Source organism: Peromyscus leucopus, chromosome 8b (genome assembly GCF_004664715.2).
Source record: "Peromyscus leucopus breed LL Stock chromosome 8b, UCI_PerLeu_2.1, whole genome shotgun sequence".
In the NCBI taxonomy this organism is placed as follows: domain Eukaryota; kingdom Metazoa; phylum Chordata; class Mammalia; order Rodentia; family Cricetidae; genus Peromyscus; species Peromyscus leucopus.
Genome location: NC_051086.1, coordinates 92450921 through 92516668, shown reverse-complemented (window position 1 = coordinate 92516668; position 65748 = coordinate 92450921). Strand labels below are relative to the sequence as shown.

Here is a 65748-nt window from a genome sequence, read left to right as displayed (position 1 = left end):
GGCTGCTCAAATCCATTTGTTAACTCCAGTCCTGAGAATCCACCACCACCCTCTGCTGACCTCCAAGGGCACTGCACACATCTGGTACACTTGCATACACACAGGCAAAAACACTCATAAAATAAAAATACGTATTTTTTAAATAATATTGAGAACTTCCCTGACTTTTACACAGTTTTGTTCCAATCTCCTCTTCTCAGAGACATGATAGATAGATGATAGATAGATAGATAGATAGATAGATAGATAGATAGATAGATAGATAGATGATAGATAGATAGATAGATAGATGATATAGAGAAATAGATAAATACATACTTACATATATATACATATGCATTGTAGTTTTACAGTTTTAAAAGTGAATATACAAACCCAAGGTGTTTTTTTACATCTAGGTTGATCCAATCTATTTGTTTAATTGGATGTTCAATTAATGTAAGATTGGTTATTATCAGTTAATTTAGCCTAAAGCTCACTAGAGGAAAAAGAGGACATTGCTTTGGTCACACTCTAGTTCTCTCTGTTAGAACCTAAACTTTTCTTCAATGTACACCTTTGCTGTTGCATCCAGTTAAGTTGAGCCTTGTGTCTAACCAGAGAAGCCCTGTCCTCTAGAGAGAGGGTCAGTAAGGACAAGCATGAAGCTAGGTCGGGGGGGGGGGGCACCCTATGCCACACAACGTCCTGCCTCTTCCCTTAAGCATTTGATGAACTAGAAGAAAACATAAAGAGTTTGGCACAAATCCAGTCGTTCTGTGGCCACATCACTTAAGTTCTTAATTTCATTGACGGTGAACTTCACTCAAAAGATCTCTGCAGCCCTGTTCTCATCACCGAAGTTTTCAAAATCGAGTCCGTGCCTAATCCTGTCAGTGTCATGGCTGTTAACATGGAGAAGCCATTCCACCTTCAAAGAACACAGTGCCAAGGTGACGAGGAGGAGGGCTTGTCCCTTCCTCATCAGAAAATAGATGCCCATGGGCTGTGGGTACAGCACAGTGTGGGACTGGAAAGGGAAGGTGGGGATGGCAATGGTGGACAGGACTGCAAACATCCATAAAGTAAAATGATAACTTACAAATTGTCCAAGACGAAAGACTACTTTTTCTTTCTTTCTTTTCATTGTCCTTCCTGCTTCTCCACTTCCTGCCTCCTCCTCCTCCTCTTCCTCCTTGTCCTCAGCCTCTTCCTCCTCCTCACTCTGTTTTTATCTTTTCTTTTTTTCTTTCTTCCAGCACCAACCTCAGAGCAGAACTGAACTGATTTGAGCACACAGGAACCAAACAGATAGGAACTTTCCTTCCTTTGTGGTTTCATTTCTGATTGCTTGTTTGTTTGTTTTAGCTTTTATTTTGTTTCATTCTTTGAAACCGGGTCTCAAGTTGCCCAGGCTGGCCTCAAACTCCACAGCCAAAAAGGACATGGAACTTCTGATCCTCCTGCCTCCACTTTTCTGAGTGCCGGGGTTACAGTGTACACCACCAAGCCTACCATTTGCAGTGCTTGGATTGAACCTCGGGCTGCATGCATGTTAAACAAACATTCTATACTCTGAACTACATTCCCGCCCCATTCACTTTTCTAAAATCCTTTCCTTTGGGTCCAAATGTGGAATGACTCACCACATCTTTTTGCCAGGATTCTGAAGATGTCCTCAACCCACCTAGAAACCAAGGATTCTCCCTCCCACGAGTCCACCATCTGTGTCACTGCATTTCAACTCAAGATATGCTGGCTTGGGGTTAGGGCTGATTGGACATGGACTGTGTCCAAGAATAGTCTTGATCGTTATCAACTCCCTCGCCTCCACAGCATGCCTTTCTCGGAAATATTTCACTCTGGGTAGGGATGGTCTACTGCTTGTCACACAACCTTTGGGAGACACTCTCAATGTGACCTCTGGCCTCCTCTCCAACTGGCCTTTTAGCCACGTGACACACACATCTCTTCTTCCCTGTCCCCATTACTCATTTATCACACTCTTTCCTTTTTCCTTTTTTCATGTGTTTGTGCATGCATGTGTGTATGTATCTTCATATGTGGGCACATGGGAGGTACACATGCATATGTGTCAAATGCATGCATGTGAAGGCCCAAGGTTGATGTCTCTGGAATCTTCTGTGATCAATTTTCCATTTTATTCTTTCAAGGTAGGGCTTCTTTTCTTTTTCCCACCTATTTATTTTACATCCCAGCTGCAGCCTCACCCTTCATCCTCCCCTTCTAGTCCCTCTCCCACTTTTTCCCATTCCCCCCCCACACACACACAGTTCCTCCTCTTCTGTCTCCATCCAGGAAAGGGCAGGTCTCCCATGGATATCAACACAGCATGGCATATCAAGTTGTAGTAAGACTAAGCACCTCCCCTTATATTAATGGCTGGGCAAGGAGACCCAGCCTGAGGAATAGGGTCCCAAAAGCCAGTAAAAGAGTCAGACAGCCCCTTTCCTGCTGTTAGGAGTCCCATAAGAGGACCAAGGTACACAACTGTAACATATGCAGAGGCTCGGTCAGTTCCATGCAGGCTGCCTGGTTGTCGGTTCAGTCTCTGCGAGCCCCCATGAACCCAGGTTAGCTGATTATGTGAGCCTTCCCGTGGTGTCCTTGACCCCTCTGGCTCCTGAGGTAAGGCTTCTTAATCAAACCCAGAGCTCACCAACATACAGTTCATCACACTGGCCAGCTTGCTCTGTGGGTCCTGTCCCTATCTTCCTACTACCAGAATCACATGTGCACAGCCATGCACCTGTGATTTATGGGGTTCTAGAGATCCAAACTCCTGCCCTATTGCCCTTCAGGCAAGTATTTTAACCTCTGAGCCACTTCTCAGACCCTGACCCACCTCCCAGCCCCCTGACCTACCTCCCCAGCCCCTGACCCACCTCCCAGACCACTGACCCACCTCCCCAGCCCAATGACCCACCTCCCCGGCCCACTGACCCACCTCCCAGACCACTGACCACCTCCCCAGCCCCCTGACCCACCTCCCCAGACCACTGACCCACCTCCCCAGACACTGACCCACCTCCCCAGACCACTGACCCACCTCCCCAGACCCCTGACCCACCTCCCCAGACCACTGACCCACCTCCAGACCACTGACCCACCTTCCCAGCCCCTGACCCACCTCCCCAGACCCTGACCACCTCCCCAGACCCCTGATCCACCTCCCAGACCCCTGACCCACCTCCCCAGACCCTGACCCACCTCCCAGACCCTGACCCACCCCCAGACCCTGACCCACCTCCCCGGCCCCCTGACCCACCTCCCAGACCCTGACCCACCTCCCCAGCCCCCTGACCACCTCCCTGGACCACTGACCCACCTCCCCAGCCCCTTTACATTTTCCTCTGCCATTAGCAGGCAGCCATGCTCTACAACCAACCAACCATGAAGGCAGTATGGGAAGATAGGAAAGTTAGATACAAATATGTTACACTTTTACCGAGTCTTCAGTGATAAACTCAACTGTTACATTCTGGAGTGGAAAACCGGCATAAGGGGAACACAGCTCCCGTGAGCAGAAACACCTTGATGTTGAGGTTGACAGACCCAGGCTTTGCTTCTGTCCTCCCCTGGGAAAATTCTGATCACTGTCACTGGATAAAATACCACATGCACTGATCACAGAAAAAAGTCTTCCCAACACAACATCATACACACACACACACACACACACACACACACACACAAACACACACATGTACATACACACACACACACACACACACACACACACACACACACACGTACATACACGTTCATTTATATTTGAAAGCATGTACCTGAATTCATTTCTCTTAGATTCTTAACGCTGGATCTCAGATTCTTCATCCCTAGTGGGACCTTGAAATTTTTCTACAACCATCGACCAAGGGGAAATTGAGAACCAGGTTCCCACCTAGCTACCAAAGGGTAGGAGCCAGCAAATCTTTGAATCTCAAGACTCTAGATTTCCTGTCCTGAGCAGTGGGAAAAGGAATCAAAACATCAAAACAAGAAGTACAGTTTCCCCAGAGTCCTCAGGGAAGTAATTGTGAATTTTATTTATATGGTAACTTCTGTGCATCAGACATCGGGTTCACCAGCAATATATATATATATAAATTTCACCGTGTGGAATAAAGAGAAAGCCACCCTGGTAAAGTGCTTGCTGAGTAAGCATGAGAACATGAGTTTGAGTCCCCAGAACTCATGTAAAAATCTGGGTGTATACCCATGATCCAAGCACTAGGAAGTTAGGGATACAAGGACTACTGGAATTCCCTGGCCATCCATCCTAGCATAATCAGTGAATCTCAGGTTCATTGAGAGACTCTGCCTCAAAATGCAAGGTAGAAAATGATTGAGGAAGAAACCTGACATCAACTTGCCTCTTCACATGCACATGTACACGTGAATACACACACAGAGAGAGAGGGAGAACACATGCTTATGGGGTGGTGGGGAGGGGGATAGAGGAGAAAAATTAAACAGTAAGGTGATTATTATCCCTTCCTTTTGCATCCTAAAGAATTGAGGCTCAGAAAGGCCACATTACATACTAGGAACAGAGATATTAAGCCTGAGATACAATTAAAGACTAAAACTTGTTGCAGGATATTTGATTGCCCTGTGAAACTCGAGACTGTGTTAATAAAATTAACTTTGGGGCAGGGGGCAGAGCCAGCAACTAGTTGACAAGAAGTAACCATAGAGAGTACAGAGAAATAGGGGAGATGGGTAGAGAGACTCACAGGAAGGAGTAGGGAGGAACTTAGAGACTCAGGCCTTTTTGGTTTGGAATGTAAAGAGAGACACTCTTTTGCTGGGTTTCCAGACCCAAAAAAAAAAAAAAAAAAGAGGTCAGCTGGTTGCTTATCAGCTCCTCTGATCTAGCAGGTTTTTGCCCTAATATCTGACTCCTGAGTCTTTATTGATAAATAGAACAACTTAGATTAAAAACAACAAAAACTAAAACATCATTTTCAAACCCAAAATTTGCAAGAGTTTGACTTACGTCCTTTTCGCCTTTTAGCCACTTTTCAATTTTTAAACATTTACATTCCAATTTGTCACACCCAAACTTTTAGTAGCAGCACATGGAGGTCATCAAAAACATTACTGGGCCTTCATGTGAAAAAGCCGTTTGTGTCCATGTTGAATTCTCCAACCACTGTGAGGCACAAGATTGATTGAATTTCTTTTTCTTTCTTTCTTTTTTATTTTGTTGTTTGTTTTTTGTTTTTCAAGACTGGATTTCTGTGTGAAACAGCTCTGGCTATCCTGGAACTTGCTTCTTAGACCTCAAATTCACAGAGATCCTCCTGCCTCTGCTCCCAAGGATTAAAGGCGTGTGCCACCATCACTTGGCTATGCATATCTGTGAGGACCCTATAATAAGTCTCTTTAGTCTTTACATTTCAGATGGGTGTTTATCCCTGTATATTTTTTTTTTAAGTGAGAGAGATTGGTACCTCCGCCCATACACCTGCCATGGCCTCAGATAGGAACCAGGTGAGCCTCACCCATCTACCTGGCACATGACATTGTCAAGGTGTTAATGTGAGTTTCGTAACGACCAGGGGCATGCCGCATCATGATCCTATCTCCCTCATAGTTTGAGCAATTCATGTGATTTCTGGCACCCCTTATCTTACTTTCCTTTTACTGATGGGATGTGAGTAGTTGTTCAATAACAGTGATTCCTTTTCAAATCTTGATCTGGAGCTGTCATCGCCACCCCAAAGTTTTCGATCTGAATGCTCTGGGGACGTATTTCCCACCCAGCCACCAAAGCAATCCTTTAATGGTGATGCCAGTTAGCCCATCCTTCTAAGAATCCTGAGGCTTTTCTCTTGCTTGAAGTAAAATCAAGGGCTGAAAAAACAGCTCAGTCTGCAAAGTGCTTGCTGGGCCTGAGTTAGAGTCCCTAGCATACAAAGCCAGATGCAGTGGTGTATGCCTGTAAGCCCTGCAGTGGGGGAGGGGTGGAGACAGGAGGATCTGTGGGACTTGCTGGCCCATTAGTCTAGTCAATTGGTGAGCCCTGGGTTCAATGATGCGCACACGCGCACACACACACACACACACACACAAATGCATATGCCATACACACAATACAAAAAAAAAGATGGATAGATAGATAGACAGATAGGTAGAATCAGTTCCTCCCCGGAATCAGCCCTGCCCACCCACTAGCCACTCCCCACTCTTCCCCACTGCTGCTGATCGCTGCTGGCACACTGGCCCCCTCATGCTCCAAAGGTGCCACTTCATTCTGTCTCTTGACTTGCTGGTGCCTCTTCCTGGAATGTTCTTCCCCTCTAGATGGTTCCTTCTCTGTTTTCAGGTCTCAAGACAAATGTCATCTACTGGCAAAACCAACCTGGATCACAGCCACTAACACCACCCAGGCCTGGATCCACCTCCTGTGTCCATTCTCTTGGTGCTGATTCTGGCCAGTGGGTGGACATCTCAAAGAGGCCTTTTCCTCAAAGGAAATCACAGGCCACATATGGGGGTGAATGGACTCTTCATCTAATGGGAAAGCACTGGTTAATGTTGAATGAAACAGACAATTAGGATTTTCATGCCAGAATAAGAGTTTATTGGGAGGACAAACAAAGGATTTGTATTGCATCTACAAAGCCAAAAAGTGAGACAAAAAAGGTGAAGTCCACTCATGTTCTGTTTCACAAGCAGGTCAACCAGCTCCCCCACACTCAATGGCATTATTTCCAAATCACATTCCGATAACTTTTATTGAAGCATAACATTGGGTATGCAAACACGGCCTTGTGACGGTAGAAAGTCCTCGATCCTATTGTAGGTTCCTTAAAGACAGGCTTTGCATCACCTGTGCTCAAGGATCAAGCCAAGCAATGCACTGTGGGCTGCAGTTGACCCTGGGAACCAGTCTGTCTTTGTCGAGTGCGGTCACTTTTTGAGGTCTTGGGATGAGCTGGAGTTAAGGTGTGACTGGTGTCTTTGTCTCCCTCTGGCAGTGATATCTCTAGCGCACGAAAGTGTTGCAAGGCCCACAGCGAGATCTTGTGACACAGGGGTTAGAGACGCAGGGTCCGATGGGCTTGTCACATGCGTTAGTTGTGCACAGGGATTGCAAGGGAGCCTGGAGGCAGGAAATCATTGGAGCAAGTTAGGGCAGAGTAAGTTAAACACACAGGAAGACTCTGGAAACCGTCAGATTAGCATCCAGACGTCCCTTTGAAAGTCTCCAAGCAGAAGTTTGAAAGGGGTACATTAATGTCAACCAAGAAAACAACTCACCCCAAGGAAGAGTCATTCAGCCCATACTCACTTGCAGTCCTCGCTCTCCAGCAGGCCCCGGTACGTGTTGATCTCACACTCCAGCCGGGCCCGGATGTCCAGCAGCACCTGGTACTCCTGGTTCTGACGCTCCAGGTCAGCCCGGATCTCACCAAGCTGGGACTCCACGTTGGTGATCAGACACTGCACCTGGGACAGCTGGGAGCTGTAGCGAGCCTCGCTCTCTGTCAGTGTGTTTTCCAGAGAGTTTCTCTGTGGGGGAGAAGGCAAAGGCTGTCACAGAGCTGTCCCCTCTAAAGGCTCCTGCATGGCCTCCCAAAGGAGTCACAGGCTTCAAGAGCTAAGGAGAGGAAGTGGCCCCAAGGGCACCCCAGTGACTCTGCCTCCTGACTCCACACTGCCCAGCAGCAGGTGTGGACACTACTCACCAGGTTGTGCTGGGCCTGCAGCTCGATCTCCAGGGCGTTGACTGTGCGTCTCAGCTCGATGATCTCTGCCTGGCAGGACTGCAGCTGCTCTGAGCTGGACACCACCTGCTTGTTCAGCTCCTCGGTCTGCAGCAGACAAGGGCAGAGACAGGATCAGAGCCTGCTTAGGGTCCTGGGGGACCCAGTCCCTGGGTGACCATGAGCTCAGGTGCCCACCTGTGTGGTGAACCATTCCTCCACTTCTCTGCGGTTGGTTTCCACCAGGGCCTCGTACTGACACCTGGTCTCATTGAGCACACGGTTCAGGTCCACAGTGGGAGCGGCGTCCACCTCCACGTTGAGGCGGTCTCCAAGCTGGCAGCGCAGGGTGTTGACTTCCTGGTGGGGGAAGGAGGAAAATTCCTAATATCACAAAGGGTCTTGATGCTCTCCTTGAGAGAATGCTGTTGGACTGCTGGTGCATTTAATCATTCTACAATCTTTATTCTCTTCCTTGCCAGCATTTTTCCCTATTGCCAGTGATTGGCTGATTCTTTTTCACAAAGCACCTTCAAGTCCACAATCTCACTCTGCCTTTCACATTGCCCTTCATAACACTTATCTAGAGGGATGTGGTGGTTTGAATCAGAGCTGAGACACAGCTAACAAACATTTAAATTCTACTCCCTAAAAACCCAGTTCACAGGTCTTGCTAGTCATACCCTTTAGTTTTTAAAACTTAAGCATAGACAAAGTCTGACTACCAAGACAATAAAGAATATTTGCTTCAAAACTTGTTATCATTGGATAAAAAAGCCTTAACTAGTGATGTGGGTGGTGGTTCTATCAGTGTGGATTTTGCTGAAGGAAGTAACCATCTGTACATTCTACTACTACTGATCTCTTCATGGAGCCAACAGAACTTGGTCCTGGGCTTACCTAGCCATCCAACAGACTTAAATTGTATCTCATCTTTACCACTCCCATATAACTTCTAGAAGCTTCTAGAATAGTAGTTCTCAACCTTCTTAATGCTGTGGCCCTTTAATACAATTCCTCATGTTGTGGTAACCCCCACAACCATAAAATTACTTTTGCTGCTACTTCTTAACTAATTTTGCTACTGTTATGAATCATAATATAAATATCTGATATGCAAATGGTCTTGGGCGACCTCTGTGAAAGCATCCTTCAACCCCCAAAGAGGTCGTGACCCATAGGTTGAGAACTACTGTTCTAGAATCTTCAAACTGTTCATCTTTTTTTTTAAAGAGCTTCTTTGGAGGCTCTTAAGTTCTTAGCACAAATTTGGTGCATAATAGGCTCTTGACTGATGTTAGCTGTCTCCACATACAGGTTTCTGGGATTTATAGTTTGCACGTATCTGTTTCCTGTGTGCCAGTGAATGATGTGTACTGGGGAGCACTTTACTCCATGTTTCTTCCAAGCCACACAAATAGCAGAAAGAGTTTTGGATGAGAATGAAGAGTTGTGGTTTGAGTCCAGCTCAGCCCTCTTGTTGGGTGGCCCTAAATTACAAAACAGGGAATCTTGATGGCTTCCACATACGCTCTCATCTGGGAGTGACGGGAGCTAGAGCAGCTGCCTTGGCTCGGACCTTTCCTCAGTACTGCTGAGCTAGCCAACTTCCTTTCTTCTTGTTCCTGCCTCTAGCAGAAAATCCTAATCTCCTATCACAAATTTTTTTTTAGGTTACTCATTGTTTAAAAATCCTTTTTTGTTTGGAGAACAGCTTTCCAGGCTAATTGAGGCTCAACCCACAGCCTCTCCCGAAGCCTGTGGCAGTTTAGAAACAGGTCCTGGCTAGTCCAACCGTGTGCTTCACTTTGGGAAACTTCACCTGTTCATGGTTCTGCTTGAGACACAGCAGCTCCTCCTTCAGGGACTCCACCTGAGCCTCCAGGTCAGACTTGCACAGGGTCAGCTCGTCCAGGATCCTGCGCAGGCCATTGATGTCCGACTCCACCAGCTGCCGCAGCGACAGCTCTGTCTCATACCTGCAAACACAGGAGAATCAGGGACAGACTGGGTAGGAACACGCCTGGCCTTGACCCTGCTTTGGTTTGGTTGGTTGGATAACTAGGAATTAAGGATACTAGTTTTTACAACCATCTCCTTCCACTTAAGTTGACAAGACCCAACAGTAGCTCCTGAAGGGAAATGGACTGTAATTACTTTCACAAAGCCAATGAATCTAAAGAGATAAGAGCTTGTAAACTTCGAGGCTTCCAGGATGAATGCACTTCCCACATTCTCATAACTGAGTTTTGTGCGCAGTAGGAGACCATGTTATCCACAGATGTACAGTTGGGTGGAGTTGAGATTTTGAGATGGAAATGCCTTTCCCCAAAGGGGAAGAGAGAAAAGGAGGGAGTGAGGATCTTGGGGAAATACCTAGGGGAAATCTTGATCAATACCCGTGTGGAAAGCAGACTAAAGGGAAGGGGAGAATCAGGAGATGAAATCACAAACAACAACAGCCCACTGATCCACCCACTCACTTGGTCCTGAAGTCATCAGAAGCCAGCTTGGCATTGTCAATTTGCACTACCAGCCTGGCGTTCTCAGATTTGCCACACAAGATCTAGAAATCACAAAAACATTATATAATGAGCAGGGGCTTGGTTCTTTTCATCAACAGAAATCCTGTTAACTTGTTTATATGGAAACATCAGAATAAAAAAAATCACAGTATATCCTGTATCTATGAAAAGCTGTCCATGTACAATAGATGCTCAAAAAATTATCTGAGGGACTAAATATGAAGACAGACATGCAAATACACAAAGAGGCTTTAGCAGACAATCTTATTTCTTCTTTCTTAATAATCAATATTGAGACACTGATTTTAAAAAAACTATTCACATTTGTCTAAAACAGCTGTTATTTGGTTGACATAGCTCTAAGAGCTAAAAAAGACCCTGCCATTAAGAAACTTTGCATCAAATGAGCAAGATAAATACATAAAGCTGCAGGTGCAGGGTCTTAGGCAAAGGAGGTTGTTCCAGTCTCCTAGCCATCCTGGATGGCTTGTTACCATTTCTAACTAGTGTCCAGTCTTTTTAGCTAAACACTCTAGTTCTCCACTGGACACTGTGCACCAAGGAAACCCCAGGGGCATATATTTCAAGACAATGGGATCAGGGTGATAAGGTATCCAGAAGAGGAGGGCAACCAGAGGTCAGAGCATCCACACACCTTGTTAAGGGAGGAACAAACGGTCCTTTCTACTTCGTGGCTTCCTTCTTTGGCTCAATTCTTTCCTCTTACCTCAGTGGAATACTTTCAATGCTCAGAAACATCCAGGGGCCACTCTTTATGATAGTGGGAAGTTATCTAAACTCCTATAACTCCACCTCATCTAATTTATGCCAAGATTCAAAACTAACAGCTTCCTGTTGGAAAAATAGATGAGTCCTCGATTAAGAAACTGGAAACATGGGTACCAAAATTTTCCGCCATACCAATGTCATTTCTATGTCTCAAATATCCTCCTGATGACTTCCTACTAAGGATGCTGTGATGCCCATCCCCCTCACCTTCTGCTGCAGCTCCTCAATGGTCCTGAAGTAGGCCTGGTAGGCAGGGCACACCAGAGGGTCCTGCTGCTGGTTCCTCTCCTGGATCCGACACTCCAGCTCTGCATTCTCTCTCTCCAGCTGCCTCACCTTCTCCAGGTAGCTGGCCAGGCGGTCATTCAGGAACTGCATGGTCTCCTTCTCATTGCCATTGAAGGATCCCTCACAGAACCAATTGCAGTTGCCCACATTGGCGGGGATGTTGCAGGCCCCGGGCAGGGTGCAGCCGTGGCAGCTGTTGGGCACGCAGGGCCTGGAGGAGCAGCTGGTGCGGCAGCTCATGGTGGGCAGGCAGCAGTTGTATGGCATGGTGATAGAGGGAGTGAGGTGCCTGGCTGAAGACACAAGAGTGGATTCTCCAAGCCTCAGAGCTGTGGTTCCCCTTACACTGGTGAGCATTTATACTCACTCCAAAGAGGGTGTGGACATATAAGGCAGTCCTTTTTTTTTTTTGGCTTTGCTCATTTAGTAATGGTCAAAGGCTTCCCCATGCATTTGTTATGCTTCCTCAGAAGTCTCCCTCACCTCATAAAAGACTTTACTCGGGCTTCTCCCTCAGTCAGGACTCCTCTGCCATGCTGTGCATCATGAGGTAAGAGCTTCGTGGTATGACTTCAAAGGGCAGGACTCATGAAAGGCCCAGCCTTCATTAGGAGGGTGGGGCAGGTCAAGGGACGGTGCTGCCACTCCATGAGGGCCCTGACACTTCGGGAAGCCTCTGGCTCTGCTTGATGAAACAGAGGAGCAGAACTCTTCCTAGGTCCAATTTCCAAATGTCAGATTCACAGTTCCCCAAGAGAGGACCAGGTGCTCAGAAGCCTCGCTTCTTGTCACACTGCTTCTAGACACATCGACCAATCAATTCACAGATGGCCCTAGGATCATGGCTGGGCCTGGGCAGGGTGCTGGATGCTGAGGAGTGGAAGGTGGGCAAGTGATGCTGGCAGAGAATTCACACTGGCTGGAGGTCCACACAGTTCCCAGACAGTGCTGGCACAAGTATTGGATCTTAGCAACCTCAGCACAGGTCTTCAAGGCAAATTAAAGCATAGAAGGTAGGAGGTTACATTATGTAGCTATGAACCTAGCATCACTTTCTGTTCTTTTCATCACTTCACACTGCTGCTGTACAAAGAGCCCGCTTCCCTTTCAAACCTCTTCGGTCAGGTCTTACCTCCTCTCTGAGCTCTTCTTTTGCTTTACCTGGAAACGTGATGTTGTCCTGACCTGTGTGAGTTCTCTCTCTCTCTCTCTCTCTCTCTCTCTCTCTCTCTCTCTCTCTCTCTCCTCTCTCTGACAAAGGACAAGGTTCAATTCATCGCTGAGCCCCAGTCCTAGGGCCTTGCTACATGATGGGCATATTGAGTGAGTGGAGGTCAAATAGATGAAGACACAAATGGGAAGTAATAAACCAGGGCAGGAAGTGATAAGTAACATCTGAGAGGTTTGCATATTGGGAAGGAGCAAGCATCATCAGGACCGAGGTTCACAGACGTGGATCTGTGCTGGGGATGGAGCACAGCGTGGTGTCTAAGAAACAGAGAAAGTAAAAGCAGGATGTCCAAGTGGGATTTGGTGCATGCACAGTAACACAGCAGGGAAATCCAGCATGATGGAGGACCTTGAGCAAGTCTATGTGTCAGTGAAGGGAAACAGTAGAAAATAAAGCTGTCTAAAGAGGCAACAGTCATATGCCACCAGTCTTCTGTGAAAGAACCAAGGGGCTTGGACCATCCCGCTATCAGCTCCCATGTGGGTTTTGGAGCCTGTGGGGTGACAAAAGTTTTGAGGCACCATTTCAACAAATGTTTAACAGTTTTAGAAAAAGAAAAGACTAGAAACTGAGAGACCAGCAAGGAAGTTATTATAGCGGTCAAGGAGGTTGTTATAGCAGTCCAGGCAAGCAGCAATAAGGGGATAAAAGGAGTCAAGGTATAGAGTTGATGGTAGAGATGATAATGACAGATATGGACATGGTTGGGGGACAGGTGTGAGAGTTACAGACATGGGCAAAGGAAAAGAGTATATAGAGAGAAGAAACAGCTAAGGGACAAACCTTAGAAATCCAGAGAAATGAAGAAAGGGTGAGAGACAATGAAGGGAATGAGATTATAGTGTCACAGATGAACAGGAAGGAAAGCATATCAAAGACAAGGTCATGCAGGCTGGGGAGATAGATGTCAGTAACGTGCCCACCACACAAGCATGAAGATATGAGTTCAGATCCCCAACACCCATGTTTGAAGCCAGGCATAGAGGCACACAGCTGTAATCACACACAGGGAAGATGAACACAGATGATCTCTGAAGCGCTCTAGACAGCTAGCCTAGGAGTCAGTGAGCTCAAGGTTCAGTGAAAGAATCTGTCTCAAAAACTGAGGTGGAGGACAATTGAGGAAGATACCCAATAGCAACCTCTGGCCCATACAGAGGGAGATAGAGACAGACAGAGAAAGACACACAGAGAGAATGCATCATGTGACAACTGCCAAATACATCCACAAGATCACGCAAGCTCGATCAGGACCATGGAGAGGGTGCTGAGTGAACCAGAAAGTTGTCAGGCCCCTCCTAGAGTCTCACAGGTATGCCTACTGTGTATAACACCTGTATTCATAGAGTAACATCCACACTGAACTTCAGGAAACTGAGTTTTCAAACATACAGAGTAAAGATGTCCATTACTTAGAGAACATCCACCATATTCCATTTGCACACTTGATTATAAAGCATGTGGGCTTTGGTCTCAGGGATCAGAGTTTTATACAGTAATTGGACCCTGAAAGATAATTACACTTGAAACAGTTCAGAGATGAAGAGCTTGTTTGAACTCGATGATTCATAACAGTTTGTGATTTAGGAATAATCATCCAGGAAGCACATCAGGGTAAACTGCATGTGCATAAGACACCACTTCTACTTTGTTAAGAAGAGCATTGATACTCAGTCAAGAGGGATGCATCATCCATGCAAAGGAAGGGCCACTCACTGTCTTTCACAGCAGGTGACAAAATAGAACTCAGATATGCTCTGTGACAGATCCAAGCCATTCTGCTACAGCTGCACCTCAAAATCATCTGACTTCTTTTCTACCTCTTCATGTAGACCCCAAGTGCCAAGATGGTCCAAAGAGAGAATGGAGAGCTCAGAACAAGAGGATGCCATGGTCTTATGATCTGCTTGTCCATGCTGCCCTCATTTTGCTGGTGGGGAAACTGAGCCTCAGAATAAAGAAATGATTGTTCATGATCTAGTCATTAGAACCCTAATCCACTGATCCTCACTACATTCTTAGGCCCATCAACATGCTACAGAAGTGATTTCACAATCTGATCTGGCATTACCTGGAACCAACAATCAAATGCAGTGGGGGGACAGCAAAGGCCATGGTTTATCTGTTTTCCGTGGTTATGTTCTGTTGATGAATTAAAGATGTACATGGATGCAATGATAGAATCTAGCAATACCAGATTTCCTTGGTATCTCTTTGAGTTAAAATGTTCTAAGTTGGTAATATAATTATTATACCCAAGAAATTTAGATGCAACAATATCCTATTGGATATAGAACTCTATCTAGTTGGTTTGGGGTAACTCAGAGAGGTAATTGGTTAAGCAGTGAGGCTCTACTCCATAGCAGTAAACTTAACTCCCTCCACCAAAAAGGTACACAAAGGTAGCCATAACAAAATTCGAATGCATATCACCTTAAAAATTGCAGCTGGGGGGCCAATAAGATGGCTCAGTGGGAAAAGGCGCAGCAGCTATTTGTCAACTGTGTTTTATAAATAGAATTTTATTAAGATTTGCTCTGTAGATCTTCATAGCATTTTAGGAGTCTATACACTGAGTTATCATTTGGGTTTTCTTTTTTCACCAGATGATAAATCCACTTTTATAAAATTAAATAGATCTCTAAATAGATTTTGGGATGTATGGAGATTGATGTTCATTTTGTTGGATTTTTGGTAGAAGGCTCCATGTATCCTATTAAGTATCAAATATACATTTCCACACCACTATTTTCCTTTCCTGTTTTTATGTGTTTGGTCATTATTTTATGTATCCAAGTATTATTATCTTTAATGACTAAATATCATTTGTAATAAATCCAAATAAGGCATGGCCAGCTCTGTTAAAATTGCATTTATTGAGGCCACTGTTATGGCTCAGCAGGTAAAGGGAAAGGTTTGCTTCCAAACCTGCCCACATGGTGGAAGGAGAGAACTGACTCCTTTAAATTGTCCTCTAACTTCCACATGTGCACAATGGCCTGTGCACCCACACACATAAACAGAGAGAGAGAGAGAGAGAGAGAGAGAAGAGAGAGAAGAGAGAGAGATACAATACAAAACAATTATTAAAGCCAAATCTAATTTAAAATTAATAATATAATGTTCTTATTTTCTAAAAGGCTATCACTAATTATAAAACCCAGCTGACAGATTAAATATCAGATTAGATAAAGATGGAAAGAGAATAAATGAACTAGAAATCATAGATGAGGAAATTTTCAGCATATAGTACAGACAGGTTTTAAAAACAGAAAACATTGAAGAGGAAATGAGAGACAAGCTATGAAGATTCAAGATCTGCTTAAAGGAGTCCAGACATGATGGATGGAGAACTCAAGGATAGTTGTCCTCCTTCTGGAAGACATCTGTTAAGCCATTCAAAAATGGTAAAGAGAACCAATGTCTCTAGAGATTTTTAAAGAAGGCTCACAACAATACTGAGATGCATGGATTCATGCCATAAGAGCATCAGGAGATTCTAGTGTCTAAACAAGAGTCTGTATCCATTCTTCACAGCTCTGCTTTCCATAAGCATTATAGACCTGGCAGCTGAGCGGCAGTCCCAATCCATCTCAGCAGCCAGTATACATCAGCAATCCTCTTTTCCACAACCTTACCCTTTCTTAACCCACCACCAGTTTCCTAAACATTGGAAGGACCCAGGTGGGGGGGCAGTGAACAGCCCAGTTCCTCTTTCTCTAACACCTGAAGGTGGTGGATAAGATACTGTGGTGATATTTATAATCTAAAAAATAAACCTTGCCTGAAGATCAGAGGACAGAACCAGCCACAGAGTTAGCCTCAGAAGCTAGGCAGTGGTGGCACACACCTTTAATCCTAGCACTCAGGAGGCAGAGGCAGAGATCTATCTGGATTTCAGTGAGTTCAAGACCACACTAGGCTACATGAGATTAATCCAGTCTAAAAAGGGAACAGAGCCAGGCAGTGGTGGCTCACACCTTTAATCGCAGCAGTAGGAAGGTTGAAACAGAAAGTGATATGACTGGGCAGAGAAAAGAATATAAGGTGGTAGGAGACAGGAAGGAATTGTGTCTCTGTAAGGCTGTGGAGTTGGTGAGGTAAGAGATGGTAGCTGTGGTTTGCTCTGTTTCGCTGATCTTTCAGCTTTCACCCTGATATGTGGCTCTAGGTTTTTGTTATAAGACCATTTAGAATTTAAGCAACAAGATACCCCTGTGGATTCAACAGCTAAGATGATGTGAAGGTGAATCTTGTCATCTTGATGGGATTTAAAATCAGCACAGAAACAAATCTCTGTGCACGTCTGTGATTAAGTTCTCCAGATTAAATGTAGTGAGAAAACCTACCTTAAATGTGAGTGATGCAATTGTGTGCACAGGGGCCCAGGGCTGAATAAAAAGGAGACAGTGAGTGGAACACAACTGTGCATCACTCTCTACTTCCTCACTGGGAAAACAAGGTCACCAGCTACCTCCTGCCCCTGCCACATCCCTTTCCTTCCAGGATGAACCGTAGCCCTAGAGCTATGAGCCAAAACTACCCCTTCCTTAAATGACTTTTGTAGAGTTCTTTTGTCATAGCAAGTTATACAAGTAACAATAACGAAGACCATGTTCCTGCAACTGACTTGACGTTCTAACACAAGCTAGCCTCTTCATAGACATCAAAAAACTGACTCTAAAATTCAGGTATAATGGAGTCAAATGGCCAAAACAGTCTTTCAAAAGAAGAACAAAGTACTGGAGGAGTCACATTCCCTGACTTTAAAACTTACTACAAAGCTATGTTCAACATGGCCACCAACACAAACCAATGGAGGAAAGAACAACGTTTTGAAGAGTGATATCTAAGGAACTAGGCATCCACATGCAGAAGAATGGAGTTTGGCCTTTGTTTACACCATAAAAATAACAGAGAGCCTGACATGGCTATGCATTCCTACAATCCCTGTGCTCATGAGGTAGAAAGAAGGGGATGGTGAATTTGCATTCTGACTAGGATATACAGAAAGACCCTGTCTGGGGAGCTAATTCTAAGAACTCAAGCTAGAAAATTTGGGGGAAAGATAGGAATAAGTCTTCTAGATCTCAGGTTAAAAAATAGTTTTTTGCTGGGTGTGGTGGTGCATGCTTTTAATCCTAGCACTCAGGGGGCAGAGGCAAGGAAATCTCTATGAGTTCAAGGCCAGCCTGGTCTACAGAGTGAGTTCCAGTACAGCCAGAGCTACAAAGTGAGATTCTGTTTCAAAAATAAACAAATAAACAAACGTAACAAGCAGAAAGAAATAGTTTTTTTACATGTGACACCCAAATCAAAAGTGATAAAAGTAAAATTAGGAGGCTGAAGGGATAGCTCCATGGTTAAGGGCACTTCCTGTTCTTCCAGAGGGCCCAAGTTCAGTTCCTAATGCCTACTTTGGGAGGCTCACAACCAATTCCAGCTCTAGATGACCTGGAACTCACTTCTAGCTTCCATGAACACTGGCTTTCATGCACGTACACACACATACACACAAACACACACACACACACACACACACACACACACACACACATACAAATTTAAAATAATTCAAATTTTAAAATTAAAATTAGATTGGACTTCAAATTTTAAAATTCTTCTACAGAAAAAACATACTTTATTTTCATTCGGAAAGTGAAAAACTAACTTCTGAAGGGGAAAACAACATTTATAAATCACCTGCCAAATAGGAATCCTGTGTCCAGAACATTAAAAGCACATCTACAACTTAAAAGACAAGTGAGCCAGGCTTTAAAAGTCAGGCTGTGGATCTGAGTAAACATTTCCCCAAAGATCTATAAACAGCCTACACACACATGAAAAGAAGTACGACACCATGAGTCATCAAGGAAATGCAAATCAAAGCCCGCAATGAATACCACTTCACGTGCACTGAGATGACCTGGTTTTGCTGTTGTTTCACAGCATGGAAGAAAACAGGTGTTACTGAGAATGTGCAGATGGAGCTCTCTCGTCGTCAGTCAGTGAGAACATCAGCGAGCACAGAGATAGGTATGGCAGTTCTATAGTGATGTTGTAACCCAGCATTTCCATTCTTGTGTATCTATTCCCAAAACACAGCTATTCCATTCTTGTGTATCTATACCCAAAACACAGCAATTCCATTCTTGTGTATCTATACCCAAAACAATTGAAAATATATGCCCAAGTAAGGTGTGATGGCTCACATGTGAAGCCTTAGGACTTAGAAGTTTGAGGCAAAAGAATGGCCATGAGTTTAAGGCCAGCCTAAGCCACACAGTGAAGGCCATGCCAGCCTAGGCTGTGGAATAAGACTGTCTCGAAATAACAAAAGTGGGATAAGGAGATGATTCATAAAGTAGAGTGCTTGCTAAGTGAGAACCCATGTTCAGGTCCCCAGCACCCACATAAAACAGCTGGAAGGTGACTCATGCCTGTAATCCCAGCACTGGGAAATGTAAACAGAAGGTTCCAAAGTTCCACTGGCCAGTCTCCCCAAATCAGTGAACTCTGAGTTCAACAAGAGATCTCTTCTTAAAAAATAAAATGGGGCCGGGCGGTGGTGGCGCACGCCTTTAATCCCAGCACTTGGGAAGCAGAGGCAGCGGATCTCTGTGAGTTCGAGGCCAGCCTGAGCTACCAAGTGAGTTCCAGGAAAGGCGCAAAGCTACACAGAGAAACCCTGTCTCGAAAAACAAAAACAAAACAAAACAAAAAATAAAATGGGAAACAAAAGAGAAAAACAGCCAGCATTGGCTTCTGGGTTCCACAAGTGCCCATATGGACACGCATACCTGCACACACAAATGTGCCCCAAGTGCATGCAAAACATACATTATACACACAAAGAAGAAAAAGAGGCAGGGAAGCAGGGAGGGGAAAAAACACATGTCCACACTCAAACTTGAACATAAAGATTTAAGACAATGTTACCCTAGTAACCCAAAATTGAAAACAATCCCAAAATGCAATGTTCATAGTACATGTTATGTTTTGAAGTGGATCTAAAGACACTGGAGTATGCAAAAGAAGCCAATCACAGAACATCACATATCCCATGATTTTACTCATATTGTTACCAGACTTAGGGTCACACCTGGTGCCCCAGCAAGCCAATTTCAACCACCCATCTTCAGTAAGCCCCATTAAAACAGCCATAAAATCAGCCAAAAAACAAGAGGAGATTCATTCAATGTCACCATATTGATAAGAGAGACAGGAGATCCAGTAATGTGTCCCAAGTGCTTCTTCAGGGTTCTGAAGTCCAAGCCGAAGGAGAAGGCCAGGGCTATGCATATCTAGGCAGTCTGGGTCAAAGCAGAGTCCTGCCTATCGTTGACCCACCATTGTTTTGGCTCCACTTGCCTGCAAGGCTCTCTGACAAGTTCCAAGTCTCTTCCTGGAGATCTCCCTCGGGCTTTAGGCTCTCTCTTTTCTGGGCCTGAGATTCCCCGGGGAATTCCAGTTTCTTAGGCCATTGTGTACGAGTTCCTAATAGCTTTAGCAAGTTCAGTAGATGGAAGCTCTTGTCCTCATCTTGTAGTGAATTAGAAACGAAAATAACAAGAACTCTGAAAGTACCAGCCCACATTCACACAAAGGCCTTTTGCCCAACTGTTCTGCTCCCGTTTAATGCCAGCCTGCAGGGATGCTGGCACTCATTGTGTCTAATGAACGATAGGACAGGGTAGGGTTAAACCATGAAGTCCCTTTCTGCTTTCAAGTGACTACCTAAAAGTCACACAGAGAACAAACACTCTGAAAAGGATGGATACACACAAAACTCAGATCTGTTTGCAAGAGGAAAATTTATTAGTGTTGGGGGGACTGCAAGAAAGGATGGAAGAAGCAGACAGAACCACAAAATATCTCATGTGGCCCCTTCACAGCTCAGATCCCTCAGACCGCCAGAACACAAGCCGGTGGTCATGAAGAGGCCCCGGATGAAGATGGTCCCATGGGCCTAGACGCAGAGCCAAACCACAGAACTAGGCCTGTGCTCTCCTTCCAGACTATGATTGGTGTGGTGCTGGATGTGGGGTCAGAAAGGCTGAGCTGATCCATCGATGATCTTTCGTACAATCCTCCCGCTGGCCCTGGGGTTGTTTAGCAGCCAAAGGTATTGCAGGGTCCACACCGGGAGCGGGTGACACACGGGTTTGTGACACAAGGTCCAATGGGCTTGTCACAGGCGTTGGTGGTGGCGCAGGGGTTGCAGGGCAGCCTGGGACACAGGACGGTTAGAGTCAGCATGAGAAAGGAAATTTTCAAAAAGCAGAGATGGCTAAAAGCAAGGAGCCCCCATTCCCTGACGTCTAGAGAGCGAGCCTTGTTCAGATCACTCCTCTACAGAGTCCAGAGACAGTGGTAGAAGAGAGTATAGACACTGGAGATATATATATATATACATATTCCATATAACCCTGAGGGCTCGGGGAAGTCACTTTGACCTCTAAGCCTCTGCCTCACACCTAGAAAATGGGATTGGTAAGATCCACCTCACAGACATAAACTTTGCAAAGAACTGTGCAAATCACCTGCCTGAGCTGCCACCTGGCCTGCTCTATTTATTATTAAGTCGTTTTCCTTGGGAATGTTCCAATGCAAGAAGATGGTTATATTGAATCAAATTCCTTGCCTCAAATGATTCTAACAAGGAGAAAAGAAACAGTGGACCTAAAAATTTCATTTAATCAAAGCAATGATTGCTTGAGTTTTCTATTTCCTTTCCATATCAGAAACCATTTATGAAGATATAAAGGTTTTTACCCATCAGCCAAAGAATCACCAGCCTTGAGACTATCCTTCATGACATAAAATATCTTTAGTCCAAGTAACAGTGACCACAAGTACCCTACATCAGTCTCTAGAGATGTACTGGTATCTGACCTTCACCCTCCAAGTTCCTTTATTACTCTTAAGGTACTCTGCGTGTGCCTCACAGTAGTGGATACACCCCCCAGCGACTCACTTGCAGTCCTCACTCTCCAGCAGACCCCGGTACGTGTTGATCTCACACTCCAGCCGGGCCCGGATGTCCAGCAGCACCTGGTACTCCTGGTTCTGACGCTCCAGGTCAGCCCGGATCTCACCAAGCTGGGACTCCACGTTGGTGATCAGACACTGCACCTGGGACAGCTGGGAGCTGTAGCGAGCCTCGCTCTCTGTCAGTGTGTTTTCCAGAGAGTTTCTCTGTGGGGGAGAAGGCAAAGGCTGTCACAGAGCTGTCCCCTCTAAAGGCTCCTGCATGGCCTCCCAAAGGAGTCACAGGCTTCAAGAGCTAAGGAGAGGGAAGTGGCCCCAAGGGCACCCCAATGACTCTGCCTCCTGACTCCACACTGCCCAGCAGCAGGTGTGGACACTACTCACCAGGTTGTGCTGGGCCTGCAGCTCGATCTCCAGGGCGTTGACTGTGCGTCTCAGCTCGATGATCTCTGCCTGGCAGGACTGCAGCTGCTCTGAGCTGGACACCACCTGCTTGTTCAGCTCCTCGGTCTGCAACAGACAAGGGCAGAGACAGGATCAGAGCCTGCTTAGGGTCCTGGGGGACCCAGTCCCTGGGTGACCATGAGCTCAGGTGCCCACCTGTGTGGTGAACCATTCCTCCACTTCTCTGCGGTTGGTTTCCACCAGGGCCTCGTACTGACACCTGGTCTCATTGAGCACACGGTTCAGGTCCACAGTGGGAGCGGCGTCCACCTCCACGTTGAGGCGGTCTCCAAGCTGGCAGCGCAGGGTGTTGACTTCCTGGTGGGGGAAAGGCAAAGGATGGGCCACAGAACTAAGGAGCCCTTCATACTTTAAGAGGCACACTCAGAGTGAAACTTTTCAAAGATGAATGCAAGACTTTAAAAGGATGGATGTCGGTCAGAGACAGGTTTATCATAAACACTCTTTAGAGGAAGGGAAAGTTCGGTGTAAGTATTATGAGAGTATCAAGAAATGCGGTGGGGGCTGGAGAGATGGCTCAGAGGTTAAGAGCACTGACTGTTCTTCCAGAGGTCCTGAGTTCAATTCCCAGCAACCACATGGTGGCTCACAGCCATCTGTGATGAGATCTAGTGCCCTCATTTGGCCTGTAGTCATACATGCTGTATACAAAATGAATAAATAAATCTTTAAAAAAAAATGCGGTGGAAGAAGCATTGTATCGAAGTTAGAAAACCTGAGTCCAGCTGATGTAAGTCACCTCTGGTGACTGTCTGAGTCCCTTCCCTCATCTCTGTATGAAGATTCTTGGAGAAGTTATTGCTAATATTGAGATTCTGTCATTCCCTTCTGATTTTGTATTTATTGTGTGATAAGCCCAGTGACAAGTGATTTATAATTGTTGCTACTGAAATTAGGAGAAACCCAGTTTAATGTTGTCCACCCATTTTGTCTCCTATCATATCCCGTCTGTTAGAACTTGTTTCCCCCTTGGGAAAGGATCTGATGTTTGAGACATGCAGCTGATTTCCTCAAATCTCATTCAACCATGATGTCTGAAGCACCCATTATTTAAGTTTCTTCATTTCCCCATTTTCCCATCCATTCATCTAACTACCTACCCATCTATTCATCTACCTACCTACCCATCCATTCATCTACCTACCTACCCATCCATTCATCCACCTACCTACACATCCATTCATCCACCTACCTACCCATCCATTCATCCACCTACCTACCCATCCATCTACTAGCTGGAAATCCATTTGCTTAGATTTAATAAAGGACAAAATCTCTATCTCTTTCCAAACCTCATCAGTGATTTAATAACTACTTAGAAAATAACAGAATTCATGTGAGTCTTGGGCCACACATCTGGTCCCATGTGGACACAGATCAGCCAAACACACTTCTCCCTGTAAAAGAGCTCAACCTGGGCCTCACTGCCCAATCATCTCTTAGCTATTCTTTGACCAACTAGCAAAAATGTTGCATTAACCTAACAAACCAAGATCTACCTTCCCCTGCTCGGAGGGACCCTCTTACTGAGATGTTAGTGGCTGGGACTTTCTTACCTCCTCATGGTTCTGCTTGAGACACAGCAGCTCCTGCTTCAGAGACTCCACCTGGGCTCCAGGTCAGACTTGCACAGAGTCAGTTCATCCAGGATCCTACGCAGGCCATTGATGTCTGACTCCACCAGCTGCCGCAGGGACAGCTCAGTCTGATACCTGCGTGCATAGTCAAAAGTCAGAAGATATCGACAAGGAAAAGCTTTTGTGTCACCCAGTCAAACTCATCCTACTTTGAGGCTATTCCGTTTTAAATGTTCTAAAGGAAAAGCATCACTGTGGTGAGTGAGGTGGCCTGTCTCCTTCCAAGACCCACAGCGAAGACACTGTGTGTGGCTTCCTCCATGTTCACCACATTTGTTCTAAGAATCCATTCACAAGTGGCTATCAAGTAAGTCTACCATGTCTGTCCTCTTGAGTTGCTCCACTTCCTAAGTCTACTACTACCTATCTCCCTTCCTTTCCAACTACCCTGAAGAACATGAAACTCAAAGTCGCTTAGATCCAGCCTTGCCATGAAATGGCTGGAGGTGGATTCTTTAATCCTTCTGAGCCTTGTTTGTAAAATGAAGACAAAACTAACACGTCACTGTTTGGGGCTGAAGGTGAGGAAATGATAGACATGAAATCCTATTATAAAGCCTAGAGGTCTTTATAAGGTTCCATAAAAAAATTATTATGATTAAATCTTAACTGAAAATACTGATTAATTCACTGAAAGAAATGGCTTTTACCTCTTATTTTTTTATGGCTTAATAACTCCTTTGGGTTGTGTTGATAATACACTTCTTCAAGTTAAAGTTAAAACATAGACCCTCAGCTCTCAGTAAAGAGACCTTGGCTTTTAACCTAACTCTAACCCAAGACACAATAGCACTTAGAAGCTGTGCCTGGCACAGTTCCAGAACAGGAAGTCCTGACTTTGCAACTCAACCTCTCACTGGGCTCTTCTGGTCATTACAAATGTCTTACTTGGTCCTGAAGTCATCGGCTGCCAGCTTGGCATTGTCAATCTTCACCACCAGCCTGCCATTCTCAGACTTGCCACACAGAATCTGCAGAGGATCAATTGTGAGATGAGTTACATTATTTCTCCCCAGTTGCTCTGTGTCCTTTCAGACCCTCACATCAGGTATCCAAACATGATTCATTCAGTGAACCACCATGGAAACCAGAAGTGCTGAGGTAGAATGTAACACAGATTAGGAAGGAAGAGTGTGATTTCAACATCATCGCTCATTCACCCACAGCCGGTGAGTGCAATCATGGCTTCTGCTCTTCTGGGGCTTCTTTTAGTTTTGCTGTAGGAACTCACTGCACTGGTTGATCAAACCTCAAGTCAGGTGACCAAGGATCCCTGTATGCTTAGGATGACAGCATTCCTGGTTTTAGTAAACCAGGCAAGTGCAGATAAGCAAGACAAGACAGTTACCCTCTCACACCACCTCCATTGGAATCCTGCTGAGCCCTGTCCACTCTGCTGGCACCATGCACATGCTTCAGGGGACATGTTTTCCTCCACCTAGAGATCACCTTGTAGAACCCACATCCCTTCCTTTCCCAGTTCCTCCAAGGGGCCACTTCCTCCTCGCACTTTTGCTATGGTCTACCCTATCTCTCTACCTTATTAAGACGTGATCTCCTGCTGGAACAAAATTCTCTTTCTCAGCATTTTATCCCTGACCCGTACTCTTAGCACTTTGCCTAATGCTCATCAACTGTGAGTAAATAAATAATGATACTCAAATCATACTCCTTTCTGGCATTCACTTTGTTGGGACAGCAGACAAACAATTCCCTCCAAAAAACATATGCATGCACAGTCAGATAGAAACTCTTATTTGTTGGGGTCCAGGAGATAGTCGGATTGGTAAAGTGCTTGCTTTGCAAAATGAGCACCTGAATTTAATCCCCAGAACTCGAGTTTTTAAAAATCATGACATAGTAGTGCTCACTGAGAATCCCAGCACTGAGGCGGAGACATACAGAGCCTCATGGCTTACTAGCCTACTGACAAGTTCCAGAACAGTAGATGACCTTGTTTCCAGGGGAGAAAAAATGGTGAATGGCACTTAGGAATGACACCAGGTTGTCCTCTGCCCCCACGTCCCCCAAACACACACACAACCCCTGCTTGTCACTCAAATCCCACTCTGATACTGACTCTTTTAAGGATCCTTCCAAATCCCACTTTCTGTGGTTTCTACTTCTGTCTTCATGACCCTGTGTGCCATTTGCCTACATACCTGTTCTAGTGAATGGTGTTGGGTGTGTGTGTGTGTGTGTGTGTGTGTGTGTGTGTGTGTGTGTGTGTGTTGGTGAGGTTTCTGGAGCCCATGGCTTTCCTGGTTCGTCAAAGCTGTCTCTTACAATAGTTGCTACAAGTTTGAAAAACTTTACTGTTTGAGACCTCACATAGAAAATCCTTAGGTCAAAGAAGTAATTCTGGTGCACAGTATTTTTTTTAATGTTATAATCTGTCTGAAAGCAAGAAAAGGGCATCATAATAAGCCTTTAAAAATAAGCTATTTTGGTTTGGGGTAAGAAGCAATATTAGGAACCTTGGGCTAATTTGACACTAATGCTGAATCTGTATACTTCATCATGGTGATTCCAAAAGAGATTTTCAAAGACGTCTCATGTTGTTAGGCCAGTGAATTCTACATCACTTCCAACATTAGCTGTAAACAGCCTTAGCTCCGTTCAGACTTCAGTATGTTCAATTTGAATAAATAGTTCATTCAGCTGACTCTATGATGCCCATCCCGCTCACCTTCTGCTGCAGCTCCTCAATGGTCCTGAAGTAGGCCTGGTAGGCAGGGCACACCAGAGGATCCTGCTGCTGGTTCCTCTCCTGGATCCGACACTCCAGCTCTGCATTCTCTCTCTCCAGCTGCCTCACCTTCTCCATATAGCTGGCCAGGCGGTCATTCAGGAACTGCATGGTCTCCTTCTCATTGCCATTGAAGGAGCCCTCACAGAACCAATTGCAGTTGCCCACATTGGCGGGGATGTTGCAGGCCCCGGGCAGGGTGCAGCCATGGCAGCTGTTGGGCACACAGGGCCTGGAAGAGCAGCTGGTGTGGCAGCTCATGGTGGGCAGGCAGCAGTTGTATGGCATGGTGCTGGAGGGAGCAGAGCTATGAGAGTCAGTCAGCTTCTACACCTAATGTTCTGTCTCTGGTACATGGCCCGGTCCTCTCCAGAGCTTTATATCCTGTCAGCGGTGGGTGTGGTGACATTTACCCCCTTTTGCTCTCGTTACCAATTTTCCATTTGTTATTTAGCCACCTCACCTGAGTCCTTTAGCTCATAAAATGTTTTACTTTGGCTTCCTGCTATGTCAGGACTCCTCACCAATCACGCTGGTTAGTTCAGAAAGAGCTTCATGGTTTGGCTTCAAAGTAACCAACTTTGCCAACAACAGCACTTCCTTACTGGGCATTGAGTTACAGTGGCATCTGGCCCTCAGATTTGGGGGTACTTCTGATCTCTTTCTCCTAAGCTTAGGATAGGATTGTGCCTTGTTCAGCTCATCCCCAGGGAGGAGTCTGTGGGGAAAACCATCCGAGCATCTCTTTGGAAACCAAACTGGTTAGTAGAGAATCCCAAAAGCAAACATCAGAAAACACAACCTGCTCAGTGCTACCATATCATCCAAGTGAGTGGAAGCAATGATTCCATATCATCCAAGTGAGTGGAAGCAACTATAGTCTCTTCCTATGGGGCTGTAGGAGTCTCCTAGGGTCCATTCATCCTCATAGGAATGCTTTGGAAACCAACATTTTGGGCATAGCTATTGAGATGAAGTACTACAGTATTTGCTTGCACACAGTGTGACTGTAATTGACTCCTGCTTGCATGAGTGCCCACTTTGTACCAGACACTGAATGAACCAGGTACTTCATATGCATTAACTCCTTCGGGAACCACAAGCCTTGTAAGAGTCTGTAAACTGGCCGCAGAGTTTCACCAAGATCCTCAAGATCCTCGAGGTCCACGAGCAAAAGCAGATTTCCCTAATTCCAGTGGCCATATTCTCACTACTTCGTGGTACCCTCTCCCTTCCAATAACTTTACTGTAAGATGGAATGATGTGGGATAGACTGAATTCAGTCAAACTCAGTCATTGCTTGGCGATGTTTCTCCCCATCCTCTCCCCCAATCAGAATGAGCCAAGAAACAAGTCTGTTCTTCTTTTAAGAAACCAACTCACTTCCATTCTAATGAGAGCCTACTTATCAAGAATGCATCCTCCCCACTGGAAGTTGAAAAGAAGTAAACCCCTAGTCAATCTGGTGCAGGAATACCTGAGCCTAGTCCTCCAAGGAGTGTGATCCCTCAGTGCCAACACATTTTCACATGCTAAGGTGACATCTTAAGACTTTCAGCATATTCTAGCCAGCACATCTTCTGCCTCATGCCATTCTAGATGGAGCTTTGAACTACAAAGATTGGCTGTCTCGTCTATCAGTGTCTCCAATACAAAAGCCATTTTTAAAGTTTTCCTCTTGGTAACTCTGAGCAAACTCCTATCAAGTAGTTATCTCTCAGATCCTCCTTCCTTCAAGTGTGTGCTGGGAGCCTGTTCTTTTTATTATTCTCATAGAAGGCAAATCTACGTATTTTAAGGCTGTATCCATTTTTGAGCCAGCCAGCTGTAATTTGGATCTAAATCTATTGAGGGAGGTAAACATCCATGCTGAGTCATTTCTTTATTGGTTCAGAAACAAGTTGTGACTATAAAACAATCATATGTGTTTTCTTGAGTGATCCTGAAAGTCATTTCCAAGGAAGAGCTGACTCCGAGCATGCTTTTAGACAGAAAGCAAGCTTTAAGCAAACGGGTGTTCTTTTAGGACTGCTCCTTCCTCGTGTCCACAGTCTCTGCTCTCCCACCCAACTCTACTTGTAAATGATTCTACCGTGACACCTAGATCAGCTGTGCTGATCTACAATCACTGCCAAACTGATCAAAGCCCAATTGAATGAGCTCACAAAACCCAGAACATACATGAAACCATTAATTTTTTAAAAATTATCTTCCATTCCTCTCTTCTTCTATATCACCAGCCTCAAAAGAATAAAACTGGGACAATGCTATTTTTTAAAATGTAAGGAAAGGCCAGGCGGTAGTGGCGCACGCCTTCAATCCCAACACTCAGGAGGCACAGCCAGGTGGATCTCTCTGAGTTCGAGGCCAGCCTGGTCTACAGAACAAGATCCAGGACAGGCACCAAAACTACGCAAGAAACCCTGACTCAAAACAAAAGCAAAAAAAAAAAAAAAAAAAGAGTAAGGAAGGAATAGTGTGTTGTAGACTAGAAAATATGTCCATGAAGACTGTATAACTATTTCTATAGTTTCTGCCTCAGTCAGAATGGAATAAGACATAGAAAAGATTACTGCATATTCAAAAGTGCACAGTAGAATTAGAAAATACACACATCCTGAGTGGAAGTGATTTGTTTGCTGCATAGCAACATGGTTATTATATAATGAATGGCTAAAAGGACCCAGATCTGTTTAAAAAAAAAAGAAACAAGTTTCAGTTTGTTTCCTAGGAATTCTTAGAAAGAAGTGCTTCTCATTTATTCCATTTACTTAAAGTGTTCTCAACTTTAAGTAAATAATGGTATTGTCTCTGGCCAATGACCCTTCAATAAACATGATGGGCAGATGAAATCCTAACAACCAGAAAGGTTTTATAGCTACCTGTATCATTGTGTCAGACGCTGTGGCTGAGGCTTCTGGTTTCAAGATGTGAGCCAACGGCATTTGAGGTTTAAGGACACCATTCATTACAGAAGTTACAGCTATTTCCATGTCAGAGATCACACACACTCGGCAGTAGTATTTATCCACGGAGTGAAGTCAGGGCAAGTCTTTGCTGGAGCCACCCTTCCTGTCTGTAAAGTCATGAGGAAACACCCCTTCTCTTTCCCCAAGTCATATATATATATATATATATATATATATATATATATATATATTTGTCTGTGTCTTAAATAGAAGATAGATATATACATAGGTAAATGGATAAAAGATTATAAATAGATAGATAGATAGAGAAAGAAAGAGAGAGAGAAAGAAAGAAAGATGGATAGACAGATTGATAGATAGATAGATAGATAGATAGACAGACAGACAGACAGACAGACAGACAGACATCCTAGTGATTCAATTTCTGTAGAGATCCTGTTGGTTGATTTATCTAGAGAACCCTAACTAATACAGTGTTCAACAAGTATAATTCTTCCTATCTTTTTTTCATTGTTCCTTATCTCCAATCAGCTTCCACATGCTAGAGGATGCCTCTAAACTCCCTTCATCCTCTCCCCAACCCACCCATCTCAGTTCATGGTTTCTCTCAGCAGCTTTCTAGAAGGTCTTTCTTCTATTCCACACAACTCTAAAAGCTTCCAGGTCTCATTACAAGCCAGGCTATCCACAACTGCCAGATGCATCACCTGACAAGTTTCCATGCACAAACATCTCATAACTAGCCACTCAAGGCACTTTTTGATACATACCAAACTATCATACAGATTCATTCTTCTACCACATTTCTTTTATGTTCCAAGTTAGAAAATGATCTTTCAGATTATAAATACACCCCTCAATTCCTCATTTCCTTACCCAACAAATGTAATGCTTAGAAAAACTTTCTCATGTTGAACCCACACACTCATCTGTCCAAACAGGTGCCATCAAATTTTATTTCAGAATTATGCTAATATTATATAGCAAGAGTTGATTGAAGTAGGAACTATGGGAGGTGTATAAAGTTTTAATAACCTTATCATGATCCTCATTAATATTATTCATCCTTATCCATTCCGTTCACAGTATCCATTGGTTTGCACCAGGATTTAATTAGGGGGTGATTCTACTGCAGTTGAAAGGCCTGCAGTTGACAAGACGGGCAGACAAATGTTATACGAAATGAACATATTTTCAAAGACTGGTCAAGGGCTGGAGAGAAGGCCTAACTGTTAATGGCCAGGCTCACTGTCCAAGCACTGTTCGGGGCTGTCCTGTTCTCTGAGTCTTCTCTTGCCCTTCTCTCACGCTTCTGGAATTCATAATTCTTCATTTAGATCTCCCTTTAGCCACCTCGCTGTTTGTCAATGATGACTGTCTCTTTGTCTTATTCACTCTGGGTTGTAAATATTGCTATAGCCCAAGAATGGGCTTTGTTTATTAGTGTTTCTCTTTTCCCGACATAGTTTTCAGCATACAACAGTAGATAATTGGTTATATTTGTGCCCATCAGAGAGCATTAACTGAATACATAGTAATTGTGACTGTGCTTTATAGACTTGACAGCTTTAAAAATTCAAAGATGAGGCAAATGGGTGGAGACCTGAGAATTGTTGTTTGTTGAGAAAGACTTAGTGAACGCTGGCCTTTCTTAGGATTATGGGCCATAGAATGCAAAGAGTTCATGGGAGATGCTGAGTGGGGGGAAATGCATACCTATAGGCCAGTCCTAGGGAGGCAAAGGCAGGCCGATCTCTTTGAGTTTGAGGCCAGGATGCCCCACATAGCAAGTTCCAGGCAGCCAGAGCTATGTAGTAAAACCTTGTCTAAAAAAAGAAAACAAGTTTGTGAAATAAGATGATTTCAGTTTTAAAGCTGGGCATGCAAACTAATGACCATAGTGATAACTGTTTATATACCTCATTATTTGACCCATTTTTATGTACAGTTCACCTGTTTATCACTACTATATCCATGTAACCATTGTTGGTATGACTCGGTTTTTATACTACCAAAATATGCAAAACTAGCCTGTAAAGTCTATCACAATTTTCTGTGTTTCTCATGTGAATTCTTTTAAGATGTAAATTGTAAAAAGAAATTATTGAGACTGGAGATATGGTTCTGCTCACCAAGTTAAGTCTCAGTCCAGCTAGGTGTGATGGGGTGGACAGACTTGAAGTGAAACTGTCTTATGAGAAACCAAAGCCTGGACCTTGAGACTTGGTATAACAGTGAGAAGAATGGAAAGCACGAACTCCAATGGAAAGGAAGTTAAGCCAATTACCCTTCAGAGTGAACTTTATCAGGAGAGAGAGAGACTTCCCCCTAAAGGCCCTAGCAAGGTTTCAAGAGCTTCATCACAAGAGATAGCTTAAAGTAAAAGAGGAAGCGAAAGATCCACCATAGACATCATGATGTGGTGGGGGGCGTGCATCTGAAGGGAAAGGCTGTTATTTATTAAGCAGTGCAATGTTATTCATTAAGTGGCACTGTTTTACTGTGCAAGAAAAGCCACAAGGTACAACAAAACCCACTATAAGAGTTTATTAAGGGAAGGGAACAGAAGGGGGTGCTTAGGCTTATGAAAAGATCGTGCAGAAAGAGTGGGGAGGGATAGATGGAACCCAATTTTTTATAGGTTTCCCCTGCACATGCGCATATGGGCTACACCACACATGCCCATAGATTACATGCCCATGCTGCTCACAAATTAAGTGATCACACAGGGCATGGATTACATAGGACTTAATAAGGCCCTGGGATGACTAAGCATCTTGCCAACACATGCACAGTAATGGGGGAGTAGCTAGGAATTCTAACAAAGGAGGCTTCCAAAGAAAGCCCCTAAACAAAAGGGAGAACTTTTGATGAAATCGTGGATAGTTCAATGCTAAGTGACATCATCTATAGGACTCGGCAGATATGGAGCCAGTTCTGGAAGGGATAATAAAGCTTATCTTGTAGCTGCTAGAGGGAGGGGCTATAGGGCCACAGCTCCACATGGTTTCTTTACTTTCTGTCCTGGAGAGCAAGCTTTGGGAAGGTCCAGTTGGGCTTATGGGCTTGGGGGGGCAGCCAGAGAGTTTGTGTTCTAACAAGACTGAGATTCAGAAATCATCAGCCAATTTCGGGAATCATATAAGGGTGCTAATTATCCAGGAACAGGGATATAAACAGAAAAAAGCTAGAAGCCCGAGCACAGGTGAGCAGAGCTCTGTGGGAAGGTACAGAAATCAAAGAAGGGGCATTTCCTGTTTATGTAGGTGAGGCAGGGGCTCCAGAGAGGTGAGAAGAGGGGACGCCAGTGGTAAGGTAGTTTAGGAGAAAAAAAATATGTAATGAGGGTAAGAATTTGAGAAATTTGCCGGCTGGGGGTTTCTCAGAATACCAAGGGCCCTGCGGCTGCAGCAAAATGGGCTTGGTGTTCATGGCCAAGTTTTCTGTATGGCCTGCCCTTGGCCAGAGTCCACCCATCCGGGGAACACCTCTCCCTGCCCCTCCAGATTTCCCTTTGAGGTAATACCCAGGTCAGTCATTTGAGCCTTTAATCACCCTGCTAGCAAGAGGTATTTTTATGGGACAGTCATGAATATTTTACAAAGTATGAATATGAATGAGAAACACCTTTACTATGCCAGAGAAATAAAGTTTATTGGGAAGTAAATGAAGCTGCCTCCTTGCATTCCAGAGAATACGAGAGAAGAAAGGAAGGCAGGAAATGGAGGCCTGTACAGGAAACGCCCTCTCTGGTAATCCCCAGAGCTCAGATTGCAGAGATCTGACACCTTCAGCGGCAAAGAGACTTGACCTTCAATGTCAAGAAGTTGATGACGGCGGTCTTTGCTCATTGGTTCTGGAAAGCATGTCAGTTTCTAGCAATTGCAGTTGTCATGGTGACGTTTCTTAATGGCAACCGAAGTCCTAGCAAAGGAGAGACCTGAAGACTGTTCCTGGCTTTTCACTAACTGGCTTCATTGATGTCTTCAAAGGGGATCCACGGAGTTCAGTTAACAGCAACGCTTTTGAGAGCTGCCGCAAGGTCCACAGCAGCTGCCGCTAGCGTTGGTGGTGGCGCATGGGTTGCATGGGAGGCTGGGGAGACACAGAAGGGAACAATGGAGTGGACAGGAGAAGTCAGAAAACCCTAAGTCACACACAGTATCTGGTACTCACAGGAACTACCTGTGAATTAAGAGTGGAATTGCAACTGGTATCAAGCCCTTCTCCCTTAACCACAATACCCTGGGCAGCATGGGAAACTTGTGCTTTTAAAATTGTCTCACACTCTTGTGCTCTCCGGGAACTTAACATGTAAGGCTGTGACTGGCAATCTCCCTACCCACTCCTCTGCTCGCTATTGATGACTTTCAGAGGCAGGAGCTATTTCCTGCGCCTTTGCTCACCCCCATTTACTTGGCTTGTGCAAATCACTATGCCACTGTAGGCATTCAGTGCACTATTTGAGTAGTTTGAAACATGGTCACCGTGAGTGTTTCTTCTGTCTAATACATCCACCACACATACAATCCCGGAAATTCATTCTGTACTCACTTGCAGTCCTCGTTCTCCAGCAGGCTCCTGTACGTGTTGATCTCACACTCCAGCCTGGACCGGATGTCCAGCAGCACCTGGTACTCCTGGTTCTGACGCTCCAGGTCAGCCCGGATCTCACCAAGCTGGGACTCCACGTTGGTGATCAGACACTGCACCTGGGACAGCTGGGAGCTGTAGCGAGCCTCGCTCTCTGTCAGTGTGTTTTCCAGAGAGTTTCTCTGTGGGGGAGAAGACAAAGGCTGTCACAGAGCTGTCCCCTCTAAAGGCTCCTGCATGGCCTCCCAAAGGAGTCACAGGCTTCAAGAGCTAAGGAGAGGAAGTGGCCCCAAGGGCACCCCAGTGACTCTGCCTCCTGACTCCACACTGCCCAGCAGCAGGTGTGGACACTACTCACCAGGTTGTGCTGGGCCTGCAGCTCGATCTCCAGGGCGTTGACTGTGCGTCTCAGCTCGATGATCTCTGCCTGGCAGGACTGCAGCTGCTCTGAGCTGGACACCACCTGCTTGTTCAGCTCCTCGGTCTGCAACAGGCAAGGGCAGAGACAGGATCAGAGCCTGCTTAGGGTCCTGGGGGACCCAGTCCCTGGGTGACCATGAGCTCAGGTGCCCACCTGTGTGGTGAACCATTCCTCCACTTCTCTGCGGTTGGTTTCCACCAGGGCCTCGTACTGACACCTGGTCTCATTGAGCACACGGTTCAGGTCCACAGTGGGAGCGGCGTCCACCTCCACGTTGAGGCGGTCTCCAAGCTGGCAGCGCAGGGTGTTGACTTCCTGGTGGGGGAAGGAGAAAGAATGACCCTATGAGCCCAGATCTTCTCTCTTCCTGCTTTAGGAAAGTGAGTATAACACTGCCTACAAAGGGATGGGGCGCTAAAACAACATCCTCATCATTCCAAAGATACAGACATCGCAACAAAGCTCTATCAGGAACCACATGATTGTCTTTCTCAGACAAAAACTGAAGCACCTTCCCAATCTTCTGAGTCCTTGGCACACACAAACCCTCCTGTCTCCCACCACACTCCTTTAGGTACTAGATGCTTAGCCATACTTCACCATGCCTTGCCTAAGCATTTCTTTGCTATACCCTCAAATGACCTCCCCTTGTCCCTGAGAAGTACTCCCCAGCTCCTCTCCGTAAGACTGGCTTCCTCCTACTATGTGCACACCACACAACACTTATTTCACTCAGCCTTGCATGATGTCACTAGGGCTCCCTAGCTGTCCCTCCATACTAGACTGGGAGTTCTTAAAGAGAGGAGCCATGGGTTGTTTTTTATTCTTTTACCCTCCACCTCCACTGTCAATCCCGGGACCCAACAGTAGTAACCAGCAGAGATCAGAGTTCAGTGGGTGGACATCCATACTCACTGCCCACAAGCCAGTGTGCTTGAGCATCAGCAGCTCACTGGACTCCTTGATAAAGATGCAGCGCCATCCCCACCCTCCTAGGATCTTAGCTGGAAGTCCTCAGGGAATGGTCCTACATCAGGAAGCCTGACGGCTAACTAGGACCTCCTGATTCCAGGGACCCTCTCTTAATGCTAATGGCTTCACCCCCACGGCTCTGAAACCTGCTTTTTAAATACATCTTCTTACCTCCTCATGATTCTTCTTGAGACATAGCAGCTCCTCCCTCAGAGACTCCACCTGAGCCTCCAGGTCAGACTTGCAGAGGGTCAGCTCGTCCAGGACCCTGCGCAGACTGTTGATGTCTGACTCCACCAGCTGCCGCAGGGACTGCTCAGTCTGGTACCTGCACACACAGAGCGGGAGGATCAGCCAGCATCTTGTTAGGATGGGACTGGACCAAGAACTCAATGAACGTATACAGTTGTCTGCCTTTCTTGCTCTGTTTCCATCTTGCTATATGTAGATCAGCTGGGTGAGGTCTTGACTCAACTGAACATCACAAGGGGCCCAAAGACACCCATAAGGTGGAGTCCTCACCCTCTTCTTGGTGTTTATTGGTTGATATAAAACCAAACTGATCCATTCCCATCTCCGGATTTGGGGGTTTTATAAGAAGAACTCTCTCGAAACACTGATATAGGTTGAACATCACTGCCTAGAAAATCCAAAACCTGAAATGCTTAGCAGTCTGAAAGTCTTTGAGGAACACAACACCACAGTGAAAACTGCCCCACCTGACTCCAATGAAAGAGCAGAATCAAAATGCAGGTGCACTAAAAGTAGTGAATAAAATGACACTCTGCTGTGTTTGAAGGGCATAAACACCTAACAAATGAGTTTTGTGTTTATGTGTTTATATTCAGGCCCTGTCCCCAAGACAACTCACCATGAATATTCAACTATTCCACAACTCAGAAGGAAAGCCAAAACCCAAAAAACACTTCTGGTCCCAAGCACTTCTGATAAAGGACAGTCAACCAATATCAACTGAAGGGCTCAAGTCTGGATGCCTGGTTGAAGCTTATTTTTTATAACCAGACTTAGAAGGAGACATGAAAAGGGAAGAAATGTCTTCCTCATCCCTTCCATCTGCCCTTCCCGGCAACATTAGACCCACAGAGCCTTGAACAAGCCATGAGAGAGCTACCAGGGTTTGGAAGTCACCCAACTCAAAAGGTTCAACATACTTGGTCCGGAAGTCATCAGAGGCCAGCTTGGCATTGTCGATCTGCACGGCCAGCCTGGAGTTCTCAGACTTAGCACACAGAATCTGAAACAACGGTTCCAATGTGAGATCCACTTGAACTTGAGTATGTCTCCCCATCCTAAGAAAGGCAGCTGCTCCCCGACTCTTAGACAAGTCACCCTCTCACCTTCTGCTGCAGCTCCTCAATGGTCTTGAAGTAGGCCTGGTAGGCAGGGCACACCAGAGGGTCCTGCTGCTGGTTCCTCTCCTGGATCCGACACTCCAGCTCTGCATTCTCTCTCTCCAGCTGCCTCACCTTCTCCAGGTAGCTGGCCAGGCGGTCATTCAGGAACTGCATGGTCTCCTTCTCATTGCCATTGAAGGAGCCCTCACAGAACCAATTGCAGTTGCCCACATTGGCGGGGATGTTGCAGGCCCCGGGCAGGGTGCAGCCATGGCAGCTGTTGGGCACGCAGGGCCGGGAGGAGCAGCTGGTGCGGCAGCTCAGGGCAGGCAGGCAAGATTCACAGGACATGGTGTTGGGAGAGGTGATTGGAGAGTGGTGACCTGCTGGAGGTAGATGTGGGTGAGGTTTGAGTCTCTCCGTCCTTCATGAGCCTTTTATACTCTTAATAGTGGGTGGGGGCTTGAAAAATAGCATAATTTCCTTTCCTAATGCTTCAGCTAATTTTTCTTCAAATTATGCTACTTAGATTGCTTCCAAAGAGTCCCCCCTCATCCTATAAAATTATTCCATTCAGCTTGTGTCACAGCAGCCTCTTCCTGGGTACAAGTGGTTGATGAAATCAGAGTTTCATCAGATGACTTCAAAGGAGGTAGATTCATCACAGTCCTGAAAGGTTCACCCCATTACTCAGAGGGAAGGATAGCCAGGGACGTGAGGTGGGGTTGTTTGGGAATCAGGGATTCCTTTCCTGGGAGGTTTCTGCTGATATAACGACAGCAAAAGTACTTTGGGTAAACATCCTTCCCATTGGCCTGTCCTCTAGACACATTTCAGCATTCAGGGGAATCATCCTTATGAAGAAACTCAGGCTGGACTAGCTGCAAGAAAGCTGATACTTGAATACTGGCTGCACCTTGGGAAATGTGCAGATAGACAGACTAGAAACAAGTGTGTGATGGTGCTTGGGAAATGTGAAATGAAAGCTGGATGGATGGATGGATGGATGGATGGATGGATGGATGGATGGATGGGACAAGCACTCAGATGGATGGGGATTGTTCTAAAAGGAGATTTGGCCAACTATAGGCCACAGTCTGTATAGAGTGTGGAGATGTACTCTTGGTGGATAGTGGAACCTTTAAGGGTTGGAGCCATTGGGTGGGTTCTGTGGCACTGAAGGAAATACAGAGAGAGAGAGAGAGAGAGAGAGAGAGAGAGAGAGAGAGAGAGAGAGAGAGAGAGAGAGAGACTTTTCTATCCTTAAGAAGCTAAGTCATGTGTTGGGTCAATAATAATCAAAATTATTAATAATCCTAATAGAATTTCCCTTTTGACAGTGTTTCCATGAACACCACTTTCCATGCTTTTCTTGACAAGTGTGTAAAGTAGTTGGAGATGAGCTGTTTATCCCTTCATTACCTCTGGGGAAATCAAAATTCAGGAAATTTACAAGAACATCAAGCTGATGGTTCTGACCAGCATCCAGGTACCGGTGAGTGGGCTTCATCAGAGCCAGGGGAAACGTTTCACCTGTCGAGAGTCTACAAGTCCCCTGGGGCCAAGCTGACTTCTGCCTCTTGAGCTGATTAAATCAGTCTGTTTGGGAGGAGAAAGCCCTCTCAAAAGTTTTTAAATATGCTCCCCCAAGTTTTTCAAAACACCCCCAAGACTAAGAACTGATGTTTTGCCATGTGTCTATAGATGACCATGGAACACCAGGAAACCATTTTTAAAAGCCATTTGGAAGGTTTTGGGGAACTGTAGAGCACATTTATTTACAATATTAAGATGTGTCTGAAAAACATATCATGACTCATGGATCCTATATGTTTTGTTCATAACCATAGTCCCCCTCCACTGCAGACATTATTTCTACTTAAATCATGGGCACAGCTCCCTGTCTGGGGGAGGGCTGCGTTTCTTTAATACTCAGTTTGTGAACAACAAACCTGTTTGCTTGAGGATCAGCTTGACTCTTGTGAAGCTATTCAAAGAGAAGCTGGGAGTAGGGTAGACAAGTTAGATAATCAAAAGCAAACAAACTGTATAATTATATCAATTATGAGTCATTATTGTCTTTAGAGGGGCCTGACAAAAAATTAGTTTGGAATGTACCTGTGTGAGGAGCTTGTGCATAGGGGACAGCTTTGAAGAATGTCATTGACCTGGATGTAGACATTCCATTCTTCGTATTGTATGGTAGAGTCTTGTGTGGAACCTGGTTCTAATAACCAAATGTGAATTTAAGCAAGTTTCCAAGCCTCAGTGTCCTCATTTGTAAAATGGGTTTAACTCTAACAATACTATAAATACTCATTGAGATAACACCCTACTATAGTGAATGTTCTATAGGTAAGAGTTATATTGGTTTCTTGTTGCTGCTGTCATGAATTCCCACAAAGTTAAAGACTTAAAAGAACTCAAAATTATTCCTTAAAATCCCGTAAGTTAGAAGTCCAAAATTGGTCTCAAATCAGGGTTTTATGCTTTGCTAAAATCAAGAGATCAAGAAGCATTTCCACATACCAACCATGGAAAATCCCAAAAGGGGACCAGTGAGAAGACTCAGTGGGTAAAGACACCCGATGCCAAACCTAACACCATGAGTACAATCCCAGGGACTCACACGGTAGAAGGAGAGAATCAATGCCTGTAGATTGTCCTCTGACTTCTGCATACATGCTTGGCACAGGGCCACTCTCTTATACGCACATATACACAAAATATGTAAATACATTTAATTTTTTAAGATTTCTTAAAGGACCAGAGTCTCAAGCATCAGAACTAGAACTATAAAACCTGTAGATGAAAATCTCTGTGAATCTGGATTTGACACCAAAAGCTCAGGCAACCAAAAGAAAAACTGAATAAACTTCCTCCAAAATAAAACTCCTGTGCATCAGAAACTCAATCAAGGGGGCAGTGCACACACACACACACACACACACACACACACACACACACACACGATACACTTACATAAATGCAGGCAACACTCTCACACACAAAATAAGTTAAATTTAAAAAATAAATAAAGAACTATGTCAAGAAAAGAAACATGGTTTAGAAATATAACTTGGTGACCAGTACTTGTTTAATGTGTGTAAGGCCCTGAGCTCAGGGTCCAAGCACCAGAAAGTGAGGTGAATAAACCAAGGAGTTCTCAAACTGGGGGAAAATGTCTGCAGACCATATATCTGGTGGGAAATAAGTTGCAGAATTTCAGACCATATATCTGGTGGGAAATAAGATCCAGAATTTATTATAAACTCCTATGACCAAAAAGCAAGAGAACCATCTTAAAAACAGATAAGAGACTTCAACTGACAATTCTCCAAAGAAGATACATAAATGGCCATTTTTAAAAATGCCCAATGTCCTTAGTCATGAGGAACATGCAAATGGAAACCGCAGTAAGGTACCACTTCACACCCATTCTGATGACTACGCTTCAAACAAACAGAAAATAGGAAGTGTGGGCAAGCGTCTGAGAAATTGGAACCTTGTGCTCTTCTGGTGAGAACTGTAAATGGTGCAGACACTGTCTGTGTCTTTGTTATGTCAGTTCACAAGACTGTGGTTCAAAAGAGTAGGTTGATAACATCCTGAGGATCCTCTGGGGGGGGGGGGGTGATGTCAACACTTATCATTTCTGTGGATTTTTCTTCCAGTTAAAGGAAGTTGCCCTTTCTTGATAAATACTGCTGTTCTCGGCCTCCAGAGCTTGTCTCTTTCAATAGTTAGATATTTATTTCCAGCGCCAACCCAGCGGTTCAAACGCCAAGGCTCTGCATCTTAGGGCGATAGCACTTGTTGGGTCTAACTTTATGCCTCTTAACAAATTGTGAGTGACTTGAGGTTGGGAGCTGCCCTTAAGTGTCTCTCCCTGCTGCACCACCTGGCATCTACGGAGTAGGAACTGGTTAGATTGACATAAGAAAAGATGTCCCATGGATGAACTGATAGATCTTCTCAGTCAGTGACTGGAAGCCCAGGCAAGTCATGAAAACCCACATAAAAAAGAGGAAGACATCCTAAGTATGGCGGGGAAAGCCAGTGGGTGCTTCACAGGGTACTCCTGAGGTTACGTGGGCCACAATTACCCAGCATCATAGAGCACCAGATCCAAGGACCTCACTGAGGGAGAAAAAAAATGACTTTTCCAGAGCCTTTTTGCAATCCCTAGCTCATGGCTTCAGTTTCAGACTTGGATATCAACAGCTCTGAGAGAATCCACGTCATGAGAGAAATATAGAAACGATGAAAGGGAGACAGTAGCCCAGCGTTGCAGCAGCCTCACCCTCCTTCCTGACAGCTGCTCTGCCTCACCCATTGGTCCAGGCGAGCCATCTGCCCATCGAGACTCAAGCCATTGTAAAGCCTGACTTTCAAGTGGCTTTTTTTATAGAGTCCTCAAGCGGTGAGTGGATGGTAACAAATGAACAGCAATAAGAAGAGCATCTGCTTTGGACAGGAAAACGTTTATTGTGAGATTACAAGGGAGGGCCACCCGCACTTCCAAGTCCTCTGGCAAGCCAAGGGAGAGTCAGGTCCTTCTGAAGGAAAAGGCAGACAGAGAATGGTCTGGAGAAGGGTGTGGTAGCTGAAGACACAGTTTCTGGGGCTGTCACCCCAGGGCTGGGCTGGCTACTCATTTTGTGTTTTGATGCCTGTTTTGTGGCACGAACCAGAACCGGGTCAGAGATCTGGAACCCTAAGCCCTGTGTCCTGTCCCCTTGGGCATCGCCCAGGTCTTAGCGCACAAAGGAGTTGCATGGCCCACAGCGGGGGCGTGGGACACAAGGTGTGCACGGGGCAGGGGGTGGGCATGGCGTGCAGGGGTTGGAGACGCAGGGCCCGATGGGCTTGCCGCATGCGTTAGTTGTGGCACACGGATTGCAGGGTAGCCTAGAAACAAAAAATAGAACAGAAAGGTGAGGTGAGGCAGATACATAACCACATAGTAGAGAGTCCCCAAGAGTAGAAGTCCTGTCAGGACTTGTCCTGGCCTAAGAACACTCAGTTCCCCTCTACTAGAAAAAAAAAATCTTTAAATCACTAAAACTCTATTACAGAGAGCTACAAGTACTACACAGACACCCCAAATCTATACACTCCTAGCTGTTGACCTTGAGAGGGTTACTGCCTTCTCCAAGCCCCAGCTTCCTTACAAGGAGAACTGGAAGAAGACGGCACCAACCTACCGGAGGGGTAATTGCACAATAAGATTAGATAGTGCCTATCTTAAGCTGTCTATACAATGAAGTATTGTGAAAAGACAGCTCACATGACCCTACAAGTTATCACAGTAGAGTACAAAGACGGCTGTGCAATCTCAGTTCGTACACAAACTACTGTGCTAAGAAACCACTTGATGTTTTCGATGACGGCCACAGTGCTTGGTGAGTTCTGTTCCAGCATGTCAGGTGGGAAGGCGTGATTTTTTTTTTCCCCAAGGTAGACAATCTCCGAGGGCTCTGACTGAGTCCTATACTCCCTCGTGAGCTCTTATCAAAGTCTTCCTTCTATGCACTCACTTGCAGTCCTCGCTCTCCAGCAGGCCCCGGTACGTGTTGATCTCACACTCCAGCCGGGCCCGGATGTCCAGCAGCACCTGGTACTCCTGGTTCTGACGCTCTAGGTCAGCCCGGATCTCACCAAGCTGGGACTCCACGTTGGTGATCAGACACTGCACCTGGGACAGCTGGGAGCTGTAGCGAGCCTCACTCTCTGTCAGTGTGTTTTCCAGAGAGTTTCTCTGTGGGGGAGAAGACAAAGGCTGTCACAGAGCTGTCCCCTCTAAAGGCTCCTGCATGGCCTCCCAAAGGAGTCACAGGCTTCAAGAGCTAAGGAGAGGAAGTGGCCCCAAGGGCACCCCAGTGACTCTGCCTCCTGACTCCACACTGCCCAGCAGCAGGTGTGGACACTACTCACCAGGTTGTGCTGGGCCTGCAGCTCGATCTCCAGGGCGTTGACTGTGCGTCTCAGCTCGATGATCTCTGCCTGGCAGGACTGCAGCTGCTCTGAGCTGGACACCACCTGCTTGTTCAGCTCCTCGGTCTGCAACAGGCAAGGGCAGAGACAGGATCAGAGCCTGCTTAGGGTCCTGGGGGACCCAGTCCCTGGGTGACCGTGAGCTCAGGTGCCCACCTGTGTGGTGAACCATTCCTCCACTTCTCTGCGGTTGGTTTCCACCAGGGCCTCGTACTGACACCTGGTCTCATTGAGCACACGGTTCAGGTCCACAGTGGGAGCGGCATCCACCTCCACGTTGAGGCGGTCTCCAAGCTGGCAGCGCAGGGTGTTGACTTCCTACAGATGTATATATTCAGAGTTACTCCCCTCAATGAGTCTCAGAAATAATCCTGCCTGTGGAAGCCCTCCTAAGTCTATTTCCTCAGAAAGAACCTTGGAGTGAAGCAGTCTATCATATCAGCTCAAGGCAAACAGTCTCCATGAGCTCAGCTCCCCCTTCACCATTACCCTGCCATGACACTGGCTTCAGGGGGAAATCCCAAGGGTTTGCTGAGCTGCTGCTGAAGAACAGGCTAACAGACAAGTTTCCCAGATTGGAAACTGTGAGACCCTTGAATGCAAAAAGATGGCTGGAACGATTCAGATTGTCTGTCAAATCTTCTTGCTACCAAAAAAGAAGCAAAATCATGTCATAGCACCTCCTAGGAGAAGCCACTCATTCCTCACCAAGACTTTGGAAGAGTGCAGGCAACACTCATCTGCCTTGACTTATTGGTCTTAGCAAGAGAATAATCGGATCACCAATACTGCAAGTCTGGAACTCTACAGCTCTGTGGCCAATTGCCAGCAAATGGAGATGTCTTGGAAACCATACATGGGTTTTTAATGTGAGGCCTATCCTGTCTGAGAACATGGTCCAGTTCATCTATAGTTTTCTCACATCAGGTCTTGATGGCTTTGAAGGGGATTCATAAAAACATACTGAGATTTACATTTATACCCTTAGCTCTGCTTTTCCCAACCCCAAAGCCTGAGGCTGAGTTAGGCTCTTCATCTGGTCTCACCTCCTCATGGTTCCTCTTGAGACACAGCAGCTCCTCCTTCAGGGACTCCACCTGCGCCTCCAGGTCAGACTTGCACAGGGTCAGCTCGTCCAGGATCCTGCGCAGGCCGTTGATGTCCGACTCCACCAGCTGCCGCAGCGACAGCTCTGTCTCATACCTGAAAAAGGACAGGGTCAGAGCAGCAGCTGGTGGGTCTTCCAGACTCCAAACAATAATCCTTGCTAGACGCCATTTGCCTTGCCTTCCTACTTCCTGCAATGAATAGACCCAGGGGACAGAGAGTTCTGGATGCTCCATCAAAACCCAACCTTGTACTTTTCTGTTTTTGTGATTCCTTTTGCTTGGTTCTGCCCCCAACGTCTTTTGCAGAACCATTCACAACTCACAGATTGTCTGCTGTTTGGAAAAGCTATGGAAATCTCTTTCCTTAACTGGAGGTTAAGCCAAAGAAGAGGATGCTGGTGTGAATGCCAAACAACTCACTTAGTCCTGAAGTCATCGGCAGCCAGCTTGGCATTATCTATCTGCACCACCAACCTGGCATTCTCAGACTTGCTGCACAGGATCTGGGGAAGGAGAGACCGCATGAATTAGTGAGCATGAGAAATAAATATAAAACCATCAACTTCTTTAATAGGGTTATTTTGAAGGGAAAATGGGAAAGTAAGGGTCATTGTGAGATGAAAACAAGAAACACTTCTCTACCTCAGGCTGAAAACCATAACAAGTTACCATCATTTAGACATGACAGCATGGCCCCTCACCTTCTGCTGCAGCTCCTCAATGGTCCTGAAGTAGGCCTGGTAGGCAGGGCACACCAGAGGGTCCTGCTGCTGGTTCCTCTCCTGGATCCGACACTCCAGCTCTGCATTCTCTCTCTCCAGCTGCCTCACCTTCTCCAGGTAGCTGGCCAGGCGGTCATTCAGGAACTGCATGGTCTCCTTCTCATTGCCATTGAAGGAGCCCTCACAGAACCAATTGCAGTTGCCCACATTGGCGGGGATGTTGCAGGCCCCGGGCAGGGTGCAGCCGTGGCAGCTGTTGGGCACGCAGGGCCGGGAGGAGCAGCTGGTGCGGCAGCTCATGGTGGGCAGGCAGCAGTTGTATGGCATGGTGCTGGAGGGAGTGAGGTGCCTGGCTGAAGACACAAGAGTGGATTCTCCAAGCCTCGGAGCTCTAGGTCTTCTTCCTCTGGTGAGAATTTATAACCCTTCTACAGAGGGTGTGGACACAGTATGTAACATGTTTCTTCTTTGTACTTCTTCACTGGTTTTCAGACGCCCTCTCCATCCGTCTGTCATTTGCCTCCCTCAGAGGAGTCCCTGGTCCCATAAAATTCTTTACTTGAGCTTCTTGCTAAGTCAGGACTCTTCTTCTGCCATTACACCCATGAAATCGGAGTTCTGCGGTGTACCTTCAAAGAAGCCACATGGTCCAGCCCTGGTCAGCTGGGTGTTGGTCCATCCCAGTGACATTCTTCTGTATGAAGGGATCCTGAAGACCCATAATCAACCTCCTGTCCTAACTAACCTGGCAGAGAGAGAGAGAGAGAGAGAGAGAGAGAGAGAGAGAGAGAGAGAGAGAGAGAGACAGAGACAGAGAGACAGAAATTGCTTGAAGACATTACATTCACTCACAGGCATCAATTCTTGTTCCTGGTGATGAGAGACAACTCTCTGAATGCTGCCGTATTCCAGGCCAAGGATGGATGACTGTGGTGGTGATGATTTGGGCTGATCTGAGCCTTGACTGTGAAGGTTGGAGAGATCTTTGTGGTTTACAGGACCATGTTAATGCCCTCTGTTATCACTTAAGAGAATGGTAGAGATTTTAATAATCGCCTTGAGAACAGAGAAGTTTCTGGAAGGAGAGACAGTTTTGAAAGAGGTCTGAAAAATATTAGCTAATGGGTCAGTGTAAATTCATTTAAACTGTCTAGGAAAAGAAACGTGGGAATAAGGATGTGTTCATCAAACTTTTACATGGGACATCAATCAAAACAGAATGAATGGGCTCATTAGGAAAGTAAAGAGATAACCCAAAAAGGTTAAGAATACAGGTCTGTGGTAGGTAGGGCACTGCCTACTATATGCAGTTTCCTGGATTCAATCCCCAGCAAGGTAAAGAGATAGCCAAAAGGATCTCCCCAGGCAAGAAATCACTTTATCTTAAACTTTATCTTAAAATTGGCTCTGTGTTATATAACATATCCATGTCAGCTTTAACATTAAAAATCACTTTTAAATTTCCAGTTAAACTTTCTAACATTCTGCCCAATTCTCTAAGTTCAAAGTACGTATATACAATGTTCTGTTCTGGACATCCAAAGCTCCAGCCCTACTGATGTGCATACAGATGTTCTACGGACCAAGGGTCCAAAAGTATGAAAGGAAGGCTATGTTATATCATTGAAGCCAAGGGCCTAGATGCTAGGGAGGAAAACACTGAGGTACCACCTATAAGCACAGGATTTGACCAGGGATGGAGGGTCTGGGTGCGGGGAATGGAGGCAAGCTAGAAATGGGTGGCATGGCAGTGGATGGGACCAGAGTTCTGAGGATGAGATGGCCCAAATTAGGAGTATAAAAGTTACGTAATTATAGACACTACCAGATACTGCCTGCATCTCCAGAGCATCACCCCAAGCTCCTGTGGCTTTGGCTGGCAGCCAGAGCTTCTGCTTTACTGTCAACTTATTGTAGTCCTGCTCTCTGTGAGCTTTCATGGCAGTCTTCATGTGGCTGGAGTCTCCGATAAAAGATCCAGTGTCTGCACTCTCCAAGACCATTACCCCCACTTACTATAAAAAACATTGAGATTTTTAAAGGCCCAAAGCACTACAAAGCAGCCTTGGACTTTTAATAACATCAAATTTTCTTTGTTTTTTTCCCAAGACTATTAAAGTGGGAGAAATAGGCGGGTCTGGAGACAGGTACCACCCAGACTTTCCAGCAGAAGGAGACAAGGCCAGCACTGGCCGGGAGCTTCTGTCACCTTCCATCTGGGCTTGGAATGGTTGGCAAGGTGACTGCATACAAAGATGACAACCCATGGGTAAAGACCAGAAGAACCTGACTCCCCCATGCTTGTCAGCCTGCTCCAAAGCACAGGCTCTCCAGAAAAAGAGCTGCTTCCTCAACCTGCCTTCTTCCCATCCAGGGAAGCCTGGCCCTGAGCACAACGGAATGCCTGCAGCTTCCCCAACCCTTCGCTCTTACCTATGGGCTGCCCAGTGTAGCCCCCTAGAGGCCTTCACCAAAGAAGAATGGTTAGGTGTTTATACAGGAGAAGATTTGCCAATTTGGTCATCCAGGAGGGCAGTAATAGAATCCCACAATACAGAGAGATCAAAGAAATGGAGCCAGATGGAGACAAGGAGGAAGATGTCCAACAAGAAAGACAAGAACATTCAGAAGAAAGTATCAAGGGGGAAACATGGACGGGAATCCCGGAACTGTGCAGAGCCGCATGAATCAGACAGAGCTAGCCACTTTCAAATGGGCTAATCTGCAGAGTACAAAGCTGAAAAGTAACCAAGACATACGAAATTGATGGTCAGAAAAACAGCCTACTCTGCTGAGGGCCCTACAAGACCTGCAGACACAGGACCATGACTTCTGAGGTCTCTGAAAGATCAACCTCAGCATCCAGAGCAGAGCATCATCTCCATCATCCAAGTCTCAGATTTGTTTGTAGCTGAAATACACTGCTGTTTGCATTCTGGTGATGCAAACTCCAAGAGCAGCAATGCCATTTTCTCCTTACGAGTACGGAATATTAGAAGTCAAAAGGAGAAAGGAATGGGGACAGTCAGACATGCACTGGCTTCAGGTGTTGGCCAAGCATCTGTCACACTGAAGATGCGGGAAGGGCAGGTTACCTCTGTCATCTGCAACCTACTCCTAGAGGTATCTGGTTTCCCTGCTGACTGCCCTGCAGAAGGTGATGTGGAACAATTCAAGATGGAGACCTCGGGCAGACTGGCTGGTGAGTAAGTACAAGGCTGGCACCCCTTGTCAGTCTAGCCTCCCTTGCAGTGCTTTCAAAATATCGACCAGCTGGAGAAGAGTTGCCTCTTGAGCTAATAAGGGAAATGAGACCCCAGGCATAAAGGTTCCGGGGATCTCACTCAGGCTAGCGGTAGATTTAAATGCTTTCTTGACTTAATTGGAATGTTTTATTTGCATGTTTTAATTCTTCTAAGAGAGACTGAGCTCTCCATCGACCCTCAAACCTGCCTTTCTTTATGTGATTCAATTTAGTTCAAAATACATTCCCTAGGCATCTTTTCTATGCTAAAAACAGAACCGAATTGAAAGAGAAGAATCAGCTCGTAAGGGATTCCCTGGTTGTGGATAATTCAGGCCAATTAGTCCCAATTTGGACCCAAAAAGTAAACAAGAAATAGACAGAAGTGAAGAGATGAGGTATTTTAAAGGTGTAAGGTGACATTTGGAAGTATATAATTTGTATTTAAAATATTTTATATTTATTTATAAACATATTAATGTATTTAATACAGTTTTAAGATTATACATGTGATGTTGTGAGCAGTGACATTTACTGACTATCCACTGAGTGTCTAGCATAGTCCTGGGGACAGGATCATGATGGGTATGGTGTATGATGTGTTCTTGCCCTTCCTGGAGCTCTCCGATGTGCATAATGCCATGTAATTGGACAAGTCGATAAAATATCCTTCCCTTACCCATCACCACTTCTCTCCCAATCTGTCGCTTGCCTCATAGTCCAGTTGGGCCATTTCAATCCCAGTTCATGGTTCTCAACCACAGACTGAAGGGATGGAGCCCTTTCTGACTAGCATCTATTGTTCCCCGTGCCCCCCCCATGTGTGAATGTGTGTGTGTGTGTGTGTGTGTGTGTGTGTGTGTGTGTGTGTCCACACACATGCCCATCTACATACAGAGGCCAGAGGAGAACATCAGGTGTCCTGCTCTATTGCTCTTCCCTGTATTCTCTTGAGGCAGGGTCTCTCACTGAACCTGGAGCTAGGCTGACAGCTAGCAAGTCTCAGTGACCCTCTTGTCACTGCCTCCATCATGACGGGCATATATGATCAAACCAGCTTTTGAGGGGACTTCACAGGGATTTGAACTTGGGTCCTCATGCTTGTACAACTTCCCACTGAACCATCTCCAAGCCCTAGCTCCCAGTTTTCCAAGGTCCATTTGAACTCTGCTTTGTAGGCAATTCATAGGCAAGACTCAAAGGAATTGATCTCATTAGCATTCTAACGCCCCTTAAGAATCTCTTTCTGGTAATTAATTACTTTTCTAGTTGAGTCTTGCTGCTTTAGAGCCCACAAGGAAGGGGTTTGCATTAGACCCATGGTTTCCCCAGGGGTATGTTTTTAAGAAGAGAAAGAGACTTTTGGCAGGTCTGATGTGAGAAATGGTTCCAGGGCTATGGGGCAGAGGAGAAAAATGAGAGACAATGTGGACTATATCCATTTAAAGAGGAAATCCAGAAAGGGAATCAGAGTAACAGAGTGAAGTGGGAGGCAGCATGAGAACCTGTTGATGGGCACACACCACACTGCCCTCTTCAGACCAAAGATCTCATAGGTGTGGAGGACCTTGGAAGACAATGTGAGCAACCAATACACAGGATGTCTAAGAGCCAGAGGAAAGAGAGGCACAAGTACCTTGGGTATAATACCCAACATAAAGGATAGTCTTTGGCTCAGAAAAGCCAATAGTTCTGACCAATGCCGGAAGCTTGGCCTGAAATGTTGAGTTTGTGTGGAGAGGATGTAGAATGTGAGGGGCCCTAGTAGCATGATCTTTTGTGGGACCCTAGGCCCTGGAATGGATGTCCTTCCCTGTGAAGTCTATCCTAGTATTTAAGGGCAATCAGAGTGTGAAGTTTCAGCCACACGTATCTTCACCAAAGCTCTTCACGGTTGCACACAGAGAAAGAGCAATAGGCCAGAACTGAACCTAGGCTTGAGTACCTAGTTTTACCCTCTCCTCTGTGAGCCTGGAAGGAGACTCCTCGTCTCTTTAGGCCTGAGCTCTTCCCCTTGCACAGCGAGGATGATGATGCCTGCTCTGCCTCTCTCAAGGTTGTTTGAAATTCAAACAGGATAAATGATAGTCTTTGTAAATGGTAAAAGCAGTGAACACAGATGAGGGTTTCAGACCATGCTTCTTCTTCCTTGATATGTGCTGTGATTTTTGGTTATGGCATCAAGGGTGGGATAGGGCATGGATTAAGCTTCTTCATCCAATCCTAGTCATCAAAATTGTACTCAAGTTTCAAGCAACTTGGAGATAGTGTGGAATTCCCATTCTTCCCACTTTGGTGTCCTCAATTCAGAATGAGTCCTATAACAGCAGCATCTGCCTTGCCTCAAAGGCAGTGGTTCTCAACCTAAGGGTCACAACTCCTTTGGATCAAATGACCCTTTCATAGGGGTCACCTAAAACCATCAGAAAACATAGATAGATAGATAGATAGATAGATAGATAGATAGATAGATAGATAGATAGATTATGATTCATAATGGTTGCAAAATTACAGTTAAGAAGTAGCAACAAAAATAATTTTATGGTTGGGGGTCACCACAACATGAGGAACTGTATGTATTAATGGGTCACAGCATCAGGAAGGTTGAGAACCACTGCTCTAAGGAAAGGAATCAAAACGATGGTGTAATCACAGTTCTGTCCATCCTACTGACAAAAATCTGAGACTCAGCTTCTGAAAGTACAGTGGTTAGAGCGCAGTTGCTGGAGGATCTGGATCTCATATGCTTCATTCAGTAATCACGTGACCTTTAGTGTGTTACTTATCCTCTCAGAGCCTTGGCGCCTCGTCTTCAAAGTAGAAAACAACGTTGACCGTATGAGATTACTGTGGGGATTAAGTGGGCTTATGTATACAGAGTTATCTACAGTTTAGATCAGTGTTTAGTTAATAGTACGTGTTCAATACATGTATCCTCGGATGAGAAGGAGGTGAAGGATAATTAATTGTCATCACCCTGATTCCAGTGCTGGTAACGATGGATGTTGCATTTCCGGGGAATTTCTTCTCTCTCTCTCTCTCTCTCTCTCTCTCTCTCTCTCTCTCTCTCTCTCTCTCTCTCTCACACACACACACACACACACACACACACACACACACACACACACACACCATGTATAATAATCCCTGAGCCCAGCACTTCTTCCCAGGAAACCAAACCACTTCCCATACAGCCTCCTCACACCGAATCGTCACATTATACGCTAAGGCCAAGTCATTGGATATGAACTTAATAAACACAGGCCAATGCCCCTGAGGCCCCACTGACTCACTTCATACTACCAGAAGAATCCCTCAACCACTGAGTGACTCACCCTCCCTCTCTCTTCCTTAAATGGACAGAACGATGCTTACTTACACTGTCGTGGTGCAAGAATAAGATGGTTTATTTTGTTAGACAGCTTTGAACTTGCTGGATGAGAGAAGCTATTTAAGTACAAAGGAGAAGCAAAAATGGTTGAGTCGGATGCTTGCTGCAGTAAGACTAATCAAGACCGCACTTTCTTATTGAGACTACTGTTGGTCAGAGCCTCAGGCCTGAGTTACCTGTGCCACACTCCACCGCTTAGAGAAAAGAACAGAGTTACAGTGGAGAGGAGGGTGTGACAGCCTGTGGCCTTTCCTCGGTGTCCATGGTATAAGTCCCAAGTCCTCACAAGCGAATCGGTGTGCACATGGACAGTTGTCAGCAGGCAGGAGTCTTAGGATGAGAATAACTAGAGGCAGAGCAGCCACAGTCTAACTTAATCTCCTTCCCTTTACCATTAGAGCTTGAGACTACGGCATTTCTGCAGCCGAGCTCCCTACCAGGACAGGGGCTGGATTAAACCACCAGCAGCTGTCCTTTGTATGTTTCGCGGACAGCTACCGTAATCTGTGGAGTTTATAAAGCAGAGGGTGGGGAGCAGAGCCTGCTCAGGTGCCTGTGGTTTCACCAGTGAATAAGAACTAGCAAGCAGGAGCTCAGAGGGTGGGAGGAGCCAGAAAATTGGCTAGCATCATGGCATGAAGCCCCGCCAAATGCCCGAATGCCCTCCTCAGTGGTTGTAAAAACTTCCTTTTAAATATCTCCAAAGATGTATCTCATCTTTGGTCAGCTGTGATGCTGAGTTCTGGAGACCTGCCTCTTCTTAGCCATGGCTGCCTCACACAGAACTTCCTGATTATGTATCAGTTACCTGTGGGTTCTAAGACAAGGCATCTACTTGAAGAACTCACTTGTAGAACATCACGGGGAACTTGAGCGGACCAGTATGTCTGGGTCTTTCCAGACTGATGGTATGTGAGACTCACCAGTTGCCTCATTTCACATTTTCAGGGTTTTAAAATGCAAAAGAGACAATATCTCCGTGGCTATGGACTCCTCAGCTATGGGGTGCATTGGGAAAGCAAGTCTAAACCTCTCTATAGTGTCTGGACAAACAGGGGCTTACCCTAAACATACTCCTATCACAGGGGCTCCCAAACTTGCACATGCATCAGAATCACCTGAAAGACTTGGTAAAAGAAGGCCCTGGTAACAAACTATAGAAATGATCCCTGAAAGTATAGTCTCCAGAAGAGAATACGTCGTCCCAATTCCTTGTTCAAAAGAAGTTGAAATGCTGGGTCAAAAGAAAACTCCCTGGCATAGAGACAAGATGGCTAATTATGCATGGACTATGCATGGCCATTACAGGCCATGAGCTACTAAAATAGGCCATGAGTTACCAAATGTAATACCATAATTTTAAGATTAAAATTTGCCAAAAAGAAAATGGGGGAATGAAAGACCCTAGCCCTTCAGGCTTACACCCCCAAGCCTCAGGAAAAGAGAAACTTCAAGCACCAGGAAATGAGAAACTAAAAATCTAGTTCCAAGAGCAAGCTGACTTAGCCATTGTTCAATCTCCCCTGCAACCATATAACAATGTAAAAGATTTCTGTTAAGAGATGTGCTCAACTGTGACTGGGACAGTTGCAAATGTTCCAGGAAGGACCACCGTGACCTTTGTGTAAACTCCACTCCTGCCCTGATACCCCCCTTGAGGTTTCAGGAAGAATGTACCTGTTGATGCAACTGTACCCCCTCTGTGATCACTCTGTGATCAGACCATGATCTTGTGAAACGAAATTGTATGGGAATTGTAATCTTGTGGATTTTGTGGGTTTTTCCTTTAAAAGTCTTCATGCGGCTCTTGCTCTTAGGAGCAGGGTTTGCCCTTCTATATAGAAGCTTAATAAATCCTCATACTATTGCAAAAAAAAAAAAAAAAAAAAGGCCCTGGTTCAGAAAGTTTGGAAAAGGCTCAAAACCGTGTACACCCAACCAGTCCTCATTGCTGCTGGTGCTGCTGGTTGGAGATCCATAGCTCCAGAACCAGCCCTCAAGCTTCCGTGAAACTTTTCCCTTCAAAGCGTCCAAAGGATGGACTTTGGACCTCCTTCAAAGAGACGGGGGTTCAAGTCTTGACTCAGCCACTAAGAAGAACAACAGCTCCTCTCTCTTTGCAGTTGTGGTACCCAGGGCTCCTTTGAAGTCACTCCCAAGAGGTCTCTACTATCATACTTGGTATTGACACAATATCAGGGTGTGTACTGGCTGTCCTCACTATCCAGAAGTTTCTGACACGTGTGGATCTTGCCCTGAAGCTGAACCTTAATGCCAGCAACACCTGATATTCCTCTTTCTGCTCTGATGGGCCTGATGAGACCTGGCATCTGGGTCAGCGCAAGGCTACCAGGGCCTCTGTCTCACATAGGTGTTCTGACACAGGAGATGGAGACACAGGTTAAGAATCCCCAACCTCTTCAATAAACCGACACCCTAAGACATTTCCAGGCCCAGAGAACAAGTTAACCCCATGGGCAGTCCCCAGATGCAAAAACTTCAGGGATATGGCCCTCATCAGTCACAAGAGTCCCCTTACTCGGCTTCATGTCCATCCACTCACCATCTGCCTCCAAGGGAAAGTTATTCCAAAGGAGATGAGGGCAAGATTGTACTGTGTCTTGGTTTTTGTGAAGCCTATATACTGAGCCCAGGGAACGGCTCTTGCAGTATGTGAGATGAGCTAAGTCTTCTCCATTTACAAAGGAACTTGACAGCATGTGCTGGGCCCAGAATTGCATGTGTCTGGGGATTTGGCATGGATCTCAGCTCCAGGATTAATAATAGGCAGTATGGTCTTCAACGGAAACACGATGGGTCACATAGTGATCCAGAACAGAGTCGGGGGCCCTGTCTGCTCTGCAGCACACCCCTCGTCTGGGTTTAGAGCCACTGCTGTGCCTCCCAGTGGCTGATCTCCACCAGAGTCCCACTCTGACACCATGTCCCTCCAGCACCCTGCTCAGATTCACAGTAGACTTGTTATTCAACTGAATTCAGAGCATGTCCCCCAGCAGACACTCAAGAACCACACTTGGTACGGGCTCAGGAGAAGGATGACGCACTCAGAGGTCTCACTGCCCTCCACTCAAAGCCTCAGCTCCCACTCGCTGTGTTCCTCCGTGTCTTCTCTGGGCTCTGTGAAAAAGCAGCGCTTGCCCCTCCCAGAAGCCTCCAGGGCTGTGGAGTACTGACCTCTCTCATGGCAAACCAAGAGAGAAGGAGAACCGGTCTTTTCCAGGATGGAGCCTCCTGATAAATTATCTAATCTCAAGTGGCCAGCCCTAGACAAACACACACATGAGCAACACAGACCATATTTATATATACATATGCATTTTATGTGTACGTGTATGGAACAATGATTAAAGAGTAGGAGGCTATGACTTTGAGAAGGATTTGGGGTACACAGAAGAAGTTACAGGGGGAGAGGGGGTGAAAATAACATGAATAAAGTACCACGTATGAAATTCTCAGAACTTCTTAGTTCAAAGTTTTAAAATTTCTGGTCCTATACGCTAATTGAGATGGGCAGAGATGGATACTTTATGGTGTCTGTTCTTGGAGTCACACTCCCTTCACCTGACCCTCTCACCACATCAAATCCCTTCCTGCCCTGCTTATAGATGATATATGCTCAACAACTTTGATCTTTTGTCTCTTTTGAAATGCCCTTGTACTTCTGTGAACTGAGCCTAACTAGTCTGTTCATTATCTGGGAAACTTGAGAACATTTCTTTCTCATGTTTACGGGGTATTTTGTCTAGATATATGTATGTGTACCACATGCATGTAGTGCATGTAGAGGCCAGAAGAGGGTGTCAGGCTCCCTGGAACTGGAGTCACAGACACTTGTGAGCCTCCGTGTGGGCAGTGAGCATGGAACTCTGGTCCTCTGAAAGAGCTATCAGAGCTTTTATCTACTGAGCCATCTCTCCAGCCCCTATTTTTATTGTTTTTAGTTAGTTTACAAAGTAGCAGTTTTCCTTACTATTTGGTACAAGCTTTCTTTTAGTTAGTTCCCTCCTACCGCCCTTCCAGCCAGTTTCCCCACTGTACTATTCTACCTTCCCACCTCCATACCTCATGTATTGCCCCCTCCCCCCGCCTCTCCCTTGAAGCGTTTCCCCCCCCCATCCACGGGCTCTTTTCTAACCGCTTTATGTCTATGCCCACCTAGATACATGTATCCATCAGTTAAAAGCTAGGACCGGCCGGTGAGAAAGGGCATGCAGCATCTTTCTTTCTGAACCCAGGGTTCCGGTTCCCCCCATTTTCTTATGAATTTCCTAATTGTTCGTTAAAGCTGATTAAGAGTCAGTTGAGTATATGAACCACATTTTCATTATCCATTTATCGGTTGATGGACGTCTCTACTGTTCCCATCTCCTCACTGGTGTGGAAAGGGCAGCGGTAAACATGGATGTGCGGGTTAGTGTCCCTGGTAGGATGTGGAGTCCTTTGGGTGGATAACCAGGAGGGACATAGCTGGCTCACACCCTGCAACTGATTTCCGCAGCAGTTCTACCAATTCGCATTCACACACCAGCAAGGAAGGGGGGGGGCTCCTCTTCTCCTGTAAACTCCCAGTATTTGCTGCCATTTTCTTTTCTTGGCGTCATCTACTCTGACTGGGGTAAGATGGGATGTCAAAGTCATTTTAATTTTCATTTCAACAACAACATTTTAATTTTTCTAGTCTTTAAATATGCTCAGAGCATCAGATACTTTGTGAGTTTATTTCTAAAACAAAGAGCTAGTGGCTAGTTGTCCAGTAAATCCTGGAAAGGAATAGCCAGCTGGCTTCAAGACTTTCCAAGCTGAATGGATCACAGAGTCCTCAAGTTTAGGACTTTCAGACTTTAAAATCCTTCAAATAACTTCCCTCCAAGCATATGTCTAGTCTAGAGGTTCTCAACCTGTGGATCACATATCAGATATCCTGCATATCAGATGTTTACATTACAGTTCATGACAGTAGCAAAATTACAGTTATGAAATAGAAACAAGATAATTTTCTGGTTGGGGGTCACCACAACATGAGGAACTGTATTAAAGGGTCACAGCATTAGGAAGGTTGAGAACCACTGGTCTAGTCTGTCATTTCCCAAGGTAGTCCATGAACTCCCACGGCTCAGTTTCCCAGGTTTTGACCAAGACACTGGGACTCAGAAATAACCAGCAGCAAGCCCTGCCTTAAGGCGCTCACAACACGTGAGAATGGTTTGTAAGTCCTCTGTGCACACACAGAACTGCCTCCTGGCTTCACCTGCCTCTTGCTCTCTTCGTCCTTCCATTCACTCGCTCAACAAATAATTAGTGCCTACGCTCGCCTGGCAGGTGCTTGGGCTGGAGGCTGGCGATATGTCAGCAAAAAAAGTGAGGGAGCTTTTCCTTTAGCTTATCTACTTCCTAGTTCTACCAATGGGACCCCATAAGGTCACTGGGCTTGGGAGAGGTTAAAAAACCATCTACTGGAACTACTTAGAACTTGAAGATAAGGACAACTTGCACAGGTAGAGAGGACAGAAAGGTTTTCTTTGCTATAAAAGAAAAAAAAAACTGTACCTGTATGAAAAAAAAAATGAGTAGTTCAGAATGCAAGTTTGCAGCCAGCCATAGGCCTACCCTAATCGTCGGACCACTGAGGAAGCAGGTTCGAGTGGGACAAAAATGTAGACAAGAAGAGCAGACGTGGTGTTTTCAAGTCCTGTGAAACTGAGATCTGTGTCCAGCTATGCTACAGATGCAGGCTGCTTCCATTTTTGCAGCTTCTCTACCAGTGGCCCTTGAATGTCAGCCCAGGTCAGAACGGCCAGGACTCATGGCGCTAGCAGATTGCCAAGCTGGGATTTCTCTCACAATACATTTGAGGTCAGGCCTGAGAGCTCCAGCAAGGCTCCTGACACTGATGCGGCAGGACACAGGACCACAGTTAGAGGGCATGACCACTGCTCTGTGGAACAGGTCTGCTCTGTAACGACTCTTAAATGAAACATCAGGTACCCATCTGATGAGACCCAGAGGAAACAATGACTGAATTGTGACCTGTGCATATATATCATCAGTTCAAGAGCTGGGGATGTAGCTTCGTGAGTGACAATTTACCTAACATGTACAAGGACCTGGGTTCCATCCCCCGCACCACAAAAAATAAATAAATGAAATCTGTGTGTGCACTGTCTTCAAGACCATAAACAAGGTCTGTTTATTTCACTAGTTCACTCCTCATGACCAAGGCTTGTTTTATGAGAACTTCTAAGATGGAGGGAGAATAAGAAAGGAACTAGAAGAAGCCTGGTGTTGTTTATTAAGCCTGGCGTGGGAGCAGGAGTTATAAAGAGCAATGTTTATAGAGAACAGATGAAGGAGATGTGAGGCAATATTATTAACATCTCTTATGTGCTGAGGATCACAGTATTTCACTGAATCTCTCAACTTCTCTCTCTCTCTCTCTCTCTCTCTCTCTCTCACACACACACACACACACACACACACTCACACACACACACATCATACCTTCTATATTTTCAAGGTTGACACATACTACTATAGAAATGTTGACTACTTCCAAAGTTCTACCAAGTTTGGTACCCTGTGCTCTGGACATTTGTTTCATGCCTTAAAGATCTGCTACAATGTTGTACAAATATCCCTGTATAAAATATAGAGATATAGCTCAGTGGTTAAGAGCACTGGTTGCTCTTCCAGAGGACCCCCAATTTGATTCCCACTACCCACATTGCAGCTCACAAACCATCTGTAACTACCAGGGGATCTGAAATCCTCTTCTGGACTTTAAGAACATCAGGCATAAAAATAGGGTGCATACATACATTCAGAAAAAAAACACTTATACACATTTTCATTATTATTTATTATTATTATTATTATTATTATTATTATTATTATTATATAAAAGAGCTCAGAGTAGTTGTGAGTAACTTATCTGAACTCCCAGAGTTAGAAGGAAGGCACAGACCTTGGAATGCCAGGCCAGGTCTGCCTGGCTCTCAAGCCCAAGCTCTTTTCCATCTTCCAGGCAGCCTGAAGGGATCAGAGAATAAATTCTGGACTGAACACCAGTCCAAGTGAAGTATCAGCCATCCAGAGCCACCCACTCAGTTCGTTCAGCAAACAGACACCAAGTTTCTGCTCTGGGTCTCTCCCTCAGTGGGCCAGAATTACATCTGGGCTAGAATAGTCCCTAGAGGTGTCTGAGCAGATGAGAGAGATCATCAAAGGAGCAGTTTTCGACAAGTCATTGGGTACCTACAACGTGGGTGCTCCCAGGATGGAAACTGAATCTCTGCTGTGAGGTCCCTTAGGCCCATGACAAGGCATCTCCCACAAATCTGCACTCCTGAAGTAGGACACAAAAGAACAGCATCCATGTGCACAAGGTGGATGTGGCACTAAAATGACATTACAGGAACAGAAGGCGCCACAAGGAGCTGAAAAGGGCTGCATGTGGCAGAACACATCTGTAATCCTGACCCTGGGAAACCCGAGGCTGGAGAACCAGTGCGAGCTTGAGTCCAGCCTCATCTACATAGAAAATGGCAGGCCAGCCAAGGCTGCATATCAAGACCCTGTCCAAGTCACCAGCAGCACTGCCAGGAGGAAGGGCAGGAAGGTCCGAGACCAGAGATGACCTGGAGCTGAGCCATTTGAGTACGGGGGATCAGAGAGGGAGAATAATTAAAGTGGGGCTCTGGTCTTTGGGGACAACCATGTGCTTGAAGAGAAGTAGGAGGTCAAGGGAAAGCCAGCTGGAAGGGAAATGTGCCATTCAAGGAGAGATGAAGGCCTGGGGCCAGACAGGTGCCTAGGAGAGATGTGGACCCACTGAGGAATTTTCCTCTCCTTCCCGCTTCGACCTTCTCCTCCTCTCTCCTCCTGGCAGGCAGATAGCTCAGGGGCTCACATCTGAATAGCAGCCATGATTCTCACCAGGACAGTCTGTGCCCCAAAGGGGAGGTAATGTTTAGAATCTCTGAAGCAGGTGGCGGGGAAGACATTTCAGTTACAGGGAGTGTCTTTTAAAAACAAGCATAACCTGTATTCTAAATGAGCTGTCTTCTGGCCTTGACGGGAGTTTGGCATTTGTGGTTTTTAAAGTTAAAATAACATTAAGCAAGATGAGGGTTTTTTTTTAAATATTTATCAAATGGGAAGGCATAGTTGAGAAGCATTGAATTAAATGAGGAAAAAAAGGAAGATTACAGATGATTCACCAAGCTATGCCTCTGAAGCTTACTGTAAGGGCTCATGAGAAGGAACAAATTTGATTGTGCTCTGGCCAGAAAGATGAAAGGAAAAAGCAGAGATAGGTGAAGGGTTACATATAACTGCCTTAGGCAGAAACATCATAGAACACACAAACATGAGAGGGGGGGGGGGGGGTGAGGAAGAGAAAAAAACACACTAGAAATTTTCCTAGTCCAGATAAGTCAGTATTCTTGGCTTTCAGTGGGAGCAGAAATGGGGCCTTCCCCAGAGTTCTCTCACTAATTAAAATGTCCACTCTCGGGGCTTACAGAGCCAGCCTTTCTACTTTCCTGGGCTTTGTAGGTAACAATATATAGACTCAAAAACCCCACACTCTGGGAGGCTCAACAAGTGTTATCATGTAAAGCCTAGAAAGAGACAGCAAGGCATATTATAAGTCACCCTTTTGGTAGCAGGGGTGGTGACCTGAAGCCTGAGGGGCCTGACCTTAGATGGCCCCAAAGTAGATCTTATCCTAAACCAAGGGAGTAAACGTCTCAGAGCAGCAAAATCAGGGCTGCCTGAAAACAACAGGCTGCAAGCCTTGTAGCCAAAGCAGTATCTGCTGCCACACCTAAGACAAGAAGATGCAGCCTGTGAGTGTGCAGTGATGCAGGGAGGCCAGAGAGACGGGCGGATGTACACATGGGACAGTCAAGCTGTAAGGGGAGAGGGGCTTGGGATTTGGTACCAAGGACATCCCTTAGCTCTCAGGGCCCATCACATGGAAGGGCCATGGTTGGGCCTTAAATATGATCCTTCTAGATTATTCGTTAGAAGGAAGCCCACCAACAGCCCCTTGAACATTCTTTTTTAAGTGTTTGTTGTTGTGTGTTGTATATAACAATGGGTTTCATTAGGATATGTTCATTTATGTATAAAATGTATTTTGATCGGGTTCATCCTCTGTTACCCTTTCTTGTCCCCTTTCCCGCCCCCATTGATCCCCTTCTTCTTCCCAACTCCTCCCTCACCTACTTCCACATCTTTTTGTTTATTTTGATGACACAATGGATTTCATTAGAGTTGCTTACCAGGGTGACCAAAATTGACAGGAACACCAATCTCTGGGCACGAACACAATTACTTGTAAGGCAATTTGATGGGTACATTACACCCCCACCCCAAGACATTCTTGACTTGTGACAACACAAAAGCTTCTTTTCCTAGTGTCAGGTGGACCACTCAAAATGAGAAAAAAAAGGTTCCAGTAACAATCATGGTTATCGAATCAAGAGCTATGGTCAAGCTTCCAGGCCACCAACTTAGACAGCTAGGGCTCCTCAAGCTGGCCCTGGGAATGTACCTCTCGGCTCCTCTTTCCTGCTGGGAGAAAGTCCCCGCTGGTTCTCCATACGCAGTATCTACTGGGTACCTTCCACCTGCCAGGATACATTGTAGGAGTTCCCCCTCGACCTAGTGGAAAGATACTGCAATAATTCTACTTCCGCCAGCGAGGACTAGGTGTCGAGAGGCCATCGCTGAAGTGACTCAAGCGGGCAACACCAGGGCAGGATTTGAAATCAGCTCTGCCTGACTCTAGCAAGTGTTCTCTCTCCCATATGATGGTGCCACAAAGAAAGACGAATTCTGCTTTGGTCTTGGCCACCAGGTGCATATATAAGTTAGGGTCTGAGATTTTGCTCTTGTGGATGTACTCTGTGTCTGCCAAAACCTGGAGTGACTGGCACAGTATAGAAAGCAGCCTCATCTCTCAGGACGACTTCTCCACCTGCCATTCAATCGTGGCCTGCTGCAAGCCGTTTTGTTCTTTACCAGAACGCTGCTTAGGAGGTCACAGAGACGTAGAGGGCTCCAGTGGCGACTGCAGTCCTCAAAGCCAGAGCTTGTGGGGCAGCAACAACAGAGACTCGTATATCTGCGGCAGCGTCTCTCTAAAGGAAAGCACATCTTGGGAAGTGAGCCAGAACCAAGACAATTGTCCCCAGTACCCATGCTGGGCCTCCAGGCCTAAAGAATTCCATGCCTCTGTGAAAAGGGCCAATTTGAATGAGAGATAAAACTTGGCAGCTTGACCAAAGCAGTTCTCAACAGGACCAACCTCCTTTTAAGTAAACTGGAACTCTAGGGGGGTGAGTTTGCTCTTGGATGAAATACCAGGAGGCCAAAGATGCCAAGAGCATGGTAGGGACATGTTAGTTCTGAGCTGTTCTGAAGGAATTCAAGCCTGGCAACAGGCATCGTTTCCTTCCACCGGCCTGTAGAGAACTACAGACACAGCGCACATCCAGAGTCAGGAAAGAGCGTTCGTCCAGAGACTTAAGACCCCAGCACCCCAGCGGCAATGGCATGTCAACGCCGATGAGGACCCAACCACTTGAGGGCCACCACATGAGCAGCAGTACCAAAATGACAGCACCTGATACACAGGGCGGCTTGCAGTGTGATGCAGGCACACAGCTTCATCTTAAAAAAAAAAACCCGGAACAACGGACTAGAACCCAAATCCAAGAAGAGACGCTGGGAACAACATGAGCTTTAATGAATGATAACTGCATTATTGCCACAATAATTTAAAAAAAAAATTTTTTTAAGGAACGACAGAAAGCCACTATTTGAAAGTATCTGCTACTTGCATTTTAGTAGAAATCTCTCCAGGGCAGTCGGGTCTTTTTGGAAGGAAGCTTAAGAAAAGAGGAGATAGGCACATCTTGACCCCAGTGCCACCACCATAATGTCCTGCATTGGAACTCTGACTCCAGAGTCATCTCCCAACACCATTGTGGAAGGGAGGCTAGTGGCTGATAGAACACAGCTTGAGAGAAAGGCAAAGGAAGCCGATAACCAGCAGGGATGAGGGGAGGCTGCGCAGGGGGTGAGGGGAGGCTGCAGGGAGAGAGAAAAGAACGAGCTAAAAAAAGGAAGTAAGAAGATGCGACAGTGGTAGACAGACAAGACGAGCCCCCAAAGACAGACAAGACGACCCCCCAAGGACCGAATGGCAAGTGTGCTATCAACCAGACACTCAAACCGAAGGAATCCGTGCTGACAGTTCCACCGCCACTTGTATCTGTGTCCTTCAGCATCCAGGAGGCCGGGGATGGGGCCACAAGAGGACATGGCTATCATTTATGTAACATTGTCAGCACAGGAGTGCATGAGTCACTAAGCAAAGATACACATGAAGGTGTGTGTTCCTTGTGCTGAGATCTGTGAGCACTTCAGTTATCTCTGAGGAATCACCTGACAGTCAGGTATGTGGTTTGGCCAGGGCTCTCTTAAATGACATACGTGCAGTACTCACTCTCCAGAAGGCTCTAGAACATGTTAATCATGCTCTGCAAGTGGGTTCAGGTGCCCAGCATCATCCAGTATTCCTAGTTCTTTGACTCTAGTTGAGCCCAGAACTCAGATAGCGGTCCCTCTGTATTGCTGATGAGGCTCTCCGCCATTCAGGGCCACAGTTTCCCCATCTTCATGTAAGAGTTCTGTACACTAGGAGCTGGAGATATTACTAAGCAATTAAGAGCATTTGCTACTCTTGAAGAGGACCCAGGTTCAATATCCAGCTCTCACATGGTGGTTCCCAGCTGTCTGTAATTCCAGTTTCAGGGAATCCAACACTCTCTTCTGACCTCCACAGGCCCCAGACACACATGTGGTATGCATACATACATTCGGGCAAAATACTCATATACATAAAATAAGTAAATCTAAGTTTTTAATTAAAATTCTATACTACTTCTGTAACAGGAAGTGATAAAGTAGGAAACTTGGGTGCCACCAAATTCAGCCATGAAGATCATGGCAAAACTCAAATTCTAAAGGCTTATAAGACATCTCTGGAGGTCTGAAGTCATCATTGCCAATACCATAAAGTTCTCACCATATGTTCCCAATACCCGACCAAAAACAGAATCCAGAAAAATTGTGTTGAATGAATGGTTGAACCTCACACTTCATTCTAAAGAAAGTAGAGTTAGCTTTTGTTGGGAACTCTGCCCTGAATCAAACTGATTTGAGAGCAAGGCTGCTCCAACTCAGAGACAACCAGAGCCTGAGCATTGCCTTAAGGTTTTTCAAGTAATTTTTTATTTTTTATTTTTAGACTATAATATAACATTTCCCCTTTCCTTTTCTCCATCCAACCCTTCCCATGTACCCTCTTCCTCTTTCAAATTCATGGTCTTATATAAGTGTGTGTGTTTTCCTAAATTTATAAGTACATTCTGCTTAGTCTCTGTACTGTTACTTGTGTGTATATGTTTTCAGAACAGACCATTTGGTACTGGACAACCAGTTGGCATGTTCTTCCCTGGGGAAGACTACTCCCCCCTCTCTCAGCATTCTTTAGTTTCTCCTGAGTTCAGGGATCATTTTTGGAATAGGGCCAAAAGGTTCTAACAGACAAAGGCACAGGGTTGTCCCCTAGAACTTCAGAGAAGCTACACCCATGAAGTCTCACTGACAGGGCTGCCTAAGCATGACCTGAATAGAGATGACACCAATAGGCATCCTAGGATAGAAGGGAAAAGCTCATAAGATCTCAACCCCAGACAATGAGCTGACTTAATTTTTAAAGGATCCATTAGTGAGCCTTCTGGAGGATGTTACCACTGGGCAGCGGCATATATGACATGGTATGTGTGCTGAGGGGGAAGGATGCAAGTCAGGATGGCTGGGATTGGTGCTCCACTCCAGAGCACTCAGCATACGTCTCGACTCCAGGATCGCCAGCAGGCAGAATGGCAGCTGCTAGGAGTGAGATGTGACCTGTGGGCTGATGCCTTCAGCCTGAAGCACAGCAATAATAACAAAATAGCAGTGGTCCAGAGCAGAGTCAAAAAAGTCTCTGCCTGGGCTCGGAACCGTTGCTCCACATTCTAGCAGCCACCCTCCCTCCCCGCCACAGCCTCATATTCACCTTGCATCTCCTCCACCATTCGGTGCAGGAACCACAGTAAACTTAGTGTCCAATTCAGTCGGGAATTTGACCTCTAGATGATGCCTCAGAGTTTGAAGTTCATTGAGAAGGACAGAGGAATAGATGACTAAAATGAGAAAGAGCTTTGACAAAATATAGAGCACCTGGACTTGTCCCAGGGCAAGCTAGAGGGGGCAATCCTATAAACACAAGCCCACATGAAAGTCTGACCAGAGGTCCAATGGGAAGAGACATTAAGATCGTCCTAACTCACAAGGCAACTCTGCTGTAGAGGAACCTGGCCTCTTGGACCATGGAAGCCTTTTCTCCTGATATTAACTGAACATATACTCCAATCAGAAAGCCACAGGACACAAGGATGTTCTCTTGTCTATCCTAAACCCTCCTGCTGAGTTTGAGCTCCCAGGTCTGCATCTGTTTGGGGTTTCTCTTTGTAACAGAGCTGTCCCTCCTTCAAAGTCCCCTGTAGGGCCTCCATGTCAGCCAGGCTCAAGTCATCTAGGGTATTTATTTATTTATTTATTTATTTATTTATTTATTTATTTTTTAACTATTATTGTATAGTATGGATATTTGCCTGCATGTACGTCTATACTATATGTATGCCAGATGAGGGCATTAGACTCCCTGGAACTGGAGTTATAGAAAGTTGCGAACCAGTATGTGGGTGTTAGGAACTGAACCAGGTTCTCTGCAAAAATGCCAAGTGCTCTTAACTGATGCTCCATCTTTCCAGGCTTCATCCAGAATCTTATCCAATCTACCACAAGTCTACTTCTACCAGCTGATGCAGGCAAGTTCACTCTCGTGTGATCTTAATTAGTTTTAACTGTCAATTTGACACAGTCTATAGTCAACTGAGAAAGAAGTCTTGACTGAAGAACTAGCCAGATCATATCTGCCTGTGGGCATTTCTGTGGAGGATCATCTTGATTGTTAATTGATGTAGGAAGACTAAGCCTGTGGGTGGCACCATTCCCTGGACAGGTCATCCTGGGCTATATAAGAAAGTTAGGTAAGCATGAGGCTGTGAACAACCCAGCAAGCATGTTCTCTGTGATTTATGTTTCAAGTTCCTGCTTGAGTTCCTGCCCTGACTTCCCTCAATAATGGACTCTACTCTGTAAGTTGAAATCAACTCTTTCTTCCTCCAAATTGCTGTTAGTCAGTGTTTTATCACGGCAACCAAAATCAAACTAGGACAATGCCTGTATCACAAGAATGCCAGCAGAATTCTTTTTCAGCTGCCTCTGTTGCCCACACCCTTCAGCATCATATATCTCATTTGTTCACTTGATCAATACTGGATTCTATCCTGTGGCTCTGGAGCTCATGGACAGGACATGTGTTATTACATCCCTTGACTAGATGGAAAAGCAAGGCTCAGAAGAATAAGCAGGTTGTTTTAGAATCACATGCCTCAACGCCAGCAAATGCGCAGACT

General features: G+C 45.6%; 4 protein-coding genes across 4 annotated transcripts; all 4 read right to left on the bottom strand.

The window, feature by feature from the left end:
- Positions 1–6911: 6911 nt before the first annotated feature.
- Positions 6912–11646, bottom strand: LOC114706949 (keratin, type I cuticular Ha3-I-like). The gene is given in 8 exon segments (XM_028889515.2): positions 6912–7095; positions 7098–7114; positions 7304–7524; positions 7701–7826; positions 7917–8078; positions 9541–9697; positions 10202–10284; positions 11240–11646. Coding segments are annotated over 8 exon segments (1212 nt in total). The 5' UTR covers positions 11588–11646; the 3' UTR covers positions 6912–6997.
- An 8700-nt stretch (positions 11647–20346) lies between these two features.
- On the bottom strand, positions 20347–26731 carry LOC114706951 (keratin, type I cuticular Ha3-II-like). Its single transcript, XM_028889517.2, is given in 8 exon segments — positions 20347–20781; positions 21529–21749; positions 21927–22052; positions 22143–22304; positions 23564–23619; positions 23622–23719; positions 24533–24615; positions 26334–26731. Coding segments are annotated over 8 exon segments (1212 nt in total). The 5' UTR covers positions 26682–26731; the 3' UTR covers positions 20347–20663.
- A 6225-nt stretch (positions 26732–32956) lies between these two features.
- On the bottom strand, positions 32957–37083 carry Krt34 (keratin 34). Its single transcript, XM_028889514.2, has 7 exons — positions 36668–37083; positions 36482–36564; positions 35481–35637; positions 34491–34652; positions 34275–34400; positions 33878–34098; positions 32957–33418 (listed from the first exon to the last, which is right to left on the bottom strand). Exons 1-7 carry the CDS (start codon positions 37013–37015, stop codon positions 33334–33336), a joined length of 1182 nt encoding a protein of 393 aa, XP_028745347.1. The 5' UTR covers positions 37016–37083; the 3' UTR covers positions 32957–33333.
- Positions 37084–41127: 4044 nt separating this feature from the next.
- On the bottom strand, positions 41128–45131 carry LOC114706941 (keratin, type I cuticular Ha1). Its single transcript, XM_028889503.2, has 7 exons — positions 44472–45131; positions 44191–44273; positions 43708–43864; positions 42818–42979; positions 42602–42727; positions 42205–42425; positions 41128–41575 (listed from the first exon to the last, which is right to left on the bottom strand). Exons 1-7 carry the CDS (start codon positions 44817–44819, stop codon positions 41422–41424), a joined length of 1251 nt encoding a protein of 416 aa, XP_028745336.1. The 5' UTR covers positions 44820–45131; the 3' UTR covers positions 41128–41421.
- Positions 45132–65748: the final 20617 nt, after the last annotated feature.

What these genes read in the sequence shown, in the direction of transcription:
- Krt34 (XM_028889514.2), bottom strand. Translation starts at nt 37,015, where the DNA reads ATGTCCTGTGAATCTTGCCTGCCTGCCCTGAGCTGCCGCACCAGCTGC. An exon ending in TCAAGAAGAATCATGAGGAG is followed by an intron (nt 34,653 to 35,480) that starts GTAAGAAGATGT and finishes TTCCCCCACCAG; the next exon opens with GAAGTCAACACCCTGCGCTG. An exon ending in CTGGAGAACGAGGACTGCAA is followed by an intron (nt 33,419 to 33,877) that starts GTGAGTACAGAA and finishes GTGTCTCCCCAG; the next exon opens with CCTCCCATGCAACCCATGCG.
- LOC114706941 (XM_028889503.2), bottom strand. Translation starts at nt 44,819, where the DNA reads ATGCCATACAACTGCTGCCTGCCCACCATGAGCTGCCGCACCAGCTGC. An exon ending in TTGAGGAGCTGCAGCAGAAG is followed by an intron (nt 44,274 to 44,471) that starts GTGAGGGGCCAT and finishes CTCCTTCCCCAG; the next exon opens with ATCCTGTGCAGCAAGTCTGA. An exon ending in GCCGATGACTTCAGGACTAA is followed by an intron (nt 43,865 to 44,190) that starts GTGAGTTGTTTG and finishes GTCCTTTTTCAG; the next exon opens with GTATGAGACAGAGCTGTCGC.